Source organism: Pristiophorus japonicus, unplaced genomic scaffold (genome assembly GCF_044704955.1).
Source record: "Pristiophorus japonicus isolate sPriJap1 unplaced genomic scaffold, sPriJap1.hap1 HAP1_SCAFFOLD_47, whole genome shotgun sequence".
Taxonomy (NCBI): domain Eukaryota; kingdom Metazoa; phylum Chordata; class Chondrichthyes; family Pristiophoridae; genus Pristiophorus; species Pristiophorus japonicus.
The window spans coordinates 5,005,540-5,077,628 of record NW_027254374.1 but is presented as its reverse complement, the minus strand read 5'-3'; the positions used below and the strand labels follow the sequence as shown (position 1 = coordinate 5,077,628).

The window sequence follows — 72,089 nt, the reverse complement described above, 5'->3', positions numbered from 1 at the left end:
CCTGCTCCTATACTCAAATCACCAAGCTATGAAGGCCAACATACGATTTACCTTTTTCCTGCCTACTGTAACTGTATGCCAACTTTCCGTGACTGATGAACCATGACACCCAGGTCTCATTGCACCTCCCCTTTTCCGAATCTGCCACCATTCAGATAATATTCTGTCTTCACGTTTTTGCCCTCAAAGTGGATAACCTCACATTTATCCACATTTTACTGCATCTGCCATGAATTTGTCCACTCACCTAACCTGTCTAAGTCACCCTGCAGTCCCTTAGCGTCCCCCTCACAGCTCACACCGCCACCCAGTTTGGTGTCATCTGCAAACATCGAGATATTGCACTCAATTCCTTCATCCAAATCATTGATGTATATTGAAAAGAGCTGGGGTCCCAGCACTGAGCCCTGAGGCACTCCACTAGTCACTGCCTGCCATTCTGAAAAGTACCCTTTTATCCCAACTCTCTGCTTCCTGTCTGCCAACCAGTTCTCGATCCAGGTCAGTATATTACCCCCAATACCATGTGCTTTGATTTTGCACAGCAATCTCTTGTGTGGACCCTTGTCAACAACCTTTTGAAGGTCCAAATATACCACATCCACTGGTTCTCCCTTGTCCACTCTACTAGTTACATCCTCAAAAATTCCAGAAGAATTGTCAAGCATGATTTACCTTTCATAAATCCATGCTGACTTGGACCGATCCTGTCACTGCTTTCCAAATGCGCTGCTATTTCATCCTTAATAATTGATTCCAACATTTTCACCACTACTGATTCAGGCTAACCAGTGTATAATTACCCGCTTTCTCTCTCCCTCCCTTCTTAAAAAGTGGTTTTACATTAATTACCCTCTAGTCGATAGGAACTGATCGCGAGTCAATAGCCTGTTGGAAAATGATCACCAATGCATCCACTATTTCTAGGGCTACTTCCTTAAGTACTCTTAGATGCAGACTATCAATCCCCGGGGATTTATCATCATTCAATCCCATCAATGTCCCACCTCATAAGGATATCCTTCACTTCCTCCTTCTCACTCGACCCTCGGTCCCCTAGTACTTTTGGAACGTTATTCGTGCCTTCCTTCATGAAGACGGAACTGAAGTATTTGTTCAATTGGTCTGCCATTACTTTGTTCCCCATTATAAATTCACCTCAATCCGACTGCAAGGGACCGACAGTTGTCTTCACTAATCTTTTTCTCTTCACATATTTAAAGAAGCTTTTGCAGTCAGTTTTTATGTTCCAAGCAAGCTTCCTCTCATAATCCATTTTCCCCCTCCTAATGAAAACCTTAGTCCTCCTCTGTTGAATTCTAAATTTCTCCCAGTCCTCAGGTTTGTTCCTTTTTCAGGCCAATTTATCTGCCTCTTCCTTGGTTTTAGCACTATCGTTAATTTCACTTGTTAGCCACGATTGAGCAACGTTCTCCGTTCTATTTTTATCCAGACAGGGATGTGCAATTGCTGAAGTCACCCATGTGATGTTTAAATGTTTGCCATTGCCGATCCACCGTCAACCCTTTAAGTATCCTTGGCCAGTCTATTCTAGCTAATTCACACCTCATACCGTCAAAGTTACCTTTCCTTAATTTCAGGACCCAAGTTTCTGAATTAACTGTGACACTCTCCATCTAACTGAAGAATTCTACCATATTATGTTACTCGTCCCCAAGGGGCCTCGCACAACAAGATTGCTAATTTGTCCCTTCTCATTACACATCACCCAGTCAAGGATGGCCAGCGCTCTTCTGGGTTGAGAAAACCATCCAAAATTCACTCCATTAATTCCTCCTCCACCACATTACTACCATGTGGTTAGCCCAATCACGATGTCGATTAAAGTCACCCATGATAACTGCTGTCCCACCACTGCACACATCGCTTCTTTCTTGTTTGATGCTGTCCCCAACCTTACCACGACTAACCAGTGAGACAGACATTGCAGCAAGGGTCTGTTTTTGTGAAACAGCAATTGCTAAAAGAACAGTGAGCCTGACATGATTTGAATACACAACCCTTTGGTCTAGAGTCAGACGCACTACCGTTGCACCACAAGCTCTACACAGTAGTTAACGGATGTTCGTCTACATGAAGGTTCTGCAATACAAGGCGCTTTAAAATCCCCGCCCATTCCCACAAGTTTTCACAAGCAGCGCTCACGTGACAGTCACCGGATGGTTTGTTCGAAAACTTTTCTCTAGCTTTCACAGGAAAGCATCATTAATTAACCCCTCACCTTCTTTTGCACAATCAAACAAATGCTAACTCAGGGACACTCCATACTTCAATCACTTGGCCTGTGCTTTGGGGAGCGGGCAGGGAAGTGGACCTGAGTCCATGATCAGATCAGCAATGATCGTATTAAATGGAGGAGCAGGATCGAGAGGCCGTATGGCCCATTCCTGCTCCTATTTGTATGTTCTTATGTTCGTATGCATGTTAACCCATTTTACTCACTGTATTTTAGCTTTCTGATTGAAAGTGTTCATTGACGATGACACCAGGTATCTGGGGCAACTTTTATCAAATTTATCAGCACCGATTATTCCTACCGTGCACACAAAATACAATCAGTAGTGAGGATAAATTCCCACAGTATGTATTTTCAGATTCAACGCAGTAGCATTTCAAATAAAGTGAAATAATTTTACACTGAAATGATTTGCAAGTGTTACTTGTATTTGTGTCTTTACTTAAACCTTGTGGCGTCTGACTCCCGTTCATGCCACTGCTGAATAAGAAAGGATGGTTTGACATTGACCAGACTGCACTGCACGTGATATTTGTGAGCTCATCCTTTATATTCAGTGGTTTCTCGCCCTTTGATGGGCTGCAGTGTAGCGGATATCACGTTGGCCTCACACGTAAAAGGTCCCCGGTGGATCCGTTTTCTCTCACTCAAAGTTATCTATTTATTGATGAAATAAAGATCAATTAATGAATAAGGGAGCCCTTTTGCCAGGAAAATAAATAGCAACTAAAAACAGCAAATGCTGGAAATCTCAGCAGGTAAGGCAGCATTTGCAGGAAGACTGATCTCACCTCCGATTGTTCATTCACAGCAACTTTAAACATAATGTTTCTGCCTGCGATTGAATCAGGGATTTTACACGTGTAAAGCAAACGTGATAACCACTACACTACAGAAACCTCTTGTACAACAGCCCCCACAGCGAGGAGCTGACCAGTGAGCTCGCTCTGTGCTGATCGGGAATGTGTTGGCTCACCTCAAACAACTTCTGTCCCACACTGAAAGTTCTCAATCCTTCTCCTCCGCTGCCCTTTACAGAAATGTCACGGATCACCCAGCCACCGTGTTCACTTCCACATCCTCACAGTGGGGCCACAGAGGCTCCTACCGTCTCCCCGCGATCAGCGAACTCACCCAGTTTACAAAGTTAAACCCCAAACACGTGCCCGGCAATGTACAGGAGAAGCCAGATAGTCTGTAAGCTCGGTCTATCACAGAAAGTATTGGCATTCATGGTGATTACAGCAATTATTAATCGTCTCACAGACCTCAATTATTTTTATGCGATGAATTGATCGAGGATTGAAAGCAGGTTAGTGCGCCGGGTCTTAACCCCTCGACCAGCAGGGAACAGTTACGATGCATGTCGAACCAGGTTAGTGCACCGGGTCTTAACCCCTCGACCACCAGGGAACAGTCACGATACATCTCGATATATTTATATATATTTATATATGAACCTGAATGTCAATGGCTACCTATCGAGACCTCGTGGCGCCCACGGTAGTGCGTCTAACTTTCAGTGAGAGAAACGGTTCCACAGTGACACCTGTCATGTGTTCTGCATGGTGACTGCTTGCACGATTACAAGGTGTGCCACCAGAGGGCACTGCGGGGGGTTGAGACTTGTAGCTTACCTGCACAGGTGTGCCTGGCCTAGTATAAAAGTCAGGCCACCAATAAAGGTTATCAATAAAGGACTCAGGTCACGACAGTTAAAGAACGACACATTGTCTCGTGGAGTCATTATCAGAGCATTTCAAGGTCTAATAAGGGAGCCCAAAGCCTCAGAAACTGGAAATTCTACAAGAGCGTCGAAGTCATGCTGTAGGTGCCTGGGACAACACATTGCTCAAAGTTGTCCACATGTGAAGGCAGAGTGTTTCTTCGACAGAAAGACTGGGCATCTTGCGAAGGCATGCCGACTGAAGGGAAAAACCTATTGTTAAAGCTATGAGTCCAGCGTTCAAAGCTATGAGTAGAAATCCCAAGAGACTGCATAGTATGGAAGACCAACAACAGGACGATGAGATGTTAGAGTTACACATCATCAGGAGCACGATTTTAACGGACAGTGATTCGGAAAGAATCAAAATCCACATCGATGTTGCTGGATTCAAGATACCAATGGAAATTGACACGGGTGCATCCGTGAGTGTAATACCGGAGTCACTGTACCGCGACAAATTGCGTGATTTCTAACTGGAGAAACCCAAGATAGAGCTGCGAGGCTCTTCGGGAGAGTAAATTCCTGTCGTTGGTCATATCACTGTACCGATCGGTGAAATATAAAGATCAATTTCAGAACTTGCCTCTAATAGTAGTGAAAAGAGACACGTCTGCCTTACAAGGATAAAATTCATTAAGCTCACTGAAGCTGGATTGTACTCAGATTTTCTGTGTGGAAGCGAGATTTTCATCAACGGATGAGGTTATCAAGAAGTATCCAAAGTTGTTCTGCGAAACGGACAGTCCGATCCAAGGCTTCAAGGCGAGTGTCAGGGTCCAGAAGGACGCTAGATTGGTTTACTACAAGCACCGTTCCGTACCATATGCACTGAAGGAGAAAGTTCAGCATGAACTCAAAAAACTAGAAGGTGTGAACCGTTACACTGCGGAAACATCTCCACTTTCAGCACCAGATTAACAAAATTCAACCCAATGAGATCGGGAGAAAAATTCCTCACATGCTCAGGGCAAAATAAATAATTGTCGTTCTACAAAAGAATGAACAAATTTCAGCACCAGGTCAGACGGAAATGTTAAGCGAACAGGTAGACTGCTGAATCGCACTTTTAAGGTGTTGGTGGTGACAAAGCAAATGGGTTCTGCCTAATGATTCAATCTAAAACATGTCTGAAATAGGATTCGAACACTATCTATCGTGACCAGCGTACCTCATCTTAGACCACGTGGCCATCATTACTATTCAGTGTTGTGTGTGGCCACCTGCAGGTTGATTTTGAACTTTTGTGTCCTGTCACATGAAATAAATCAGGGCAGCAGGCAGATCTCTGCCTGACACCGGGGAAAGAGTGAGACAGACCTTGGAGCAAGGGGCTGGTTATTGTCAAACAGCAAATTAAATATTAATTCTGGAAGAATAACATTGAAACGAAATGTAATCCTGACACCCAGAAACAAGTGTTAAGGCAGAAGGTTAAATGCTGCATCCCATTCTGCAAAAAATTCCTTTCACAAACATTTCATTGAACAAAAAGTCACAAAACAAAAATGTTCCTTTCAAAGTCATTAAACTCCCGAATTTCCACGCCCCGCAACTCTCCTGAATCAGATGCCTCAAGTTTTGCCGACTCCATCCATATCCCTTTGCTCCAAGATCTGTCTCCCTGTTTCCCCGGTGTCAGGCAGAGATCTGCCTGCTGCCCTCATTTATTTCACTCTCTGTGAATCTCTCTAATATTCCAACAGCAGCCATGGTTGTGTGAAGGTTTGTATTCGGTTAATTGTTGCCAATTGCTAAGAAAAGCAGAACACCAGGAAGCTGAGTCCTGTGAGCTAAACTAAGTGTGATCTTAGTCTTCTTTATTCTTCTTTATTCCAACTCCAGAGTGCCTGAACAACATGGCAGCCAACCTTTTATACTGGCCCTGCACGTGTGGGCAGGTGACCATTAGGACTCCAACAGTCACGCCCTCTGATGGCAAGTATTACATAGTTACATACTTCACATAATTTTTATCGTTAAGAAGTTATAATTCCAATGAATGCCTGAATCATCCGAAAGGAGCCTGGTTTGTAGGACAAGGCTACATATCAGGAAGGAGCGTAGTTAGATGACAAGGGAAGTGATACTCTGATTATAAGTTTGGAGAATAAAAAGAGTAAATGCTGGAAATACTGAGCAGGCCAGGCAGCATCTGTGGAGAGAGAAACAGAGTTAACGTTTCAGGTTAATGACCTTCCATCAGAAGTTGGGCAGTTGTGTTAGGTAATACTATTAAAAGTTTCAATTGTCACGAAGCAGTTGTGAGGAAAAAATATAAAATGTGGCATTTGGCACTGATAGTTTTGAATCCAATTAATGTTTGAAAATTTGTACACCGAGCTGGGAACTGTAACGTGTTTGAGTTCTTCAGCTAACATTCGCAAGGTTTGGGTGTAAGTACTGTTAAGTGTATGTTTAATTATTGTCTGCTTAATAACTCTGAGATTTAATGTTGCGGACGCTATTCCTGCACTACGTGTGTTCCAGCTCTGTTTGGAGCACCGATCCCTTCACTCCGTCACTTAAAGGGACAGTTGGATTCACCGGATCTTTGTTTGGTGAAATTTCAAAGATTGAAAGCGGCGCACATCAACCTGGTCACCGACTCACTAACCGCTACACGCTGCTCCCGTGAGATGGAAGCCCAGTTACTGTTACAAGCTTGAACGCAGGTACAAGGAGAACTCATTCATAGAAAGTCCAAGTCCCTGAGGCACCTGATTTTTTGCACCAAAATCCTTCGCAAAGAGTTGCGTATCGTGTGGGGTGATTTGGGCACATCTTTCCCCATTCTACAACTCTTCAAACATAGAAACATAGAAACATAGAAAATAGGTGCAGGAGCAGGCCATTCAGCCCTTCTAGCCTGCACCGCCATTCAATGAGTTCATGGCTGAACATGAAACTTCAGTACCCCCTTCCTGCTTTCTCGCCATAACCCTTGATCCCCCGAGTAGTAAGGACTTCATCTAACTCCCTTTTGAATATATTTAGTGAATTGGCCTCAACTACATTCTGTGGTAGAGAATTCCACAGGTTCACCACTCTCTGGGTGAAGAAGTTTCTCCTCATCTCGGTCCTAAATGGCTTACCCCTTATCCTCAGACTGTGACCCCTGGTTCTGGACTTCCCCAACATTGGGAACATTCTTTCTGCATCTAACCTGTCTAAACCCGTCAGAATTTTAAACGTTTCTATGAGGTCCCCTCTCATTCTTCTGAACTCCAGTGAATACAAGCCCAATTGATCCAATCTTTCTTGATAGGTCAGTCCCGCCATCCCGGGAATCAGTCTGGTGAACCTTCGCTGCACTCCCTCAATAGCAAGAATGTCCTTCCTCAAGTTAGGAGACCAAAACTGTACACAATACTCCAGGTGTGGCCTCACCAAGGCCCTGTACAACTGTAGCAACACCTCCCTGCCCCTGTATTCAAATCCCCTCGCTATGAAGGCCAACATGCCATTTGCTTTCTTAACCGCCTGCTGTACCTGCATGCCAACCTTCAATGACTGATGTACCATGACACCCAGGTCTCGTTGCACCTTCCCTTTTCCTAATCTGTCACCATTCAGATAATAGTCTGTCTCTCTGTTTTTACCACCAAAGTGGATAACCTCACATTTATCCACATTATACTTCATCTGCCATGCATTTGCCCACTCACCTAACCTATCCAAGTCACTCTGCAGCCTAATAGCATCCTCCTCGCAGCTCACACTGCCACCCAACTTAGTATCATCCGCAAATTTGGAGATACTGCATTTAATCCCCTCGTCTAAATCATTAATGTACAATGTAAACAGCTGGGGCCCCAGCACAGAACCTTGCGGCACTCCACTAGTCACTGCCTGCCATTCTGAAAAGTACCCGTTTACTCCTACTCTTTGCTTCCTGTCTGACAACCAGTTCTCAATCCACGTCAGCACACTACCCCCAATCCCATGTGCTTTAACTTTGCACATTAATCTCTTGTGTGGGACCTTGTCGAAAGCCTTCTGAAAGTCCAAATATACCACATCAACTGGTTCTCCTTTGTCCACTTTACTGGAAACATCCTCAAAAAATTCCAGAAGATTTGTCAAGCATGATTTCCCTTTCACAAATCCATGCTGACTTGGACCTATCATGTCACCATTTTCCAGATGCACTGCTATGACATCCTTAATAATTGATTCCATCATTTTACCCACTACTGAGGTCAGGCTGACCGGTCTATAATTCCCTGTTTTCTCTCTCCCTCCTTTTTTAAAAAGTGGGGTTACATTGGCTACCCTCCACTCCATAGGAACTGATCCAGAGTCAATGGAATGTTGGAAAATGACTGTCAATGCATCCGCTATTTCCAAGGCCACCTCCTTAAGTACTCTAGGATGCAGGCCATCAGGCCCTGGGGATTTATCTGCCTTCAATCCCATCAATTTCCCCAACACAATTTCCCGACTAATAAAGATTTCCCTCAGTTCCTCTTCCTTACTAGACCCTCTGACCCCTTTTATATCCGGAAGGTTGTTTGTATCCTCCTTAGTGAATACCGAACCAAAGTACTTGTTCAATTGATCCGCCATTTCTTTGTTCCCCGTTATGACTTCCCCTGATTCTGACTGCAGGGGACCTACGTTTGTCTTCACCAACCTTTTTCTCTTTACATACCTATAGAAACTTTTGCAATCCGCCTTAATGTTCCCTGCAAGCTTCTTCTCGTACTCCATTTTCCCTGTCCTAATCAAACCCTTTGTCCTCCTCTGCTGAGTTCTAAATTTCTCCCAGTCCCCAGGTTCGCTGCTATTTCTGGCCAATTTGTATGCCACTTCCTTGGCTTTAATACTATCCCTGATTTCCCTAGATAGCCACGGTTGAGCCACCTTCCCCTTTTTATTTTTACGCCAGACAGGAATGTACAATTGTTGTACTTCATCCATGCGGTCTCTAAATGTCTGCCATTGCCCATCCACAGTCAACCCCCTAAGTATCATTCGCCAATCTATCGTAGCCAATTCTCGCCTCATACCTTCAAAGTTACCCTTCTTTAAGTTCTGGACCATGGTCTCTGAATTTACTGTTTCATTCTCCATCCTAATGCAGAATTCCACCATATTATGGTCACTCTTCCCCAAGGGGCCTCGCACAATGAGATTGCTAATTAATCCTCTCTCATTACACAACACCCAGTCCAAGATGGCCTCCCCCCTAGTTGGTTCCTCAACATATTGGTCTAGAAAACCATCCCTTATGCACTCCAGGAAATCCTCCTCCACCGTATTGCTTCCAGTTTGGCTAGCCCAATCTATGTGCATATTAAAGTCACCCATTATAACTGCTACACCTTTATTGCATGCACCCCTAATTTCCTGTTTGATGCCCTCCCCAACATCCCTATTACTGTTTGGAGGTCTGTACACAACTCCTACTAACGTTTTTTGCCCTTTGGTGTTCTGCAGCTCTACCCATATAGATTCCACATCATCCAAGCTAATGTCTTTCCTAACTATTGCATTAATCTCCTCTTTAACCAGCAATGCTACCCCACCTCCTTTTCCTTTTATTCTATCCTTCCTGAATGTTGAATACCCCTGAATGTTGAGTTCCCAGCCCTGATCATCCTGGAGCCACGTCTCCGTAACTGTTCCCTGGTGGTCGAGGGGTTAAGATCTGGTGCAATAACTCAACGGCTGTAAAGCGCTTTAGGGCGTCATGAGTTCTTGAAAGGTGTTGCAGAAATGCAAGTCATTCTTTGCAAAAGCATGATGCAATTTCAAAATTCTTGAGTAAACTCAGGGCTCGTCCAGAATTTGAACCCGGGACCTCTCGCAAATTTCAAGCAACAACCCCCCAGCATGAATCATACCCCTAGACTAACGAGCCAACTGCTTGATAAATGTGGAGATAAGGTGTAACCATTATTGAAACATTTTTAGTGTGTTGCAATTCTTGATCGGAGGAGCACATGAGATGGAATCAGTGACTTTGCTTTCTCGACCTGTCTTCTGAAGCACCGCACGGTCCCATTCCGACAGTCAATGAGCTTTTGGGACGTTAGTGTATGCAGGCTGTGGGTGGTCACCCCGAGCACAGCAGAGGGGTTTCTCCATTATTTCAGGGAGGGGACAGTATCTTTCCCCTTCTCTCTTCCTCTTGTCTATAACCCTGTGCTATGGTTTCTCTATTTATTCCCCTGAATCAGTTTCTAGTGTTTAAAAGGGAACAAAAGATGAAATGGGTGTCACTGTGGAACAATTTCCCTCACTCAAAGTTAAACGCACTACCGTGGGCAGCACGAGGTCTAGGTTGGTAGCTTTTGATATTCAGGTTCATATCTAAATATATATAAATATATCGACATGTATCGTAACTGTTCCCTGGTGGTCGAGGGGTTAAGATCTGGTGCAATAACCTGGTTTCAATCCTCGATCAATTCATCGCATAAAAATAATTGAGGTCTGTGAGACGATTAATAATTGCTGTAATCACCATGAATACCAATACTGTCATGTATCTCACACTACTGTACATAACTGTACCTTACCATGCAATACATGACTGTAACCAGAGAAGACTTGTAACCACAAACTTAGCTTACCACCAGGGGTGCATTTGCAGGAGACACTGGATACCTTTCCCAGATACGTATATAAGGACAGGTCTCAGGCAAGTGTGGCATTCGATAGCTGTGTAATAAAGGTGCAGCTCCAAAGTGACCTTGACTTCAGTATGTGCCTCGTGTGCGTCTGTACTACAGGGTCAGGACTTTACAGTGGCGACGAGTTACGGGATTACAGAATCCAAAGAATGGTGACCAACGGCTCAGACGAAAAATACAATGCTGGAGATAATTGGGAGGAATTTATAGAAAGGCTCCAGCAAAGCTTTGTAACCAAATACTGGTGAGGCGACAATAATGCAGACAAGAGAAAAGCCCATCTCTTGACCAGCTGTGGCTCGAAAACATACGCTTTAATGAAGGAGTTGCTGGCACACGAGAAACCAGCAAGCAAGTCGTTTGAAGAATTGATCACACTGGTAAGAGACCACCTGAAGCCAGCAAGCAGCCTACACATGTAAGCTACTTTGGACCCGTGTCAAAGCTCGTCGTACACCGAGCACAGGCTCAGGAAAACCCCGGGGTAGAGGATATCCCGGTCACTGGGCCTTCCAGCAACACTGAACAAGTGCCTGTTCTGAAACTTTCCAGTGTAATAACTTGCAACTGGAATACCCAACAGTCAGAATGGACGAGTGGTCGAAGGCGCTGCGTTCAGGTCACTGTCCCCTCTGGAGGCGTGTGTTCAAATCTCAATCCTGACATTCAGTGTTTTTAATTACAAACTCATTTGTTTGGACACCACTCTGAAGTGCTTTGGGACATCCATCGAACTGAATAAAATGACCCCAATTCAATTGCAAACAATGATATCAAAGTTACTTCTCAAACCGGGAATCGATCCTGGGTGGCTGTCGCGAATGGAATGGTTTTGTGAAGCATTGAAATGTGCCCTCTAAATATCTTGCACTGCTCATTTGAAAACACGGTTATAATTTGTTTCAGTGCAAAAGAAGGCAGGCTCTGAGGGCCAAATGGCCGACTCCTGCTCCTGGTTATTGTGTTCTTATACAGAGCACAGAATAAATGATTAAATGATCAACTCTCCCTCAGTTCGCATTTCTTTCATTGTGCAAAAGAAGATTATGGGTTCATTAATGACGTTTTCCTTTGAAAGCACCACAAAAGTTTAAGGAAAATAATTCATCCAACATGGGTGTCGAACCCACGACCCGGAGATTAAAAGTCTTATACTCTACCGACTGAGCTAGCCATGCACTCTTGAGTTGTAATAAAAAAGACTAAGGTCACACTAAGTTTAGCTCACAGTACTCAGCCTCAGGGAGTTCTTCTTTGCAGAACAATTGGCGACGAGTAACAGAATACGAACCTTCACACAACCATGGCTGCTGTTCGAATATTAGAGAGATCCGTAGAGGGTAATGATTGGGAAGCCTGAGTGCCGCAGCTCGATCAGTACTTTCTGGCCAAAGAGCTGGAAGGAGACACGAACGTGGCCAAGCACAGGGCGGTTCTCATCACCATCTGTGGGCCTAAAATGTACAGCCTCATCAAGTATGTGCTCACACCGACAAAACCAACGGAGAGGGAATATTTTCAGTTGTGCACACTGGTTTGGGACTAACTCAAGCCGAAGGAGAGTATCCTCATGGCCAGGTATCGTTTTTACACGCACCATCGCTCCGGGGACCAGGACCTGGCGCATTAGGTTACCGACCTGAGACACCTCGCGGGACCTTGCGATTTTGGAGCTGCGTTGGGGCAAATGCTGTGGGACTTTTACGTGCTGGGCATCAGCCACGAGGTCATTCTTCGAAAGCTGCTGGCTGTTGAAACGCTAGACCTGAGCAGAGCCATCGCGATCGCCCAGGCATGCATGGCCACGGACGAGAACACCAAACAGATACCTTCTCAACATCGAAGCTCACCGGCAAGTACTGTGCATAAAATTATGTCGCTAGCAGGCCGAACTGCTTATGGCAGGGCCTGTACGTCTGTGGCTGAAATACCTGTGATGACTCAGAGTGCGCCATCGGGGATGAATGTGAATCTATCAGCACCGTGTTAGTGCTGCGGGGGTGATCATCGTGCCCATCAATATCGATTCAACCACTACGTGTGCAAAGGCTGCACAACGATGAGGTACCTCCAATGAATGTGCAAACGTGCTGTGACATACCACGTGGCAGAGGATGATCGATCCGGCATGGATCATGCAGCACATGCAACTCAACCCGAGGAACAAGGACTCCCAGGTGCCGGTGGGGATGTTGCATTTTATCAGGGAGGCTTTGAGGGTGTGCCCGAAACGTTTCCTCTGCCTGTGAAATCCTGACCCTTGCAGTACAGACTTACACGAGTCACATGCTGAAGTCAAGGTCACTCTGGACCTGCACCTTTATTTCACAGCTCTCAAGTGCCACACTTGCCTGAGACCTGCCTTTATATACCTGTGTGGAACAGATATGCAGTGTCTCCTGCAAGTGCACCCCTGGTGGTAAAGTACGCTGTGGTTACAGGTCATATCTAGTTACAGTCATGTATAGCATGGTAATGTACAGTTATATACAGTAGTGTGAGATACATGACATAGCCCTCCCCCAAGGTCTTATTTTCTTTATAGGTTCAGTCTCTCAGGTGGTCTACGCTGTCGCGTGGAGCGTCTTAGTTGTGGTTCAGTTGTTTGCCTTGGTGCCTGTTTTTCTTTCGGTGTGATTGCTGGTATCTCGCCTGGGCTGTCTGTTGAGACTGCCCTTTTCTCAGGTTGTTCCCTCTGTCTGTCCACCAGGTGTGGTGTGAGTTCCACATTGTAGTCTGCCTCTGGTTCTGCAGTGTCATCAGTGAATCTACATTTTACTTGGTCTACATGCTTCCGGCACGCTTGGCCAATGTCCATTTGTACCACAGTGGCCTGTTCCTTCCTTATCTATTACTGTCCCTGCAAACCATTTGGGAACCCGGCCATTGTTTAGCACAAACACTTTGTCCCCTATCTCATTCCACCTCCCCCTCGAATTTCGATCATGGTACTCAGTTAGCTTCCGGCGCTTTGCCTCAATAATTTCATGCATGTCTGGGAGGATTAAAGGGAGTCTCGTCTTTAAGGTTCGTTTCATCAATAGTTGCGCGGGGGAACCCCAGTCAACGATTGCGGACGAGGTCTGTATGTCTCAGAAGTCGCGACAGGCGGCTCTGCAGCATGGGACCTTGGATTTTTAGCATCCCTTGTTTCACGATTTGCACTGCTCGCTCCGCCTGTCCATTGGAGGCCGGCTTGAACGGTAACGGACAAACGCCTCTCTACCTCGCAAGGGCATAACTACTCGGCTGCCCCACATCAGGCAGTCTGCCTGTAGTGATAGTTCATGCATGCGCCTATGGAAAGGTTTGATCTCCTCGGAGCAGGCATCACGAGCCTCTGCCCAGTCACCAGTTAAAACACATCTTTTGACTAAGGATACCGTGGGGTCGCTGCTCGTCCAAGCTCTGATTTGGTGAGCCGTCATCGGTGAACCTGTGGATTCAAAGGCATTCATTGCCATGACCATCTCACAGTCTTGTTCGTCGGACCCTTCCGTGGTCGCCAGGGCTAGCCTGCTAAGCGTGTTGGCACAGTTGTCTGTGCCTGGCCTGTGACTTGTTGTATAGTCGTAAGACGCTAGCATGAGTGCCCACCGCTGAATGCGTGCCGAGGCATTGGCGTTTATTGCCTTGCACTCGGATAGCAGGGATGTGAGGTGTTTGTGGTCAGTTTCTCACGCGAAACTGGCCCCGAAAAGGTCTTGGTGCATCTTTTTGACACCGTACACGCACACGAGCGCCTCCTTCTCAACCATACAGTACCCGCGCTCCGCCCGCGAAAGTGAACTGGAGGCATAAGCTATGGGTTGTAATTTACGCGCATCATTGACATGTTATAAAACGCACCCGACCCCATACACTGACGCATCACATGTGAGAACTAGCTTTTTACCTGGAACAAAGAAAACCAAAACACTGTTGGAACATAGAAGGTTGCATGCCTTATTGAAGGCGCGTTTCTGGGTGTCCCCCCAAAACCAATCGCACCCCTTCCTGAGTAGCATATGCTGAGGCGTGGATAAGTTCTGCATAAAGTTCCCAAAGTAATTGAGTAGCCCGAGAAAGGCGCACAGTTCTGAGAATTCCGGGGCCTGGGTGCCAGGCGAATTGCTTCTGTTTTCGATTCTGTTGGGCGGATTCCATCTGCGGCAATCCTTCTGGCCAAAATTTCAACCTCGGGCGCGAGAAACAGAAACTTGGATTTCTTAACTCTTCGGCCTATCCGTACCAATCGGCTTAGTACTTCCTCCAAATTGCAGAGATGGGAGTCGGTGTCCCTGCCCGTGATAAGTATGTCGTCTTGAAATAGAACCGTCCCCGGGATGGACTTGAGCAGACTCTCCATGTTGCGCTGGAATATAGCAGCTGCCGACCTGATGCCGAATGGGCATCGATTGTACGTGAAAAGGCTTCGATGTATGTTGATGGTGGTGAGCAGCTTAGTCTCTTTGGTCAGTTCTTGCGTCATATACGCAGATGTCAGATCTAGTTTCAAGAAAAGTTTTCCTCCAGCCAATGTGGCAAATAGATCCTCTGCTCTGGGCAGCGGGTACTGGTCCTGTCGGGAGACTCTGTTTATGGTAGACTTATAATCCCCACAGATTCGTACGGATCCATCAGGCTTCATGACGGGGACGATGGGACTTGCCCAGTCGCTAAATTCCACGGGTGAGATAATGCCTTCCCGAAGAAGCCGGTCCAGTTCGTGTTCAATCTTTTCCCTTATCACATTAGGCACAGCTCTAGCCTTGTGATGGACAGGTCTGGCATCCTGTGTGACGCAGATTTTAACTTTCGCCCCTTTGAAGGCTGAAAGAGATGTTCAAAACGATTTGGAACTGTTGAGCAGGAGGTCCGTTCCTCTGACGGCATGCTGTGCACATCATCTCATTTCCATTTTAGTTTTGCCAGACAGCTTCTTCCCAACAATGCTGGGAGATCTCCGGGGACATTCCACACGGAAATCGGTTCACTGTCTCTTTCTGTGTGGTAGAGAGCATGGCGCTGCCAAGGACTGGGACGATTTCTTTGGTGCAGGTCCTTAGGTTGGTGTCGACCCTTGTGAGTTTTGGTCTGTCGCTTTTGTGCGACCACAGCTGTTCAAATTGTTGGATGCTCATGAGGGATTGACTTGCTCCCTTGTCCAGTTCCATGTTGACGGGTATCCCGTTGACTAGGACCCTCATCATTATTGGAGGTGTCTTGTTGTAATATCAGTGGACATTGATCGTGTTGACCGCTGTACCTCGGTGTCCCGGGCACTGTCCCCACCTTCTTCTGGTCCGCTTTCCGACCCTTCTGATTCGTATACCAGCCGAGCTGCTGTTTTTTTGCACGTGAGCCAGATGTCCTGTATCGTTGCAGTTTCTGCAAACAGCATGCTGAAATCGACACCCCCTTGTTGAGTGCCTTCCCCCACATTTCTAACACAGACCGCTTCCATTGTTTACGAAGGATGAGCTGCGTCTGGCTGATCTCTCTTGAGCTTCTCTCAGTCTGTAGTTGATTGCTCGCATTGTGGGTTGATGAGGTGTGAAAGGACGTCCATGTGGCCCTTGATGGCTTCTGGCGCCACTGCCTGCTTTTGAAGGCCTGCTCTCCTGACTTTGTCTGTGTGTGGGGGTAGCGGCTTGTTTCACGCTGTGAACCCCTTGTTCCGATGTTTCGTTAGTTGTCGTATCCGCAGTGTAGATCAACCTTATTTCTTCTTCTCCTTCCAAGAATGTCTGTGCGATCAGTGCTGCTGCCTTTAGGTTCAAGTTCTTGGTGTCTATAAGCTTTCGGAATATGCCTGCGTGGCCTAATCCTTCAATAAAAAAGTCTCGCAGTACTTCTCTCCTTATTTCATTGGAGAACTCACGTAAACTCGCCAACGTCCGAAGTTCCGCCACGAAGTCGGGTATGCTCTGGCCCACACAGCGTCTGTAGTTGTAGAACCTGTGTCTGGCCATGTGTCGGCTGCTCGCTGGCTTCAGGTGGTCTCTCACCAGTGTGCTCAACTCCTCAAACGACTTGCTTGCTGGTTTCTCGGGTGCCAGCAGGTCATTCGTAAGGCGTATGTTTTCGAGACACAGCTGGTCAAGAGATTGGCTCTTCTCCTGTCTGCCTTATTGTCGCCCAACCAGTCTTTGGTTACAAAGCTTTGCTGGAGCCTTTCTATAAAGTCCTCCCAATTGTCTCCGGCATTATATTTCTCATCTGAGCCGTTGGTAGCTATTCTATGGATTCCGTGATCCCGTAACTCGTCGCCACTGTAAAGTCCTCACCCTGCAGTACAGACTTACACGAGGCACATGCTGAAGTCAAGGTCACTCTGGACCTGCACCTTTATTTCACAGCTCTTGAGTGCCACACTTGCCTGAGACATGCCTTTATATACCTGTGTGGAACAGGTATGCAGTGTCTCCTGGTGGTAAAGTATGCTTGTGGTTACAGGTCATATCTATTTACAGTCATGTATCGCATGGTAAGGTACAGTTATATACAGTAGTGTGAAATAAATGACACTGCTCACCTGGGGCTCGCTTACCGTGTCGGAGTTCTGTGTCGAGCGCTTGCTTAGTGAGTCTCGTGTCGGGCATGTGGACAATGTGGCCCGCCCAGCGGAGCTGGTCGAGTGTGGTCAGTGCTTCAATGCTGGGGATGTTGGCCTGAGCGAGAACACTGATGTTGGCGCGTCTGTCCACCCAGGGGATTTGCAGGATCTTGCGGAGACAGCCCTGGTGGTATTTCTCCAGTGATTTGAGATGTCTGCTGTATATAGTCCAGGTCTGGGAGCCATACTGCGGAGCAGGTATCACCACCGCCCTGCAGACCATAAGCCTGGTGCCAGATTTGAGGTCCTGGTCTTCAAACACTCTCCTCCTCAGGTGATCGAATGATGTGCTGGCACACTGGAGGCGGTGTTAGACCTCGTCAACGATGTCTGCCCTTGTTGATAGTATGTTCCCGAGCCGTGGAAAATGATCCACGCTGTCGAAGGCCACACTTACAGCCTTCATAAATGTAGCAAACTCATTCTATTCTCTGAAAACAAGTTCCTGAATTCTCGGCTATCTGTGTAGGTTTAGAGCTGTTGTTTTATCCTAAGATAGATTCTATCACAGTGTTTCCGTAGTGTAGTCGTTATCACATTCTCCTCACACACGAAAGGTCCCCGGTCTGAAACCAGGCGGAAAGATCTTGAAAACTTGAAAATGGGACGAATGGCTGACTCCTGTTCCTAACTCTTACGTTCTTCTGATCTCTTGACCTTTCACAGGAGAACAATCTCTCCTCTGAACATGCATGAGAAAGCTCCAGAAAATATTTCCCCCCGAGGTGCTTTCGCTTGTGAGGCGAACGTGTTAACCGCTACACTGCGGAAACATCTCCACTTTCAGCACCAGATTGCCAAAATTAAAACCAATGAGATCGGGATAAAAGTTCCTCACATGCTCAGGGCAAAATATCTGATTGCCGGTCCACAAAAGAATGAACAAACTTCATCACCATGTCAGACGGAAATGTTAAGCGAGCAGGTGGACTGCTGAATCATACTTTTAAGGAGTTGGTGGTGACAAAACAAATGGGTTCCGCTTAATGATTAAACATAAGAAATGTCAGAAGTGTGACCTAAACCGACATTTCCAGAGGAGACACTGACCTGAACACAGCAGCTGAGACCGCACGGCCATCCTGACTATTCAGTGCTGCATGTGACCATCTGCAGGTTGATTTTGAACTTTTGTGTCCTGTCACATGAAATAAATGAGGGGTGCATGCGGATGTCTGCCTGACACCGGGGAAACAGTGAGACAGAGCTTGGAGCAAGGGTCTGGTTATTGCCAAACAGCAAAGGAAATATTAATTTTGGAAGAAAAATATCCAAGCGAACAGTGACCCCGAAGTGATTTGAACACACAACCCTTTAAACTGGAGTCAGACACGCTACCGTTGCACCATGAGACATACACAGTGACTTGGAGATGTTCGTCTATATGAAGATTCTGCAATACAAGGGTCTTTAAAATCCCCGCCCATTCCCACCAGGTGTCACAAGCAGCGCTCACCTGACAGGCACCGTATGATTTCATCTTAAGCTTTTCTCTTGCTTTCACGGGAAACCATCATTAATTAACCCCTCACCTTCTGTTGCACAATCAAACAAATGCTAACTCAGGAACAGTCTATACTTCAATCATTTTTCCTGTGCTTTGCTTCTTACCTCGAAAACCATATCCCATTTTACACACTGTATTTTAGCTTTCTGGTTCAAAGTCTTCAGGGATCTGGGTCAACATTTATCAAATTTAACAGCACCGGTTCTTCCTATCGTGCACACAAAATGTAATCATTTGTGAAGATACAATCCCACTGTGCATATTTGCAGATTCAACCCAATAGGATTTCAAATAAAGTGAAAGAATTTTACACTGAAAAGGTTTGCAAGTGTTACTTGTATTTGTGTCTTCAATTAAAATTTGTGGCGTCTGGCCGCCGTTCATGCCACTGCTGAATAAGAAAGGAGGGTTTGACGTTGACCAGACTACACTGCCCCTGATATCTGTCAACTCATCCTTTGTTTTCAGTGGTTTCTCGTCCTTTGATGAGCTGCAGTATAACGGATATTACGTTGGCCTCACACGCAAAAGGTCCCCGGTGGATCCGTTTTCTCTCAGTCAAAGTTATCCATTTATTGAAGTGAAATAAAGAGCAATTAATAAATAAGGGAGCCCTTTTGCCAGGAGAATAAATAGCAAATAAAAACAGCAAATGCTGGAAATCTCAGCAGGTCAGGCAGCATTTGCCGGGAGACTAAACTCGCCTCCGACTGTTCATCCACAGAAAGGTTAAGCATAATGTTTCTGCCTGGGATTGAAACAGGCACATTTTGCGTGCAAAGCAAACGTGATAAACACAGCACAAGTTTCAACAGCAAGTTTCAACATCTGGGGCGGAGCCAACAGGCGCCTGGCTGCAATGAGCGATAAAATACTGCGTTGGGCAGAATCCCGTCGATCTCAGTCGGTAGAGTTTGAGACTTTTAATCTCAGGTTCGTGGGTCCGAGCCCCACTTTGGGTGATTCCATTTCTTTTAATTTAATGCAGCTTTCATGGAAACACATCATTAATTAACCCACAATCTTCTCTTGCACAATTAAAGAAATGCTAACTGAAGGAACTCCAAAATTCAAGTCTGTGAGATACTCAATCATGATTTCAATCATCACTATACCACCCACAACATTTGACATACGTCAAGGATTCCACATTTGCCAAACCCGGCTTGCTCAGTCAAAAGAGCATGAGACTCTTAATCTCAGAGTCGTGGGTTCCATCCCCACGTTGCGCGAATAAGTTTTGTTAAATTAAATTTTTATGTTGCTTTCACGGGAAAACATCATTAATTAACTGATCAATTGGAGAGGCTAGGTCCGTTTCCTTTGGAACAGAGTATTTGTCCTCCAGGATCGATAGTTTCCTTGCTGAATCACAATAACCAGACCCAATATCTCCCTCTGGATGTTCGGGGGTCTCTCGTACACTCCCAGTCGTGTGATCGCCCCTTTTCTGTTCTCCAATTGAATCCATATGGCCTCGTTCAAAAATCTGTCTATCTCCACCTTAAATATATTCAATGACCCAGCCTCCACAGCTCTCTAGGGCAGAGAGCTCCAAAGATTCACCACCCTCTGAGAGAAGAAATTCCACCTCATCTCCGTTTTAAATGGGCGACCCTTAAACGGTCAGGGAATAAGGGGTTATGGGGATCAGCCATGATCGTATTGAATGGTGGAGCAGGCTCGAGGGACCATGTGGCCTACTCCTGCTCCGACTTCTTATGTTCTGATGATCGCTTATTTGGAAACTGTGCACTCAAGTTCTAGATTCCCCCACAAGGGGAAACATAGAAACATAGAAAATAGGTGCAGTAGTAGGCCCTTCGGCCCTTCGAGTCTGCACTGCCATTCACTATTATCAGAGCTGATCATTCCCTCAGTACCCCTTTCCTGCTTTCTCTCCATACCCCTTGATCCTTTTAGCCATAAGGGACATATCTAACTCCTTTTTGAATGTGTGCGTTAATTCCCGTGAAAGTAACATAAAAGTTTAAGAAAATAATTCATGCAAGGTGGGGCTCGAACGCATGACCTTAAAATTAAAAATCTCATGCTCCATAGACTGAACTAGCCAGACTTGCCCACATCTACTTCATCAATGATAACCTCCAGGATGTTGATGTGTATTAGTCAAAGGAACATAAGAAATAGGAGCAGGAGTCGGCCACACAGCCCCTCGAGCCTGCTCCACAATTTAATAAGATCATGGCTGATCCGATCATGGACTCAGCTCCACTTCCCCGCCCGCTGCCCATAACCCCTTAACCCCTTATTGTTTAAGAAACTGTCTATTTCTGTCCTAAATATATTCAATTTCCCAGCTTCCACAGCTCTCTGGGACAGTGAATTCCACAGATTTACAACCCTCTGAGAGAAGAAATTCCTCCTCATCTCAGTTTTAAATGGGCGGCCCCTTATTCTAAGATCATGCCACAATTCTAGTCTCCCCCATCGGTGGAAACATCCTCTCTGCATCCACTGTTAGTGAAAATAAATTCACATAGACTCTGGTAAGGTAAGAGAGACAACTTTATTGCTAACAGAGCTCTGGGAGAAGAGTTGAGATCCAGCGATCTCCCCGAGTGCCTTGTGCCGCGGGGTTATAAGCAGTTTAGAAGGGGGCAGAATACAATCATTTAAATTCATTTACATACAATCGATCCATATGGCAACGCAATTCATTTACATTCAACTTTTTAGTGTTAGTGAAACCTGATAGCATGGTGCGAGTTTGGAACTCTTCCTCTTTATCTTATTTTGTGTTTCGTTATTCTGTTGCAAAGCTTTCGATGAAACAGTGGCCTGCACCTGGCCAGGAGTCACTTGTTGCTGCAGAGTTCATATCAGGGACAGCAGATAGGCTTCTTGGTACAAAGTTCATTTCGTGGTGGCTTACCCCATCATGCTTTGCTATGTCTGAAAATCCACTCCAACACCTTCGTTCTATTCTCGTAAAACCAGCTCCTTATGTATCGGCCAGCTGTGTAGGTTAAATCTCTAGATATATTACGAAGATTACTTTAACCACAACGTTTCTGTAGTGTAGCGGTTATCACATTCACCTCACATGCGAAAAGTTCCTGGTTCAAGCCCAGGAGGAAACATTATTTTGGAGGCTATTTTTGCTGCAAATATATTGAACAAAAGTCGCCCAAGGTTTCTTGTCGCATGAGCAGTGAATATTTTAAACCCGTCTCCGAAACACAGAGTGTATAAAGTCAGATAGGGAAGAAAACTTCATCAATGATTCAAGCTCCTTAAATGATTAACATAAGAACACACGAAATAGGGACAGTAGTCGGCCATTCGGCCTCTCGCTCTTGCTCTTCCATTCAATAAGATCATGGCTGATCTGACCATGGACTCTGAGTTAAGGGACTCGGGGGCTTGTTCTCTCTCCCCTGAGATGGTTCACGTTCTACAGTCCAGCCTGCAAAAGGCACCACTCTATGTACAGTACTTGCCGGGTTCGAGACCTGAGGAGGAGTCATCCGCCGAGAGCCACAGGTCGAGGTCATGAATGTTTGGCTCACGGAGATGGCCTTCTGCATTGTGTCTGTGGTATCCGCTGACAGTAGCTTAAGAAGGAGGCCCTCGTGCCGATTCCGATGACAAATATATCCCGCAGTGATTCGGTGAGGTGTTCACCAAAATCCCACGGTGCTTCCAGCCTCCTGAGGTCTGCAGCATATTTCGTGATCTTCTGGACTTCGTGCAGTCGGTGTGTATAAAACCGGTGTCTGACTGTGAGGATGATCTCTTTGGGCTTGAGTTGCTCTTGGATCAGTGTTACAAGCTCCTCGTACGTCTTGGTCATTATTTTCGCTGGTGCCAGCAAGTCCCTGACGATGCCATAGACGGTGGGCCCACAACTGGTTATCTGGATAGCTCTGCAATTATCAGCCAGTGTGGCCGGGTTGTCACCTGCCAGATCGTTTGCTGTGAATTAATGGTCGAGCCTCTCCACAAAGGCTTCCCAAGCATCACCATCGGCGAACTGCTGCAACGTACCAAGGTTAGCCATTTTCGTGTGAAGGTCCGTAATCTCATCGCCAATTTTTATACCTTCAGATGCTCTGATGATGACTCCACGAGACAATGTGTCATGCTTCAACTGTAGTGACCTTAGTCCTTTATTGATAACCATAGAGTGAGGGTCACACCTGGTGGTCTGCCTTTTGTACTAGGCCAGGCACACCTGGACAGGTAAGCTATAAGTCTCCCACTGAAGTGCCCTCTGGTGCACAACTTCTAATAGTACAAGCAATAACCATGTAGGACACATGACAGGTGTCACTGTGGAACCGTTTCTCTCACTCAAATTTAGACACACGACCGTGGGCACCACGAGGTCTAGGTAGGTAGCCATTGACATTCAGGTTCATATATAAATATATATAAATATGTCGCATGTATCGTAACTGTTCCCTGGTGGTCAAGGAGTTAAGATCCAGCGCACTAACCTGGTTTCAATCCTCGATTAGTTCATCGCATAAAAATAATTGAGGTCTGTGAGACGATTAATAATTGCTGTAATCACCATGATTACCAATACTTTCTATGATAGACCGAGCACAGACTATCTTGCTTTTCCTGCCCTTTGCCAGGCACGTGTTCGTGGTTTAATTTTGTAAACTGAGTGAGTTCGCTGATCGCAGGGAGATGGTCGGAGCCTCTGTGGCCCCACTGTGAGGAATTGAACACGGTGGCTGGGTTATTGGTGACATTTCTGTAAAGGGCAGCGGAGGAGAAGGATTGAGAACTTTCAGTGTGGGACAGAAGTTGTTTAAGGTGAGCCAACACATTCCCGATCAGCACAGAGGGAGCTCACTGGTCATTGTTCTTTTGGATATTGTTCTTCCAGAATTAATATTTCCTTTGCTGTGTCAAAATAACCAAACCCTTGCTCCAAGGCCTGTCTCACTGTTTCCCGGTGTCAGGCAGAGATACGCGTGCTGCCCTCATTTGTTTCATGTGACAGGACACAAAAGTTCAAAATCAACCTGCAGGTGGCCACACATAGCACTGAATAGTCAGGATGGCCGAGCGGTCTAAAGTGTTGTGTTCAAGTCACTGTCTTCTCTGGAGATGTGGGTTTATGTCCCATTTCTTACATTTCATCATGAAGCGAAACCCATTTGTTTTGTCACCACCAACTCCTGAAAAGTGCCATTCAGCAGTCCACCTGCTCGCTGAACATTTCCGTCTGACCTGGTGCTGAAGTTTGTTCATTCTTTTGTAGACCATCAATCATATATTTTGCTCTAAGCATGTGAGGAACATTTATCCCGATCTCATTGGGTTTAATTTTGGTAATCTGCTGCTGAAAGTGAAGATGTTTCCGCAGTGTAACGGTTAACACGTTCGCCTCACACGCGAATGCAGCTCGGGGGAAAATATTTTCTGGAGCTTTCTTATGCATGTTCAGAGGAGAGTTTGTTCTTCTGTGAAAGGACAAGAGATCATAAGAATGTAATAATTCGGAACAGGAGTCAGGTATTCGGACCATTTTCAAGTTTTCAAGATCTTTCCGCCCGGTTTCGGACCGGGGACCTTTCGTGTGTGAAGCGAATGTGATAACTACGACACTACGGAAACACTGTGTTCGAATCTATCTGAGGATAAAACCACAGTTCGAAAGTACACAGCTAGCCGAGAATTCAGAAACTTGTTTTAAGAGAATGGAATAAGGGTGCTATATTTAGGAAGGTTGTAAGTGCCTTTTCCACGCCTCGGGAACCTTTTCCACGCCTCGCGAACCTACTATCAGCAAGGGCAGACATCGATGACGAGGTCCAACACCGCCTCCAGTGTGCCAGCACAGCCTTCGATCCCGTGAGGAGGAGAGTGTTTGAAGACCAGGATCTCAAATCTGGCACCATGCTTATGGTCTGCAGGGCGGTGGTGATACCTGCCCCGCGGTATGGCTCCAGACATGGGCTACATGCAGCAGACATCTCAAATCACTGGAGAATTACCACCAGGGCTGTCACCGCAAGATCATGCAAATCCCCTGGGAGGACAGACGCACCAACATCAGTGTTCTCGCTCAGGCCAACATCCCCATCATTGAAGCACTGATCAAACTTGTCAAGCTCCGCTGGACGGGCCACATTGCCCACATGCGCAACATGAGACTCCCTGAGCAAGCGCTCTACTCAGAACTCCGACATGTAAGCGAGCCACAGGTGGGCAGAGGAAACGTTTCCCGCACACCCTCAAAGTCTCCCTGATAAAATGCAACAGCCCCACCTGCACCTGGGAGTCCTTGTTCCCTGGGTTGAGCTGCCTGTGCTGCATGATCCGTGCCGAATCGATCATCCTCAGCCACGTGGTATGTCACAGCACGTTTGCACATTCACTGGAGGTACCCAATCGTTGTGCAGCCTTTGCACACGTAGTGCTTGAAACGACATTGATGGGCCCGAGGATTACCCCCGCAGCACCAACACAGTGCTAATAGATTCACATTCACCCCCGATAGCGCACTCTGAGTCATCACAGGTCTTGCAGCTACAGACGTATAGACCCTGCCATATGAAGTTCGGCCTGCTAGCGACATCATTTTATGCACAGTACTTGCCGGTGTACTTTGATGTTGAGAAGATATCTGTTTGGTGTTATCGTCCGTGACCATGCATGCCTGGGCGATCGCGATGGCCCTGCTCAGGTCTAGGGTTTCAGCAGCCAGCAGCTTTCGAAGAATGATCTCGTGGCTGATGCCCAGCACGTAAAAGTCTCACAGCATTTGCCCCAACGCAGCTCCAAAATAGCAAGGTCCCGCGAGGTGTCTCAGGTCGGTGACATAATCCGCCAGGTCCTGGTCCCGGAGCGATGGTGCATGTAAAAACGATATCTGGCCATGAGGATACTCTCTTTCGGCTTGAGGTTGTCCCAAACCAGTGTGCACAACTCTGAATATTCCTTCTCCGTTGGTTTTGTCGGTGTGAGCAGATTCTTGATGAGGGTGTATATTTTACGCCCACAGACAGTGAGGGGAACCGCCCTGTGCTTGGCCACGTTAGTGTCTCCTTCCAGATCGTTGGCCACAAAGTACTGGTCGAGCTGCTCTACAAAGGCTTCACAATCATCACCCTCTATGGATCTCTCTAATATTCCAACAGCAGCCATGGTTGTGTGAAGGTTCGTATTCTGTTACTCGTCGCCAATTGTTGTGTATCGAAGAACTCCCCGAGGCTGAGTACTGTGAGCTAAACTTAGTGTGACCTTAGTCTTCTTTATTACAACTCCAGAGTGCCTGAACAACATGGTAGCCAACCTTTCATACTGGCCCTGCACGTGTGGGCAGGTGACCATTAGGACTCCAAAAGTCGCGCCCTCTGCTGGCAAGTATTACAGAGTTACATACTTCACATAATTGTTATCGTTAAGAAGTTATAATTCCAATGAATGCCTGAATTATCCGAAAGGATCCTGGTTTGTAGGACAAGGCTACATATCAGGAAGGAGTGTCGTTAGATGACAAGGTATGTCGTTTTCTGATTATAAGTTTGGAGAATAAAAAGATTAAAGCTGGAAACACTGAGCAGGTCAGGCAGCATCAGTGGAGAGAGAAACAGAGTTAACATTTCAGGTTAATGACCTTCCATCAGAAGTTGGGCACTTGTGTTAGGTCATACTATTAAAAGTTTCAATTCTCACGTAGCAGGGATAAGGAAAATATATAAAATGTGGCATTTGGAACAGATATTTTAGAATCCGATTAATGTTTGATCAATTTGTGCACTGAGCAGGGAACTGGAACGTGTTTGAGTTCTTCGGCGAACATTCGCAAGGTTTGGGTGTAAGTACTGTTGTTAAGTGTATGTTTAATTGTTGTCTGCTTAATAACTCTGACATTTAATGTTGCGGACCCTATTATTGTACTGCGCGTTTTCCTGCTCTGTTTGGAGCACCGATCCCTTCAATGTGTCGCTTACAGGGACAGTTGGATTCACCGTTTCTATGTTTAGTGAAATTTCAAAGATTGAAAGCGGCGCACATCAACCTGGTCACCTACTCACTAACTGCTAGACGCTACTCCCGTGAGATGGAAGCCCAGTTGCTGTTTCAAGTTTGATTTCAGGTACAAGCAGAACTCATTCATAGAAAGTCCAAGTCCCTGAGATATCTGATTCTTTGCACCGAACTCCTTCGCAAAGTGCTGCGGTTCGTGTGGGGTGATTTGTGCACATATTTCCCCACACGACAACACTTCAAACATAACTCAACGGCTGGAAAGCGCTTTGGGGCGTCATGAGTTCCTGAAAGATGATGAAGAAATGCAAGTCCTTGTTTGCAAAAGTTCGATGCAATTTCAAAATTCGTGGGTAAACTGAGGGCTTGTCCAGGATTTGAACCCGGGACCTCTCGCAAATTTCAAGTAACAACCCAAAAGCGAAAATCATACCCCTAGACCAACGAGCCAGCTACTTGACAATTGTAGAGCTCAGGTGTAAATATTATTGAAGCATTTTCCGTGTGTTGCTATTCTTGATCGGAGGAGCACATGGGACGGAATCAGTGAATTAGCTTTTTCGACCTGTCTTATGAAGCACCGCACGATCCCACACCGACAGTCAATGAGCTGTTGGGACGTTTGTGTATCCAGGCTGCGGGTGGCCAACAGGCGCCTGGCTGCAATGAGCGATAAAATCCAGCGTTATCCAGAAGCCTGGCGTGCTCAGTCGGTTGAACATGAGACTATTAATTACAGGTTCGTGGGACTAAGCCCCATGTTGGGCGATTGCATTTCTTTTAATTTAATTTTGCTTTCATGGAAAATCATCATTAATTAACCCGCAATCTTCTTTTCCACAATTAAAGAAATGCTAACTGAATGAACTCCATAATTGAATCATTTCTTCTGTGCTCTGCAATTGAACTCTGAAACCATAAACCATTTTACACACTGTGCTTTCGGGGTCTGGGTCAAAATGATCATTGCTGGTAACAACAATCGGAGACTGTGGAAACATTCAGACTGACTTTAGAGAAAGGGTCTGGTTATTGTGAAACACCAAAGAAAATAGCAATTCTGGAAGAATAACATCGAAACGAAATGTGAGCTGACACCCAGAAAGAAGTGTTAAGGCAGAAGGTTAAATGCTGCATCCCTTTCTGCAAAACATTACTTTCAGAAACATTTCAGTGACCGAAACGGCACAAAACAAAAATGTTCCTTTCAAAATCATTAAACTCCCGAATTTCCATGCCCCGCGAATCTCCTGAATCATATGCCTCTAGTTTTGCCGACTCAATCCATGTCCCTTTGCAATGTTGTGCTCCCACCCACACTATGAAATGTGCCACTAACTTATCGAATCATGGAATGGTTACTGCACAGAAGGCCATTCGGCCCATCGAGCCCGTGCCCACTCTCAGCGAGTCCCACAACCCCCGCCCTTCCCCCATAGCCCTGCAATTGTTTTTCCTTCAGACACTTATCCAACTCCCGTCTGAAACATAAGATTGAGTCTTCCTCCACCGCCCTTTCTAGCCGTGCATTCCAGATCCTAACCACTCGCTGCTAAATGGCCAGCTCCTGTTACTATGTGTAAAGTCTGGGAAACACTAGATCAATTCCTGCCACACTCACAGCCTTCCGAAATATAGCACCGTCATTCTATTCTCGTAAAACCAGCTCCTGAAGTATCGGCCAGCTGTGTAGGTTAAAGCTCTGGTTATATACCTAAGATTGCTTTAACCACACCGTTTGTGTAGTGCAGCGGTTATTCGGTTTGCCTCACACGCGAAAGGTCCCCAGTTCGAGCCCGTGCAGAAACATTATTTTGAAGACTGTTTTTGCTGTGAAATAAATTGAACAAAAGTCGCCCCAGGTTCCTTGTCGCATGAGAACTGAACATGTTATACCAGTCTCCTAAATGCAGAGTGTGTAAAGTCAGATAGGGGAGAAAACTTCATCAATGATTCAAAATCCTTGAATGATTATATTTCAGTTATTGAAGTTTCCACTGACCCTCAGTAACAATTCTACAAAACAACGCTGGCGAGTAATGAATGAGGAATAAAACAAATAATCTTCACCCATCCATGTCTCACAGCCCCTGCCTCGGTTAATACCAGCAGATCTAAGCCGCATTTCAAACCCACAAACAACTCATTAGTTATTCGCTCTTCCCAGTTCCAGAGCTCAGAGGGTTGTTGTCCATCCCAAGGATGCAAGCTACCTCGGACCCGGGCCAAAGCTCCCCGTACACCGAGCACAAGCAGAGGAAAACCACGGGGGAGAGTATATCCTGATGTGAGGGGCTACAGGACACTCGGACCCTTTAATAATCTCTCACAGCTCATCTGAAAGCATCCGGAATGTGCCTGCCTCAACCGGGTGGCTACATTTGTTTATTTATAAAAAGAGAAGCAACTATCCTCATTCAGCAGATATAAGGCAAGATATCATCAAAAGAGGTTTTTGGACATTTTAAGTGATGTGTTTAATGCTTCAGTCCTTTTTGTGTTTAATACACACCGCCTCTCTGGCTGTGCCTGCACTGAGCTTACCTCTTGGTAAGGTTGTTCTGAACTTACAAAAGAGGGCACTTACTCCAGCCTAAGTTAGATTGTAGTAAGTTTTCACTGCCGAAACTTGCAAAACAGGCTTGAGTGGCTGGACACACCCTCTTTTGAAAATAAATACCTTACCTGAAGCCAACCTCAACTAACTCAGTTGAACTGAAGCAAACTAATATCCGAGAATTGCAATTTCTAACATTCTCCAAACTAAACTACTTGCTTCAAAAAACTAGGAGCAACTCCACCCGAAACTTTGGCCCTCAGTTTGGGACAGAAGTTGTTTAAGGTGAGCCAACACATTCCCGATCAGCACAGAGGGAGCTCAGTGGTCAGCTCCCCTCTGTTGGTGCTGTTGTACCAGATGTTTCTGGAAGGCAATAAACGGCAACGCCTCAGCGCGAATTCAACGGTGGGCACGAATGCTGGCATCCTACGACTATACCATAAGGCACAGACCAGGCACAGACAACTTTGCCGACGCGATCAGCAGGCTACCCCTGGCGACCACGGAAGGCTCTGACGAACCGGACTGTGAGATAGTCATGGCAATCAAAGCCTTTGAGTCCACAGGTTCGCCCATAACAGCTCACCAAATTAGAGCCTGGACGGCCAGCGACCCCACGTTATCCTTAGTAAAAAGATGTGTCCTAACCGGTGACTGGGCAGAGGCTCATGATGCCTACCCCGAGGAATTAAAACCCTTTCACAGGAGCATGCTTGAACTATCACTACAAGCAGACTGCCTGATGTGGCGCAGCTGAGTAGTCATGCCTCTGGGAGGCAGAGAGGCATTTGTCCGGGAGCTGCACCGCGAGCACTCGGGGATTGTTCTCATGAAGGCCATAGCCAGATCCCACGTCTGGTGGCCTGGTATCGACGCGGACTTGGAGCTCTACGTCCGAAGGTGCACTATTTGTGCCCAACTCAGCAATGCCCCCAGGGAGGCTCCACTGAGCACCTGGCCCTGGCCTACCAAACCGTGGCCGCGGGTGCACGTAGATTATGCGGGCCCATTCATGGGCAAAATATTCCTTGTAGTTGTAGATGCATTTTCAAAGTGGAAACAATGCACCATTTTAAACTCGAGCACAACATCCACCACTGTGGAGAACCACAGGTGAAAGGTCTCCGGTTTGCACGTGTAGAAACATTATTTTGGAGACTACTTTTGCTGTGAAATAAATTGAACAAAATTCTCCCCAGGTTCCTTGTCGCATGAGCAGTGAACATTTTAAACCAGTCTCCGAAATACAGACTGTGTAAAGTCAGATAGGGGAGAAAACTTAATCAATGATTCAAGCTCCTTAAATGATTAACATAAGAATATAAGAAATAGGAACAGGAGTCGGCCATTCGGCCCCTCGATCCTGCTCTGCCATTCAATAAGATCATGGCTGATCTGACCATGGACTTTGAGTTAAGGGACTCGGGGGCCTGTTCTCTCTCCTCTGAGAAGGTTCACGTTCTACAGTCCAGCCTCTAAAAGGCGCCACTCTATGCATAATACTTGCCGCGTTTGAGTCCTGAGGATGAGTCATCTGCCTGGAGCCACAGGTCGAATGCTTGGCTCACGGAGATGGCCGTCTGCAGTATGACTGTTGTATCCGCTGACAGTAGCTTATGAAGAAGGCCCTCTTGGCCGATTCCGATGACAAAGATATCCCGCAGTGCTTCGGTGAGGTGGTCACCAAAATCCCACGGTGCCGCCAGCCTCCTGAGGGCTGCAGCATATTTCGTGATCTCCTGGCCTTCGGGCCGTCGGTGTGAATAAAACCGCTGTCTGGCTTTGAGGATGCTCTCTTTGGGATTGAGTTGTTCTTGGATCAGTGTTACAAGCTCCTCGTATGTCTTGGTCGTTGTCTTCGCTGGTGCCAGCAAGTCCCTGACGAGTCCATAGACGGTGGGCCCACAACTGGTTAGCAAGATAGCTCTGCACGTATCAGCCAGTGTGGCCGGGTTGTCACCTGCCAGGTCGTTTGCTGTGAAGAAATGGTCGAGCCTCTCCACAAAGGCTTCACAATCATCACCATCAGCGAACTGCTGCAACGTACCAAGGTCAGCCATTTTCGTGTGAAGGTCCGTAATCTCGTCGCCAATTGTTATACCTTCAGATGCTCTGATGATGACTCCACGAGACAATGTGTCATGCTTGAACTGTAGTGACCTAATTCCTTTATTGATAACCACAGAGTGAGGATCACACCTGGTGGACTGCCTTTTGCACTCGGCCAGGCACACCTGTGCAGGTAAGCTGCAAGTCTCCCACTGCAGTGCCCTCTGGTGCACACCTTGAAACCATGTAGAACACATGAAAGGTGTCATTGTGGAACAATTTCTCTCACTCAATGTTAGACACACGACCGTGGGCACCACGAGCTCTAGTTAGCTAGCCATTGACATTCATATATAAATATATATAAATATATCGACATGTATCATAACTGTTCCCTGCTGGTCAAGGGGTTAAGATCTGGCGCACTAACCTGGTTTCAATCCTCGATCAATGCATCGCATAAAAATAATTGAGGTCTGTGAGACGATTAATAATTGCTTTAATCACCATGAATACCAATACTTTCTGTGATAGACCGAGCTTACAGACTATCTGGCTTCTCCTGCCCTTTGCCAGGCACGTGTTCGGGGTTTAATTTTGTAAAGTGGGTGAGTTCGCTAATCGCGGGGAGACGGTAGGAGCCTCTGTGGCCCCACTGTGAGGATGTGGAAGTGAACACGGTGGCTGGGTGATTGGTGACATTTCTGTAAAGGGCAGCGGAGGAGAAGGATTGAGAACTTTCAGTGTGGGCCAGGAGTTGTTTGAGGTGAGACAACACATTCCCGATCAGCACAGAGGGAGCTCACTGGTCAGCTCCCCTCTGTTGGAGGCGTTGTACCAGAGGTTTATGTAGTGTAGTGGTTATCACGTTTGCTTTATATGTAAAAGGGCCATGGTTCGATCCTGGGCAGAAACATTATGTTTGAACTTTCTGTGGATGAACAATCGGATGCGAGTTTCGTCTCGCTGCAAATGCTGCCTGACCTGCTGAGATTTCCAGCGTTTGCTGTTTTTATTTGTTATTTATTCTTCTGGCACAAGGGCTCCCTTATTCCTTAATTGCTTTTTATTTCACTTCAATAAATAGAAAACTTTGAGTGAGAGAAAACGGATCCACCGAGGACCTTTCGCGTGTGAGACCAACGTGATATCCGCTACACTGCAGCCAATCAAAGGGCGAGAAACCACTGAATTTCAAGGATGAGCTGACAAATATCAGGGGCAGTGCAGTCTGGTCAATGTCAAAACCTCCTTTCTTATTCAGCAGTGGCATGAATGGGAGTCAGACGTCACAAAGTTTAATTAAAGACACAAATACAAGTAACACTTGCAAATCTTATCAGTGTAAAATTATTTCACTTTATTTGAAATCCTACTGCGTTGAATCTGAAAATACGCACAGTGGGATTTTATCTTCAGTACTGATTGTATTTTGTGTGCACGGTAGGAATAACCGGTGCTGTTAAATTTGATAAAAGTTGCCCCTGATTCGTGGTGTCATCGGCAATGAAGACTTTGAACCAGAAAGCTAATATACAGTTAGTAAAATGGGGTATGGTTTAACAGTTAACATGCAAAGCACAGGACAAATGATTGAAGTATGGAGTGTCCCTGAGTTAGCATTTGTTTGATTGTGCAAAAGAAGGTGAGGGGTTAATTAATGATGCTTTCCTGTGAAAGCAAGAGAAAAGTTTTCGAACAAACCATCCGGTGACTGTCAGGTGACCGCTGCTTGTGATACCTGGTGGGAATGGGCGGGATTTTAAAGCCCCTTGTATTGCAGAACCTTCATATAGCCGAACATCTCTTAACTATTGTGGTGCAATGGCAGTGCGTCTGACTCTAGATCAAAGGGTTGCTTGTTCAAATCATGTCGGGATCACTGTTCTTTTAGCAAATGCTGTTTCACAATAACCAGACTCTTGCTGCAATGTCTGTCTCACTGGTTGGCAGTGGTCGGGTTGGGGACAGCATCAAACAAGAAAGAAGGGATGTGTGCAGTGGTGGGACAGCAGTTATCATGGGTGACTTTAATCGACATAGTGATTGGGCTAACCACATGGTAGCAATTTGGTGGAGGAGGATTTCATGGAGTGTATTATGGATGGTTTTCACAACCAAGAAGAGAGCTGGCCATCCTTGACTGGGTGATGTGTAATGAGAAGGGACTAATTAGCAATCGATTTGTGCGAGGCCCCTTGGGCAAGAGCAACATAATATGGTAGAATTCTTCATTAAGATGGAGAGTGTCACAGTTAATTCAGAAACTTGGGTCCTGAACTTAAGGAAAGGTAACTTTGACGGTATGATGTGTGAATTGGCTAGAATAGACTGGCCAAGGATACTTAAAGGGTTGACGGTGGATAGGAAATTGCAAACATTTAAAGATCACACGGGTGAATTCAGCAATTGCACATCCCTGTCTGGAGTAAAAATAGAACGGAGAACGTTGCTCAACCGTGGCTAACAAGGGGAATTAAGAATAGTGTTAAAACCAAGGAAGAGGCTGATAAATTGCCCAGAAAAAGGAATAAACCTGAGGACTGGACAAATTTAGAATTCAACAGAGGAGGACTAAGGGTTTCTTTAGGAGGGTGAAAATGTATTGTGAGAGGAAGCTTGCTTGGAACATAAAAACTGACTGCAAAAGCTTCTGTAGATATGTGAAGAGAAAAAGATTAGTGAAGACAACTGTAGGTCCCTTGCAGTCGGATTCAGGTGAATTTATAATGGGTAACAAAGAGATGGCAGACCAATTGAACAAATACTTCAGTTTTGTCTTCACGAAGGAAGACGCGAATAGCCTTCCAAAAGTTCTGGGGGACCGAGGGTCTAGTGAGAATGAGAAACTGAAGGATATCCTTATGAGGTGGGAAATTGATGGGATTGAAGGATGATAAATCCCTGGGGCCTGATAGACTACATCCAAGAGTACTTAAGGAAGTCGCACTAGAAATGGTGAATGCATTGGTGCTCATTTTCCAACAGTCTATTGACTCGGGATCAGTTCCTATGGACTGGAGGTTAGCTAATGTAAAACCACTTTTAGAGAAGGGAGGAGAGAGAAAGCGAGTAATTATAGACCGGTTAGCCTGACATCAGTCATGGGGAGAAAGTTGGAATCAATTATTAAGGATGAAACAGGAGCGCATTTGGAAAGCAGTGACAGGATCGGTCCAAGTCAGCATGGATTTGTGAAAGGGATGGATTTATGCTTGACAAATATTCTGGAATTTTTGAGGATATAACTAGGAGGGTGGACAAGGGAGAACCAGTGGATGTGGTGTATTTGGACTTTTAAAAGGCTTTTGACAAGGGTCCACACAAGAGATTGGTGTGCAAAATCAAAGCACATGGTATTGGTGGTAATATACTGACGTGGATAGAGAACTGGTTGGCAGACAGGAAGCAGAGAGTCGGGATAAAAGGGTCCTTTTCAAAATGGCAGGCAGTGACTAGTGGAGTGCCGCAGGGATCAGTGCTGGGACCCCAGCTCTTTACAATGTACATCAATGATTTGGATGAACGAATTGAGTGTAATATCTCCATGTTTGCAGATGAAACTAAACTGGGTGGCGGTGTGAGCTGTGAGGGGGACGCTAAGAGACTGCAGGGTGACTTGAACAGGTTAGCTGAGTGGGAAAATTCACGGCAGATGCAGTATAATGTGGATAAATGTGAGGTTATCCACTTTGGGGGCAAAAACGTGAAGACAGAATATTATCTGAATGGTGGCAGATTAGGAAAAGGGGAGGTGCAATGAGACCTGGGTGTCATGGTTCATCAGTCACTGAAAGTTGGCATACAGGTACAGCAGGCAGGAAAAAGGTAAATGGTGTGGTGGCCTTCATAGCTAGGTGATTTTAGTATAGGAGCAGGGAAGTCTTACTGCAGTTGTGCAGGGCCTTGGTGAGGCCTCACCTGGAATATTGTTTTCAATTTTGGTCTCCTAATCTGAGGAAGGACGTTCTTGCTATTGAGGGAGTTCAGCGAAGGTTCAGCAGACTGATTCCCGGGATGGCTGGACTGACATCTGAGAAGAGATTGGATCAACTGGGCCTTTAGACATTGGAGTTTAGAAGGATGAGAGGGGATCTCATCGAAACATACAAGATTCTGATGGGACAGGACTGGGTAGATGTGGGTAGATTGTACCCGATGTTGGAGAAGTTGGAGCAGGCTCAAGGTAAAGATGACCCACTCCTGTTCCTAATTCTTATATTCTTATGTTCTTATAGCAATTCTGGAAGAATAACATTGAATCCAAATGTGACTTGACACCCAGAAAGAAGTGTTAAGGCAGAAGGTTAAATGCTGGATCCCTTTCTGGGAAAAAAATCCTTTCACAAACATTTCTCTGACCGAAAAGGCACAAAACAAAAATTTCCTTTCAAAGTCATTAAACTCCCGAATTTCCGTGCCCTGCGAATCTCCTGAATCAGATGCCTCCAGTTTTGCCGACTCAATCGATGTCCATTTGCAATGTTCTGCTTCCACCCACACGAGGAAATATGCCACTAACTTATCGAATCATGGAATTATTACAGCACGGAAGGCCATTCGGCCCGTCGAGACCGTACCGACTCTCAGCGAGTCCCACTCCCCCGCCCTTTGCCCATAGCCTTGCAATTGTTTTTCCTTCAGACACTTATCCAACTCCCATCTGAAAGATAAGATTGAGTCTGTCTCCACCGCCCTTGCAAGCCGTGCATTCCAGATCCTAACCACACGCTGCTAAATGGCCAGCTCCTGTTCCTATGTGTAAAACCTGGGAAACACGAGATCAATTCCTGCCACACTCACAGCCTTCCGAAATATAGCACCTTAATTTTTTCTCTTAAAACCAGCTCCTGAAGTATCGGCCAGCTGTGTAGGATAAAGCTCTGGTTATGTTCCTAGCATTGCGTCAATCGCAGTGTTTTTGTAGTGTAGTGGTTATCACGTTCGCCTAACACGCGAAAGGTCCCCCGTTCGAAACCGGGTGGGAACATTTTGAACATTGTTCAATTAAATATTAGAAAAAATGGAATAATTGACATTAATGGTTCAATATTAACAAAGTTGTTTCTGCTGATGTTAATAACACTTCAACTAGGCTGGAGTTTAATATTTTGATATTTCAAATAACAGTGTTGATATTTAATGTCTCCATGATTAGAGAGACTGTTTGATTTTCTGTTTCTGACTGCTCCATTTTTGATCGGGGCGGAGGAGCGGTGAGAGATCGGGGCCCAGGAGCGTCGTGATCGGGGCTCAGGAGAGGCGAGGGCCCAGGAACAGCACGGGCCAGCCCACACTGCGATCGATGGATAGTCGGCGCATGTGTACACACTACGTCCATGTAGCAGAGCTTGGTGTAATCCTTGCCACTGGATCAAGACCTAGCTCTGTCAAGCTCGTGTGGTGGTTGGTGTGCAACGGTCACCCCACGTTAAAACATTCCACCCACAGGCATCTTCCACCCTTCAGCATGTAGTTCTCGACCTAGATTGTCAGGTCTCTCATCGAAACACCTGTAAACTTATCCCTTTTTAGTCTGGAAACAAGTCATCCTCGATACGAGGGACTGCCTAATACTATACTATTAACAAAATGCAGTGTCTCACAGCCCTGTTAAATTGGCTGGTTTCTCTGTACAGTTCTGTACAGACTCAAACTCTACACAGTGTCTCTCACTCCCTCCCGTTTACAGCCCTGACGGTGTCGAAAGGCCCTCTCAAAGCTGCACGTTCCGGCTGCATTCAGTTGAGTTGGGAGAGATTATTAAAGAATCCTGCATCTCCGCCTCGCTTCACAACAGCAGATCGAAGCCGCAAACAACCCATCGACTAATCGCTCGTCCCCAGCTCCAGAGTGAGTGAGGCCGGGACTGTCATGTATTCAACCAGCATTGTAACCCATGTACAATCTGACCGATGTTGGACACTGTGAGAACAATGACCACTAGGTGGTGAACTTGTGGAAGAAACTCCTAACCTGGACCTTCAGGTATAAAAGGGGAAGCTCCACCCACTTCCATCACTTGAGTGCTAAGGAATAAAGGACAGGTCATAGACTGACCTTCTCTGAAGCATGGTCCTCGTGTGCATTTACACTCTATAGTAAGGACGTGTTAATGGCGACGTGAAACTGGGATTTAAACCACGCGAGCATGATCACTAGCAGAACAGGCGAGAGGTACTGTGTTAAGCAATGGTTGGGACAGAGATTCAACATTGTTAAAGCATCACACAGTTCTCCAGGCAGCCAAGGGCAGTCAGGCATGCCCCAATATGTAGCCGAACCCAGAGGGGGAGTTCGACAGTGACAATGGCAAACTGAACGGCAATTCACGTCATTGCAAGGGACAATGCGGCCTCTAATGGGGCCATCAACACCTGTTAATGGTGCACTGAAGGACAATCCCGGGGCAGTCAGTGACGATCGACTGGCAAGAGACCTTTTGTTTCCAACAGCAGCTCATGTTGGAGGCGTGGAGGCACACACTCAGCCGGAGTTTGCAGAGATGAGCAAAATACCTACAGAAATTGCAGAAATGGACACTGGGGGAAATCGCTGGAAGGTGAAGTTCAGTTCGTTCATGTGGAGCACGTATACAGTTCATGCACCAGGACGCCACCGATAATGATAAAATTCTCCTCAATGGCATCCCAGTATCAGTGGAGCTAGACACGTGGGCCAGCCAGTCCCTGATGGTTATCAAATAGTTCGAAAAGTTGTGGGCGTCGAAGGCCTGGAGGCCAAAATTATTGCCGATTGACGCACAGCTACGAACGTACACAAAGGAGATCATTCAGGTGCTAGGCAGCGCCACGGTAGTCGTGACCCACAAAGTTGGCTTGCTGTCATGAACTGGAAATGGGGCGATCTCAATGCAATTTCCTCTGTGGAGCAAGTATCATGCTCACAGATCCTCGACAAATTTGACTCATTATTTCAACCCGGCATTGGCACTTTCATGGGGGTCAAGGTAGTGATTCACATAAATCCGGACGCCAGGCCAGTACACCACAAGGCCAGGGCGGAGCCGTATGTGATGCGGGAAAAGATAGAAGGCGAATTGGACCGCCTGCTAAGGGAAGGCATCACCTTGCCAGTTGAATTCAGTGACTGAGCGAGCCCGATTGTGCCGCTGCTCAAGGCGGATGGGTCGGTCAGGATATGTGGTGATTACAAGGCAACCATCAATCGGGTGTCACTCCAAGACCAGTACCCGCTACTGAGAGCGGAGGATCTCTTTGCGACGCTATCCGGTGGCAAACTCTTTTCAAAATTAGACCTGACCTCAGCTTACATGACCCAGGAGCTGGCGAGTGAGTCGAAGAAGCTGACCACCATCACGACACACAAGGGGTTGTTTGAGTACAACAGATGTCCGTTCGGGATTCGCTCGGTTGCCGCCATCTTCCAATGAAATATGAAAAGTCTCCTCAAGTCGATTCCAGGGACGGTGGTTTTTCAGGACGAAGTCTTCATTACGGTTTACGATACTGAAGAACACCTCCACAACCTAGAGGAGGTGCTACGCAGACTGGACCGGATCGGGCTGCGACTGAAAAAAGCAAAGTGAGTCTTCATAGCTCCAGAGGTAGAATTCCTGGGAAGGAGGGTAGCAGCAGACGGGATCAGCCCTACTGCCTCCAAAACGGAAGCGATCCGGAGAGCACCCAGACCCCGTAACACGACGGAGCTGCATTCGTTCCTGTGGCTCCTGAACTATTTTGGTAACTTTCTTCCCAAATTGAGCAAGCTGCTAGAGCCGCTACACGTGCTCCTACGCAAAGGTCGCGAAAGTGTCTGGGGGGACAGCCAGGAAAGGACTTTTAATAGAGCTCGCAATTTGTTATGTTCCAACACTCTGTTAACGCTATATGACCTATGTAAGAAACTTGTATAACGATGCGTCGTTCTATGGAGTCGGGTGTGTGTTGCAGCATGTCAATGCCAAATGTCATTTACAGCCGCTAGCTTAGGCCTCCAGATGTCTGTCCCAGGCAGAAAGGGGTTATGGGATGGTAGAACAGGAGGCGCTCGCATGTGTATATGCAGTAAAGGAAATGCACCAATACCTGTTTGGCAGGAAATTTGAGCTGGAGCCAGATCACAAACCCCTAACGTCCCTTTTGGCCGACAACAAGGCCATAAATGCAAATGCATCGGCCCGCATACAGAGGTGGGCACTCACGTTAGCCGCCTATGACTACACAATTCGGACAGACCGGGCACCGAAAACTGCGCCGATGCACTTAGCAGGCTCCCACTAGCCACCACTGAGGGGGCTACGGAGCATGGTGCTGAGATGGTCATGGCTGTTGAAGCTTTCGGAAGTGAAGGCTCACCCTTGACAGCCCGTCAGATTAATGCCTGGAGAAATAGAGACCCGCTATTGTCTCAAGTCAAGAAATGCGTCCTGAATGGGGACTGGGCAGCCACGTACAGGGCATGTCGTGAGGAAGTTAAACTATTTCACAGGCGCAGGGATGAACTCTCGATTCAGGCCGATTGCCGACTGTGGGGAAACCGCGCAGAAACCAGATGGGCAGAGAGGTGTTCATCAGAGAACTCCACAATGAACACCCGGGCATTGTCATGAGGAAGGCAATTGCCAAGTCACACATTTGGTGTCCAGGGAAAGACGCAGATCTGGAACTTTGTGTTCGCAGGTGCAACACGTTTGCCCAGCTGGGTAATGCGCCCAGGGAAGCCCCCCTTAGCCCCTAGTCCTGGCCCACCAAGCATTGGGCACGCATCCATGAGGACTACGCAGGTCCTTTCAAAAATGTTTTTGGTTGTAGTAGACGCCTACTCCATAAGAAACATAAGAAACTTATGAATTAGGAACAGTAGTCGACCATCTACCCCCTCGAGCCTGCTCCGCCATTCAACAAGATTATGGCTGATCTGGCCGTGGACTCAGCTCCACTTACCCACCCGCTCCCCGTAACCCTTAATTCCCTTAGTTGTTTAACATCTATCTATCTGTGACTTGAATACATTCAATGATCTCGCCTCAACTGCTTCCTTGGGCAGATAATTCCACAGATTCACAAATCTCTGGGAGAAGAAATTGCTTCTCAACTCGGTTCTAAATTGGCTCCCCCGTATTTTGAGGCTGTGCCCCCTAGTTCAAGTCTCCCCTACCAGTGGAAACAACATATCTGTCTCTATCTTGTCTATGCCTTTCATTATTTTAAATGTTTCTATGAGATCACCCCTCATCCTTCTGAACTCCACCGAGGAAAGACCCAGTCTCCTCAATCTATCATCATAAGATAACCCCCTCATCTGCGGAATCAGCCAAGTGAATCGTCTCTGTATCCCCTCCAAAGCCAGTATATCCTTCCTTAAGTAGGGTGACCAAAACTGCACGCAGTACTCCAGGTGCGGCCTCACCAATACCCTATACAGTTGCAGCAGGACATCCCTGCTTTTGTACTCCATCCCTCTCGCAATGAAGGCGAACATTCCATTCACCTTCCTGATTACCTGCTGCACCTGCAAACTAACTTTTGGAGAGTTTCATGCACAAGGACCCCCAGGTCCCTCTGCACTGCAGCATGTTGTAATTTCTCCCTATTCAAATAATATTGTCTTTTACAGTTTTTTTTTCCCAAGGTGGATGACCTCACACTTTCCGGCATTGTATTTCATCTGCCAAACCTTAGCCCATTCGCTTAACCTATCCAAATCTCTTTGCAGCCTCTCTGTGTCCTCTACACAACCCGCTTTCCCACTAATCTTTGTGTCATCTGCAAATTCTTTTACACTACACTCTATGTATATTGCAAACAATTGTGGTCCCAGCACCAATCCCTGTGGCACACCATTAACCACCGATTTCTAACCTGAAAAGCACCCATTTTTCCCGACTCTCTGCTTTCTGTTCGCCAGCCAAATCTCGATTCATGCTAATACATATCCTCTGACTCCGCGTACCTCTATCTTCGGAAGTAACCTTTTGTGTGGTACCTTATCGAATGCCTTTTGGAATCTAAATACACCACATCCATCGGTACACCTCTATCCACCATGCTCGTTATATCCTCAAAGAATTCCAGTAAATTAGTTAAACATGATTTCCCCTTCATGAATCCATGCTGTGTCTGCTTGATTGCACTAAGCCTATCTAGATGTCCCGCTATTTCTTCCTCAATGATAGTTTCAAACATTTTCCCCACTACAGATGTTAAACTAACCGGCCTATTGTTACCTGCCTTTTGTCTGCCCCCTTTTTTAAACAGAGGCGTTACATTAGCTGCTTTCCAAGCCGCTGGTACCTCCCCAGAATCCAGAGAAGTTTGGAAGATTATAACGAATGCATCTGCAAAAACTTCCGCCATCTCTTTTAATACCCTGGGATGCATTTCATCAGGACCAGGGAACTTGTCTACCTTGAGTCCCATTAGCCTGTCCAGCACGACCCACCTAGTGATAGCGATTGTCTCAAGGTCCTCCCTTCCCACATTCCTGTGACCAGCAATTTCTGGCATGGTTTTTGTGTCTCCCACTGTGAAGACCGAAGCAAAATAATTGTTTAAGATCTCAGACATTTCCACATTTCCCATTATTAAATCCCCCTTCTCATCTTCTGAGGGACCAACATTTACTTTAGTCACTCTTTGCCGTTTTATATATCGGTAAAAACTTTTACTATCTGTTTTTATGTTTTGCACAATTTTAATTTCGTAATCTATCTTTCCTTTCTTTATTGCTTTCAAGTCATTGTTTGCTGTCGTTTATAATTTTCCCAATCTTCTAGTTTCCCACTAACCTTGGCCACTTTATACGCATTGGTTTTTAATTTGATACTCTCCTTTATTTCCTTCGTTATCCACGGCAAGTTATCCCTTCTCTTACTGCCCTTCTTTTTCACTGGAATATATTTTTGTTGTGCTCTATGAAAGAGCTCATTAAAAGTCCTCTGCTGTACCTCAATTGTGCCACCGTTTAGTCTGTGTTCCCAGTCTACTTTAGCCAACTCTGCCCTCATCCCACTATAGTCCCCTTTGTTGCAGCATTGTATGCTCGTTTGCGACACTACTTCCTCACTCTCAATCTATATTACAAATTCAACCATACTGTGATCACTCATTCCGAGAGATATTTTACGAGGAGATCGTTTATTATTCCTGTCTCATTGCACAGGACCAGATCTAAGATAGCTTGCTCCCTTGTAGGTTCTGTAACATATTGTTCTCAGAAACAATCCTGTATGCATTCTATGAATTCCTCCTCCAGGCTACCCCGTGCGATTTGATTTGACCAATGTAGGTTAAAATCCCCCATGATTACAGCCGTTCCTTTTTCACATGCCTCCATTATTCCCTTGATTATTGCCCACCCCACCGTCAAGTTATTATTTGGGCGCCTATAAACTACACGCACCAGTGACTTTTTCCCCTTACGATCTCTCATCTCCACCCACAATGATTCAACATTTTGTTCATTACAGCCAATATCATTTCTCACAACTGCCCTGATATCATCCTTTATTAACAGAGCTACGCCACCTCCTTTCCCTTCTTGTCTATCTTTCCGAATTGTCAGCTACCCCTGTATGTTTAATTCCCAGTCTTCGCCACCCTGCAACCAAGTTTCTGTAATGGCCACCAAATCATACCCATTTGTCATGATTTGTGCCGTCAACTCATGTACTTTATTTTGAATGCTGTGTGCGTTTAGGTAAAGTATTTAATACTAGTTTTAATCCATGATTTTTAGTTTTGACCCCTCCTGCAGCCCCTTTATATTCAGACATATTGTCCCTTCCAATTACCTTGTGGTTTACACTTACCCCAGTGCTACTCTGCTCTGTTGCCTCCTGCCTTTTGCATTCTTTCTTGGGATCCTGTTTATCTGCGCTCTCACCCACTCTAACTAGCTCAGAGCCCTCTCCTGCGTTCTGAGTACTCCTCGCATTGAGGCACCGAGCTTTCAGTCTTGCCTTTTTATTACACTTTGAGCCTTTAGAATTTTGATGTACAGTGGCTATTTTTGGTTTTTGCCTTGGGTTTCTCTGCCCTCCACATTTACTCATCTCCTTTCTTTCTTTTGTATCTGTCTCCATTTTGTTTCCCTCTTTCTCCCTGCATTGGTTCCCATCCCCCTGCCATATTAGTTTAACTCCTTCCCAACAGCACTAGCAAACACTCCCCCCGAAGGACTTTGGTTCCGGACCTGCACAGGTACAGACCGTCTGGTTTGTACTGGTCCCACCTCCCTCAGAACCGGTTCCAATGCCCCAGGAACTTGAATCCCTCCCTGCTGCACCACTGCTCCAGCGACGTATTCATCTGAGCTATCCTGCGATTCCGACTCTGACTAGCACGTGGCATTGGTAGCAATCCCGATATTACTATTTTTGTGGTCCTACTTTTTAATTCAGCATCGAGCTCCTTAAATTCATCTCGTAGGACCTCATCCCTTTTTTTACCTAAATCTTTGGTAACAATGTGCACCACGACAACTGGCTGTTCTCCCTCCCTTTTCAGAATGTCCTGCACCCGCTCCGAGACATCCTTGACCCTTGCACCAGGGAGGCAACATACCATCCTGGAGTCTCGGTTGAGGCCGCAGAAACGCCTATCTATTCCCCTTACAATCGAATTCCCTCTCACTATCGCTGTCCCATTCTTTTTCCTGCCCTTCTGTGCAGCAGAGCCAGCCACGGTGCTATGAACTTGGCTGCTGCTGCACTCCCCTGATGAGTCATCCCCCTCAACAGTGCTCAATGTGAGGACAACGTGATATCCGCTAGACTGCAGCCCATCAAAGGGCGAGAAACCACTGAATATAAAGGATGAGCTCACAAATATCAGGGGCAGTGCAGTCTGGTCAATGTCAAACCCTCCTTTCTTATTCAGCAGTGGCATGAAAGGGAGTCAGACGCCACAAAGATTAATTAAAGACACAAATACAAGCAACACTTGCAATACTTTTCAGTGTAAAATTCTTTCACTTTATTTGAAATGCTACTGCGTTGAATCTGAAAATACGCACGATGGGATTTTATCTTCACGACTGATTGTATTTTGTGTGCACGGTACGAATAACCGGTGCTGTTAAATTTGATAAAAGTTGCCCCAGATTCGTGGTGTCATCGGCAATGCAGATTTTGAACCAGAAAGCTAAAACACAGTGAGTAAAATGGGATGTGGTTTTCGAGTTATGATGCAAAGCACAGGACAAATGATTGAAGTATGAACTGTTCCTGAGTTAGCATTTGTTTGATTGTGCAAAAGAAGGTGAGCGGTTAATTAATGATGGTTTCCCGTGAAAGCAAAAGAAAAGTTTAAGAAGAAACCATACGGTGCCTGTCAGGTGAGCGCTGCTTGTGATACCTGGTGGGAATGGGCGGAGATTTTACAGCCCATTGTATTACAGAACCTTCATATAGACGAACATCTCCTGCTCACTGTGTAGGTCTCATAGTGCAACGGTAGTGTGTCTGACTACAGCTCCTAAATTGCGTGTTCAAATCACGTCGTGGTCATTGTTCTTCCATAAATTAATATTTCCTTTGATGTTTGGCAACAACCAGACCCTTGCTCCAAGGTCTGACTCACTGTTTCCAAGGTGTCAGGCAGAGATTTTTTTTTTATTTAAAAAAATACTTTATTCTGATAAAAATTTGTACAGTACATTCAAAAGCAGTTCAGTACATTTAGCTGCGGTCATTAATCCCATGCACTACATTTGGGTGCTGACGGCAGTTCTGGTCGATGTATTCCCTTGCTTTTCAGTTCCAGTACAATTCGGTACAATACGGGATACCTTGTAGTACATTCAACAAATTGCATCACTCGTGTCACTATACAGTACATGGAATGGGTGACGGAACATTAAACATTTTTTCAACGTGCATCACGAAACAGACCTTACATTGTACATGGCACTACATAGGTGTTTACAGATCATGGTGCTCCATGTACACAATAGAGAAGTTACAAGTACGGCCCGAGCGGAGTTTTATTCTGATTCCTGCCCCGGGGTTTACCGTGTCAGAAGGGCTTTACACTGTGGCCCTTCCCCACCCTGCCTTTGCGGCAACTACACCAATTTTAAGTGTGTCCCTCAGCACGTAATCCTGGATCTTGGATTGCGCCAGTCTGCAACACGCAGAAGTGGACATCTCCTTGCTCTGGAAGACCAGCAAGTTTCGGCAAGACCAAAGAGCATCTTTGACTGAGTTGATGGCACTCCAGCAGCAGGTGATGTCTGTTTCAGTGTGTGTCGCTGGGAACAGCCCGGAGAGCACAGAGTCCTGTGTTACGGATCTGCTCGATGTGAACCTCGACACAACCACTGCATGTCTATCCAAACCAGGTTCCCTGATGGTCTAGTGGTTAGGATTTAGTGCTTTCAACGCCACGGCACGGGTTCGATTCCCGGTCAGGGCAATTGTACTTTTAATTCAAAACCGAATAAAAAAATAGTTCATATATTTTACACATCTATATGCATCTCCTGTGTAAAAAAAAAAGAAGCATTGATTTAAAAATCATTAATTAATACATAAAATTCTATTGTCATATGATATATTTTGCTCTGAGCATATGAGGAACTTTTCTCCCGATCCCATTATGTTTAATTCTGGTAATCTGGTGCTGAAAGTGGAGATGTTTCCGCAGTGTACCGCAAATCATAGACACCATCAGAGGCAGCCTCTCGGGATCGAGGAGGACTTGCTTCCATCCCAAAGTGAGTCCTTTGATGGCTGAACATTCCGATACGAGAGCCACAGACCCTGTTACAGGTGGGACAGACAAACGTCGAGGGAAGGGGTCGGTGGAACTGGTTTGCCGCGTGCTCCTTCCGCTGCCTGTGCTTGGTCTCTTCATGCTCCTTGCGTCGAGAGTCAAAGAGCTCAACGCTCTCTCAGAAGATCTTTCTCCACATCGGGCGGTCTGCGGCCAGGGTCTCCCAGGTGTCAGTGGTGATGTCGCACTTTACCAGGGAGGCTTTGATGGTGTTCTTATAACGTTTCCGCTGTCCTCCTTTGGCTCGTTTAACCTAAACGAGCTCCGCATAAAGACGTAAACATAAACACGTGAGGATTAGGGGCCGGAGTTGGCCATTCGGCCCCTCGAGCCTGGTCCACCATTCAAGAAGATCCTGGCAGTTCTTCAACAGCAAGTTTGAACATCTGGGGCGGATCCAACAGGCGCCTGGCTGCAATGAGTGATAAAAACCTGCTTTGAATGAAAGCCTGGCTAGCTCAGTCGGTAGAGCATGAGACTCTTTATCTCAAGGTCGTGGGTTCGAGACCCACGTTGGGCGATTTCTTTTCATTTAATGTTGCTTTAATGGAAAACCTCTGACCGAAACGGCACAAAACAAAAATGTTGCTTTCAAAGTCATTAAACTCCGAAATTTTCATGCCCCGCGAATCTCCTGAATCAGATGCCTCTAGTTTTGGCGACTCAATCCATGTCCCTTTGCAATGTTGTGCTCCCAGCCACACTATGAAATGTGCCACTAACTTATCGAATCATGGAATGGTTACAGCACGGAAAACCATTCGGCCCATCGAGCCCGTGCCGACCCTCAGCGAGTCCCACTCCCCGCCCTTTCGCCGTAGCCCTCCAATTGTTTTTCCTTCAGACACTTATCCAACTCCCGTCTGAAAGATAAGATTGAGTCTGCCTCCACCGCCCTTTCAAGCCGTGCATTCCAGATCCTAACCACTCGCTGCTAAATGGCCATCTCCTGTTCCGATGTATGAAGTCTGGGAAACACGAGATCAATTCCTGGCACACTCACAGCCTTCCGAAATATCGCACCGTCATTGTCTTCTCGTAAAACCAGCTCCTGAAGTATCGGCCAGCTGTGTATGTTAAAGCTCTGATTTTTTTCCTAAGATTGCTTTCGACACAGTGTTTCTGTCGTGTTCTTGTTATCATATTCACCTCACACGTGAAAAGTCCCCGGTTCGAGCCCGGGTGGAAATTGTATTTTGGAGAATACTTTTGCTGTGTAATAAATTGAACAAAAGTCGCCCCAGGTTCCTTGTCGCATGAGCACTGAACATTTTAAACCAGTCTCCAACATACAGAGTGAGTAAAGTCAGATAGGGGAGAAAACTTCATCAATGATTCAAAATCCTGAAATAATTAAAGTTCAGTTATTGAAGTTTCCACTGTCCCTCAGTAACAATTCTACAAAACAACGCTGTCGGTTAATGAATGGGGAATAAAACAAATAATCTTCACCCATCCCCATCCCCCGGCACACAGTTTAATTAGTTGCATGTCATTATTTTAAAGATTTTGAATGGAAGAATTATTTTCTGAATCCGTGCTCCCTCTGTGAGCGCCGCATCACGAAACGAGCAGGAAACACATTAAAGAGTTTACCACAATTGCTGACATTTCTTTGTTTTTTTCTTGTGTTTTTTCAGCTCTTCGTCCTTTTCAGCTCCTGACTGCGGATATTGCTGTGATTAAACCTGAACACAATGCAATGTCTGTCTCACTGTTTCCCCGGTGTCAGGCAGAGATACGCCTGCTGCCGTCATTTGTTGCATGTGACAGGACACAAAAGTTCAAAATCAACCTGCAGGTGGCCACACACAGCAATGAATAGTCAGGATGGCCGAGCGGTATGCGGTGCTGTGTTTAGATCACTGTCTCCTCTCGAGATATTATTTTTGCACCAAAAACGAACGTGCGATAAAATGGAAAAAGAGCAGTCCGGGGTGCATTGTCACATGATGCAAGCTACCTCGGACCCGGACCAAAGTTCCCCGGACACCGTGCACAGGCTCAGGAAAACAACGGGGGAGAGGATATCCCGGCCACTGGGCCTTCCAGAAACACTGAACAAGTGACCAGTCTGAAACTTTCCAGAGTAATAACTTGTAACGGGAACTTCTGACAGTCCGGATGGCCAAACGGTCTAAGGTGCTGTGTTCAGGTCACAGTCTCCTCTGGAGGTATGGGTTCAAATCACACTCCTGACATTCAGTGTTTTTAATTACAAACTCATTTGTTTGGACACCACACTCAAGTGCTTTGGGACATCCATCGAACTTCATAAAATGACCCCACTTCAATTGCAAACAATGATATCAAAGTTACTTCTCAAACCGGGAATCGATCCTGGTTGGCTGTAACGAAAGGAATGGTTTTGTGAAACATTGAAATGTGCCCTATAAATATCTCGCACTGCTCATTTAAATACACGGTTATAATTTGTTTCAGTGCAAAAGAAGGCAGGCACGAAGGGCCAAATGGCCGACTCCTGCTCCTGGTACTTGTGTTCTTATACAGAGCAGAGAACATATGATCAAATGATCAACTCTCCCTCAGTTCGCATTTCGTTCATTGTGCAAAAGAAGATTATGGGTTCATTAATGATGTTTTCCTGTGAAAGCACCATGAAAGTTTAAGGACAATAATTCACCCAACATGATGTTCAAACCCACGACCTGGAGATTAAAAGTCTAATACTCTACCGACTGAACTAGCCGGGCCTGCTTAAGGTGCATCGTGCTGTCGCTGATTGCTGCCAGGCGCCTGTTGGTATCGCCCCGTGGCTTTATATCGAGCTTTATCTCGAGCTTCAAACCACGAAACCGGTTCTCCTGAATTTCAAGGCTTGTACGGAGATCAATCATCAAAAGCCGTGTCATTAACCACAGCTGTGCCGTCAATTTTCTGATCGCAAAGTGCTTTCAGTCCTTGTCAATATCTCTTGTCTCTGTGCCGGTGTTTCCCGATTCTGTCGGTCTCTCTGGCTCTTTAATCTGTGTGTGGTCACCTGCAGGTTGATTCTCGATGAATGCCTGTGTTTGTGTCTTCTACAACAATAGAAAATGTTTCTTATATATTTCTTACGTTCTATCCAATGCCTTGATATCCTTCCTAAATTGTGGTGCTCAGAACTGTAAACAGTTCTCCAACTGACGCCTAAACCGGGTTTGAAAAGTTGTGGTACAACTTCCTCGCTGGTGTCCTCTATTTCACTTCATATAAAGCCAAGGGCCCTGTATTCATTTTAAACAACTGAGTAAGTTATCTACCCAGCTTCAAAGATTTCTGTGTGTAAATCACTCAATCCTTCTGCGTCTCTTTTAACACAATACCATTTAGTTTATGTTTTCTCATATCACCTCCCTTTGTTTCCCAGACCTTACACACAGGTACAGGAGGAGGCCCATTCAGCCCCTCGAGCCTGTTGCACAGGAACAGGAGGAGGCCCATTCAGCCCCTCGAGCCTGATACACAGGAACAGGAGGAGGCCCATTTAGCCCCTCGAGCCTGTTACACAGGAACAGGAGGAGGCTATTCAGCCGCTCGTGCCTGTTACACAGGAACAGGTGGAGGCCCATACAGCCTCTCGAGCCTGTTACACAGGAACAGGAGGAGGTCCATTCAGGTCCTCGAGCCTGTTACACAGGAACAGGAGGACGCCATTCAGCCGCTCAAGCCTGTTACACAGGAACAGGAGGAGGCCATTCAGCCCCTCGAGCCGGTTCCGCCATTCAATGAGATCATGGCTGATCTGTGAGCAAACTCCATATACCCGCCTTTGGACAATCTTCATTAATACCTTTGATCAAAATGCGATGTAAAATGAACAACTGACCCAGCACGAACTGCCCTTTGCAGAAGGGAGTTCCAAACCTCTCCCACCATGTGTGTGTTGGAATGTTTCCGAATTTCACTCCTGAAACGTCTGTCTCTAATGTTTAGACTATGGCCCCTAGCCTGGGACTCCCCAACCAGCGGGAATCATTTCTCTCTATCTACTCTATCTCTTCCCTTATTATCTTTGAAAATTTTGATCAAATCAATGCTCGACCCTCTAATTTCCAGTGGGTGTAATCTCATATTTAATTTAAACCTTGCAATCCAGGTATCATTCTGGGAAACCGACACAGTGCTCCCTCCAACGCCAATATAGCCTTCCTAAGGCAAGGTCAGTGAAAACTGAATAAAGGACGGGTCTTACTAGATTTAATCTGATGGTTTCCAGCAGGCATTTGGTAAGGTCCCACACATCATCATCATCATCATCAGTGGCGGGTCCTCGAACGAGGAAGGCTTTCTTCCACATGTGAAGGACCCGATGTTCCAGTTCTGAACTCCAATCAAAGGGTGGAAGATGCCTGTGGGTGGATTCTTTTAACGTGGTGTGACCGTTGGACACCAGCCGCCACCGCACGGGCTTGACAGAGCGAGGTCTTGGTCCAGTGGCAAGGGTTAACCAGGAGAGCTGGAGTCCTGCTGTGCTGCACGTCATCAAAACACAGGTCGCTGTTTTGTGCGTGGGCAGGCAGGAACATCGGCGGGACACAGGTACAGCGGAGGAGCGGGAAGATCAGTGTGGAGGAACGGTGAGAGGTCGTGGTGGAGGAGCGGTGAGAGATCGTGGTGGAGGAACGGTGAGAGGTCGTGGTGGAGGAACGGCGAGAGATCGTGGTGGTGGAACGGTGAGAGATCGTGGCGGAGGAGTGACGAGAGATCGTGGTGGACGAACTGTGAGAGATCGTGGTGGAGGAGCGGTGAGAGATTGTGGCGGAGTTGCGGCGAAGGTTAAACACAAGCGATGTTGGCAGAAATCAAAGTTGAGGCAACGAATGTGTTGTGTAACTGCAAAGCATGCACTCCCATGTTCCACCATCAGGGAGCTCATCCCCTGAAGTCCCAAGGGATCCCAACACCCCTTGGGGCACGGTGCACGAACTGCCACTCTGGATTGTCCCGGGCGATGGCCCCACACTGCTTGGAAGGAGCTGGCTGGGCAAAATCCGCTGGAACTGGGATACCATCCGAACGCTATCACATGTCGATGAGGCATTATGTACCCAGGTTCTGAACAAATTTCCTTCCCTTTCTGAGCCAGGCATTGGAAACATTTCCGGTGCGAATGTGCGGATCCACTTGGTCCCAGAGGCACGACCCATTCACCACAAGGCGCGAGCGGTACCTCATATGATGAGGAGAGAGTGGAAATCGAGCTGGACAGGCGGAAACGCGAGGACATCATCTCCCCAGTGGAATTCAGTGAATGGGCCAGCCCGATTGTTCCAGTACTCAAAAGTGAAGGCACGGTCAGGGTTTGCGGCGATTATAAAGTAACTATTAATCGTTTCTCGCTGCAGGACCAATACCCGCTACCTAAGACAGACGACCAATTTCGCGCGCTGGCAGGAGGCAAGGCGTTCATCAAGCTTGAGCTGACTTCGGCCTACATGATGCAGGAGCTGGAGGAGTCTTTGAAGGGCCTCACCTCCATCAACATGCAAAAGGGACTGTTCAGCGACAACAGATGCCCGTTTGGAATTCGGTCGTCTGCAGCGATCTTCCAGAGAAACATGGAGAACCTACTCAAGTCGGTACCACACACGGTGGTCTTTCAGGAGGACATATTGGTTATGGGTCTGGACACCGTCGAACACATACAAAACCTGGAGGAGATCCTCCAGCGACTAGATCGCGTAGGGCTGCGGCTGAACAGGTCGAAATGCGTCTTCATGGCAACAGAAGTGGAGATTTTCGGGAGAAAGATCACGGCGGTGGCATTCGGCCCACAGACGCCAAGACAGAGGCTATCATGAACGCGCCCAGGCCACAGAACGTCACGGAGCTGCGGTCATTCCTGGGACTCCCCAACTATTTTGGTAACTTCCTACAGGAGTTAAGCACCTTTTAGAGCCCCTACATGTGTTATTGCACAAAGGTGAGAACTGGATATGGGGAAAAAAAAACAAGTAATTGCTTTTGACAAAGCCAGCAACCTTTTATGCTCCAACAAGCTGCTTGTATTGTATAACCCGTGTAAAAGACTTGTGCTAGCATGTGACGCGTCGTCGTACGGAGTCGGGTGTGTATTACAACAAGCTAACATTGTAGGGAAGTTGCAACCTGTAGCCTTTGCTTCCAGGAGCTTGTCTAAGGCCGAGAGGGCCTAGAGCATGATTGAGAAAGAGGCATTAGCGTGTGTGTTCGGGGTAAAGAAACTGCATCAGTTCCTGTTTGGCCTCAAATTTGAGCTGGAAACCGATCACATGCCCCTCACATGCCTGTTCACTGAAAACAAGGGGATAAATACGAATGCCTCAGCCCGCATACAAATGTGGGCACTCACGTTCTCAGCGTATAACTAGACCATCCGCCACTGGACAAGCACTGAGAACTGTGCGGATGCTCTGTCGGCTACCATTGCCCACAACGGTGGTGGAAATGGCGCAACCTGCAAACTTGTTGATGGTGGCGCAGCCCGCTGACTTGTTGATGGTCATGGAAGCATTTGAAAATGATAAATCACCTGTCACGGCCCGCCAGATTAGGACTTGGACCAGCCAAGTTCCTCTGCTGTACCTAATAACAAATTGTGTATTGCATGGGAGCTGGGCCAGCATTCCCGTTGAAATACAAGAGCCAATCAAGCCGTTCCAGCGGCGAAAGGACGAGCTGTCCAGTCAGGCAGACTGCCTGTTGTGGGGTAACCGCGTCGTGCTACGAAAAAAGGGCAGGGAGACGTTAATCTCGGATCTCCACAGCACACACCCGGGTATAGTAATGATGAAAGCGATAGCGAGATAGCACATGTGCTAGCCCAGTATCGACTCTGACTTAGAGTCCTGTGTAAGGCAATGCAGTGTATGTGCTCAGTTGAGCAACGCGTCCAGAGAGGCACCACTAAGTTTGTGGTCCTGGCCCTCCAGACCAGGGTCGAGGATCCATGTCAACTATGCAGGCCCATTTCTTGGTAAAATGTTCCTGGTGGTGGTGGATGCTTTTTCAAAATTGATTGAATGAGAAATAATGTCGGGAAGCACCGCCACCGCCACCATTGAAAGCCTGAGGGCCATGTTTGCCACCCACGGCCTGCCTGAAATACTGGTCAGTGACAACGGGCCTTGTTTCACCATTGCCAAATTTAAAGAATTCATGACCCGCAATGGGATCAAACATCTCACCTCGACCCCGTTTAAACCAGCCTCCAATGGGCAGGCAGAGCGGGCAGTACAAACAATCAAACAGAGCCTCAAACGAGTCACAGAAGGCTCACTCCGAACCCGCCTGTCCCGAGTACTGCTCAGCTATAGCACGATACCCCACTCGCTCACAGGGGTTCCCCCGGCTGAGCTACTCATGAAAAGGACACTTAAAAGTAGACTCTCGCTGGTCCACCACAAACTGCATGATCAGGTTGAGAGCAGGCGTCAGCAACAAAATGTAAATGATGGTCGCGCCACTGTGTCAAGGGAAATTGATCTGAATAACCCTGTATATGTGCTAAACTATGTACATGGTCCCAAGTGGATCGCGGGCACGGTGATCGCGAAAGAAGGGAGTCGGGTGTTTGTCTTCAAACTAGACAATGGACAAATTTGCAGAAAGCACCAGGACCAAACGAGGCTGCAGTTCAAAGACTGCCCTGAACAACCCACAGCAGACACCACCTTTTTCGAATCCGCAACACACACCCAAAGGATCAACGACACCACCACAGATCGGAAATCGAACACATCACACCCAAGAGACCAGCAAGGCCAGACTCACCCAGCAGCCCTGCAGGGCCAACAACACGCCTGCTCAGCGAGGGCACAGCCAAAACACCAGAACAGACATTTGTACCGAGGCGGTCCACCAGGGAAAGAAATGCTCCCGACCGCCTCACCTTGTAAATAGTTTTCACTTTGACTTTAGCGGGGGAGTGATGTTGTGTCTCTGTAAAGCATGTACTCCCATGTTCCACCACCAGGGAGCGCATCCCCTGAAGTTCCAAGGGATCCCAAGAGACTGTTGGATGCTCTCGTTCCAAGTTATTACTCTGGAAAGTTTCAGACCGGGCACTTGTTCAATGTTGCTGGAAGGCCCAGTGACCGGGATATCCTTACCCGGGTTTTTCCTGAGCATCTGCTCGGTGTACGGGGAGCTTTGGTCCGGGTAAGAGATAGCTTGCATCATGTGACAATGTACCACGGACTGATCTTGTTCCATTTTATCGTCCACAAGATTTCATTTCAAAAATGTTTCCGCCAACAGGCGCTCAATCCCTCTCTCTGCAAAACGATCCTTTCACAAACATTTCTCTGATTGGAACTGCACCAAACAACAATGTTCCTTTCAAAGTCATTAAACTCCCCAATTTACACATCCACAATTTTAAGGACAAGGACTGAAAGCGCATTGCGATCAGAAAATTGCCGGACCCCCTGTGGTTCATGACAGAGCTTTTGATGGTTGATCTCCGTACACACCTTGGAATTCAGGAGAAACTGTTTCGTGGTTTGAAGTTCGAGATTAACCCACGGGGCGGAGCCAACAGGCGCCTGGCAGCAATCAGCGACAGGAAGATGCAACTGAAGCAGGCCCGGCTATCACCGGCATTACCATCGCCGAATCCCCCGCCATCAACAGCCTGGGATCACCATTGACCAGTAACTGAAGGGGATTGACAGGAGCGATGTTGAGAAGCCCGGCTAACTCAGTCGGTAGGACAGGAGGTTCTTAATCTCAGGCTCCTGGGTTCGAGCCTCACGTCGGGTGAATTATTTTCCTTGAACTTTTATGTTGCTTTCACGGGATTTAATCTTCTTTTGCACAATGAAAGAAATGCTAACTGTTTTGGTCTCCTTATTTAAGGAGCGATATACTTACATTGTAGGCAGTTCAGACAAGGTTCACGAGGATGCATGAAGAATGTTCCCGATGACAAGTTGGCAAAAATAATTAAAGTCTGTGAGATACTCAACCATTATTTCAATAATTAATCCACCCACAACATTTGAGATACAACAAGGATCCATAGCTTTGCCAAGACCAGCCAGCTCACTTGGTCAAATATAAAACTCTTAATCTCAGGGTTGGGGGTTTGAGCCCCACGTTGGGTAAATAGCTTCTGTTGCAAGCCAGTAATGACATGGACTCTCTTACTAATCCACCCCAACTTACAGTAACACAGTCCCGCCTAAAGAATGAGGAATTGTGGGTGACTGCATGTTGATCAGCAGAAAACTTCCTCCTCTCCGATTCCACTAAGGCTCAGCCTCCCACGATCACCTCTCGACAGGACAGGCTGCTGTCCAGATCGATTATACAGAGGCTTGGAATACAAGAGCAGGGAGGTTATTCTTGAACTGTTAGGCCACAGCTAGAGTACTGCATGCAGTTCTGGTCACCACATTGCAGCAAGGACGTGATTGCACTGGAGAGTGTACAGAGTAGGTTTATGAGGATGTAGCCGGGACTGGAGAATTTTAGCTCTGAGCAGAGATTGGATAGGCTGCGTTTGTTTTTCTTGGAACAGAAGATGCTGAGGGGAGAGGATTGAGGTGTATAAAATTATGAAGGGCCTGGATAGAGTGTACAGGAAGGATCTGTTTCCCTTAGAAGAGGGGTCAACAACCAGGGGGCACAGATTTAAAGTAATTGGTCGAAGGTTTAGAGGGGATTTGAGGGGAAATCACTGGAACTCACTGCCTGAAAGGGTGATCGATTCAGAAACACTCTGCACATTTAAAAAAGTACTTTGATGTGCACCTGAAGTGCCGTAACCTACAGGGCTACGGACCAAGAGCTGGAAAGTGTGACTGGGCTGGGGAGCTGTTTGTCGGCTGGCACGGACACGATAGGCCGAATGGTCTCCTTCCGTGCTGTAAATTTCTCTGATTCCATGATGAGCAATTTACATTTTAAACCAGTCTCCTAAAACACAGAGTGAGTAAAGTCAGATAGGGGATAAAAATTCCTCAAGGGACACACAGGGTAAGATAAAGGAAAAAGGGAAGCTTAGGACAGATAGCGAGAAATCGACACTGCAGATACTCGAGAGGAGTATAAAAAGAGCAGGGGTGCAGGATCAGAACAGCCACGATATTATTGGATGGTGGAGCAGGCTCGAGGGGCCGAATGGCCGACTCCTGCTCCTTACGTACTTATGTTAATTGTTGAATCATTGCCCATTGCACGCACTTTACTTGAGGTGTCTGATTCAGAATGTTCATTGTAACATGTCATGAACATGTAACAGTGTAATATCTCCAAGTTGGCAGATGACACTAAACTGGGTGGCGGTGTGAGCTGTGAGGGGGACGCTAAGAGGCTGCAGGGTGACTTGGACAGGTTAGGCGAGTGGGCAAATGAATGGCAGATGCAGTATAATGTAGATAAATGTGAGGTTATCCACTTTGGGGTCAAAAACACTGGGGCAGAATATTATCTGAATGGCGGCAGATTAGGAAAAGGGGCGGTGCAACGAGACCTGGTTGTCATGGTTCATCAGTCATTGAAAGTTGGCATGCAGGTACAGCAGGCGATGAAGAAGGCAAATGGTAAGTTGGCATTCATAGCGAGCGGATTTGAGTATAGGAGCAGGGAGGTCTGACTGCAGTTGTGCAGGGCCTTGGTGAGGCCCCACCTGGAATATTGTGTTCAGTTTTGGTCTCCTAATCTGAGGAAGGACGTTCTTGCTATTGAGGGAGTGCAACGAAGGTTCTCCAGACTGATTCCCGGGACGGCAGGACTGACATATGAGGAGAGACTGGATCAACTAGACCTGTATTCACTGGAGTTTAGAAGGATGAAAGGGGATCTCATAGAAACATTTAAAATTTGGATGGGACGGGACAGGTTCGATGCAGGAAGAATGTTCCCGAAGTTGTGGAAGTCCAGAACCAGGGAACACAGTCTAAGGATAAGGGGCAAGCCGGACTGACATATGAGTAGAGACTGGATCAACTGGGTCTTTATACATTGAAATTTAGAAGGATGAGCGGCGATCTCATAAAACATTTAAAATTCTGATGGGACTGGTGAGTGCCAACTTTAGCTCAGCCGTTACTTCGTAAACCAACTTTGTGAAAAGTTTGAATTTGTCTTAATGTAGTCGCTGCCTGGTGTTTTTGTTGTCATTTTCAATCTCCTTCTTTCAAACTGAAACAAATGGTAACCCTATTTGTAAATTAGGAATGCGAGATTTTTAGAGAGCATATTTAAATGCTTCACAAAAACATTCTGATCACGACAGCTACAGGGTTCGATTCCCAGTTAGAGAAGTAACTTTGCGACCACCGTTTTTAATTAAAGTTAAGTAATTTAATTAAATTACACAGATGACCCAAAGCACTTCAGAGTGGTGTCAAAACAAATGAGTTGGTAATTAGAAAAATAGGAATGTCAGAAGTTGGATTTGAGTTTCTGGGATTGAGGATGAATAACCCTCTGTGCACTGGAACTGGGAAGGGTGAATAATGAATGATTTGTTTCCGGGTTTGAAATGCGGCTTGTATTTGCTGGTATTAACCGATAGCATTATTTAGCAGAATGAAATAAATGCTAACATGATCACTGAGGGACAGTCGAAACTTGAACAACTTAATTTTAATAATTTGTGAAACTTGAATCATTGAGGAAGTTTTATTCCTTTTCTGATTTTACACACTCTGTATTTTAGGAGACTGGTTTTAAATGTTCATTGCTCACCATGGAATCAGAGAAGTTAACAGCACGGAAGGAGGCCATTGTCACATGAACAATGAACATTTAAAACCAATTTTTGTTTCAGAAATAATGTTTCCACCCGGGCTTGAACCGGGAACCTTTCGCGTGTGAGGCGAATGTGATGACCGCTACACTACAGAAACTAGCGCCTAATGCTATGCCCAGAGAGAAATGTTCAGCAACAAGCTGCAATACTCAATCCCTCTCTCTGCAAAAAGTTCCTTTCACAACATCTCTCTGACCGGAACTGCACCAAAATAAAATATTCCTTTCAAGTGTGCAAATTATTTTCGTTTAACTTTTATTTTGCTTTCATGGTATAACATCGTTAAGGAATCGATAATCTGCTTTTGCACAATGAAAGAAATGCTAACTGAGGGAAAGTCAGTCGGTCAATAATTGGTTCTGTGCTCTGCATGTTGGTAATGCAGCCATGGTGATCCAAAGATCGGTGGGAAAGCAAGTTGTGAGGAGGACACAAACAATCTGCAAAGCGATATCGATCGGCTCAGTGGCTGGGCAGTAATTTGTCAGGTGGAGTATAATGTGGGAAATATGAGGTTATCCACTGTGGTAGGGATAATAGTCAGGTCATCCTGACTATTCAGTGCTGTGTGTGGTCACCTGCAGGTTGATGTTGAACTTTTGTGTCCTTTTATGTGAAATAAATGAGGGCAGCAGGCGTATCTCTGCCTGACACCGGGAAAATAGTGAGAGAGCCCTTGGAGCAAGGGTCTGGTTATTGCCAAACAGCAAAGGAACGATTAATTCTGGAAAACAAATGTCTGAAAGAACAGTGACCCCGACCTGATTGGAACACAAAATCTTCGGATTTACCGTCAGACACACTACCGTTGCGCCACGAGGCCTACACAGTGCGGTGGAGATGTTCGTCGAAATGAAGGTTCTGCAATACAAGGGGCTTGGAAATCAGGAGAACCAGTTTCGAGGTTTGAATTTCGAGATACATCCATGGTGCGGAGCCAACAGATCCCTGGCAGCGATCAGTGACAGGACGATGCAACTTATGCAGTCCTGACTAGCTCAGTCGGTAGAGTATGAGACTGTTAATCTCAGGGTTGTGAGTTCAAACCCTACGTTGGATGAATTATTTTCCTTAAACTTTTTTGGTGCTTTCACAGGAAAACATCATTAATAAACCCATAATCTTCTTTTGCACAATGAAAGAAATGCGAACTGAGGGAGAGTTGATCATTTAATCATTTATTCTGTGTTCTGTATAAGAACACAAAAAGCAGGAGCAGGAGTCGGCCATTTGGCCCTTCGAGCCTGCCTTCTCATGCACTGAAACAAATTTTAACCGTGTTTTTAAATGAGCAGTGCGAGATATTTGGAGGGCACATTGCAATGCTTCGCAAAACCATTCCATTCGCTACAGCCACCCAGGATCGATTCCCGGTGTGAGAAGTAAGTTTGATATCACTGTTTGTAATTGAAATGCGTCATTTTATTCAATTCGATGGATGTCCCAAAGCACTTCAGAGTGGTGTACAAACAAATGAGTTTGTCATTAAAAACACTGAATGTCATGATTGGGATTTGAACCCACGCCTCCAGAGGAGACAGTGACCTGAACCAACGCCTTAGACCGCTCGGCCATCCTGACTGTTGGATGTTCAAGTTGCAAGTTATTACACTGGAAAGTTTCAGAACGGGCACTTGTTCAGTGTTGCTGGAAGGCCCAGTTACCGGAATATCCACTCCCCCAGGGTTTTCCTGAGCCTGTGCTCGATGTACGGGGAGCTTTGGCACGGGTCCGAGGTAGCTTGCATGTGTAGGCTGCTTGCTGGCTTCAGGTGGTCTCTTACCAGTGTGATCAATTCTTCAAACGGCTTGCTTGCTGGTTTCTCGTGTGCCAGCAGGTCCTTCATTAAAGCGTATGTTTTCGAGCCGCAGCTGGTCAAGAGATGGGCTCTTCTCTTGTCTGCCTTATTGACGCCGAACCAGTCTTTGGTTACAAAGCTTTGCTGGAGCCTTTCTATAAAGTCCTCCCAATTATCTCCAGCATTGTATTTTTCATCTGAGCCGTTGGTCGCCATTCTGTGGATTCTGTAATCCCGTAACTCGTCGCCACTGAAAAGTCCTGACCCTGTAATACAGACTCACACGAGGCACATACTGAAGTCAAGTTCACTCTGGACCTGCACCTTTATTACACAGCTCTCGAATGCCACACTTGCCTGAGACCTATCCTTATATACCTGTCTGGGAAAGGTATCCAGTGTCTCCTGCAAATGCACCCCTGGTGGTAAGGTAAGTTTGTGGTTACAGGTCATCTCTGGTTACAGTCATGTATGGCATGGTAAGGTACAGTTATGTACAGTAGTGTGAGATACATGACAGTATTGGTATTTATGGTGATTACAGGAATTATTAATCGTCTCACAGACCTCAATTATTTTTATGCGATGAATTGATCGAGGATTGAAAGCAGGTTAGTCCGGCGGGTCTTAACCGCTCGACCACCAGGGAACAGTTCCGATACATATATATATTTATATATGACCCTGAATATCAACGGCTACCTACCTAGACCTCGTTGTGCAACGGTAGTGTGTCTAACTTTGAGTGAGAGAAATTGTTCCACAGTGACACTCATCTCATCTTTTGTTCACTTTTAAACACGAGAAACTGAGACAGGGGAATAAATAGAGAAACCAAAGCACATGGTTATAGACAAGAGGAAGAGAGAAGGGGAAAAATACTGTCCCCACCCAGAACAAATGCAGAAACCCCTCTGCTGCGATCGGGGGGACCACCCACAGCCTGGATACACTAACGTCCCAACAGCTCATTGACTGTCGGAGTGGGACTGTGCGGTGCTTCAGAGGACAGCTCGAAAAAGCAAAGTCACTGATTCCGTCTCATGTGCTCCTCCAATCAAGAAGAGCAACACACTAAAAATGCTCCAATAATGGTTAGACCTTATCTTCACATTTGCTGCACAGTTGGCTCGTTGGTCTAGGGTTATGATAATTTTTTCGGGCTTGATACTTGAAATTTGCGAGAGGTCCCGGATTCAAATCCTGGACGATTTCCTGAATTCTCGGCTAGCTGTGTAGGTTTTATCCTCAGATAGATTCGATCTCAGTGTTTCCGTAGTGTAGTAGTTATCACATTCGCCTCACACACGAAAGGTCCCCGGTCCGAAACCGGGTGGAAAGATCTTGAAAACTTGAAAATGGGCCGAATAGCTGACTCCTGTTCCTAACTCTTACGTTCTTTTGATCTCTTGACCTTTCACAGGAGAACAAACTCTTCTCTGAACATGCATGATAAAGCTCCAGAAAATATTTCCGTCCGAGGTGCTTTCGCGTGTGAGGCGAACGTGTTAACCGTTACACTGCGGAAACATCTCCACTTTCAGCACCAGATTACCAAAATTAAATCCAATGAGATCGGGATAAAAGTTCCTCACATGCTCAGGGCAAAATATCTGATTGATGGTCCACAAAAGAATGAACAAACTTCAGCACGAGGTCAGAGGGAAATGTTAAGCGAGCACGTGGACTGCTGAATTGCACTTTTGAGGAGTTGGTGATGACAAAACAAATGGGTTCCGCTTAAAGATCAGAAAAGTCACAAGTGGGATTCGAACCCTCACCTTCAGAGAAAACTGCAACTTGAACACAGCACCTTAGACCGCTCGGCCATCCAGACTATGCAGTGCTTTGTGTGGCCACCTGCAGGTTGATTTTGAACTTTTGTGTCATGTCACATGAAATAAATAAGGGCAGCAGGCGTATCTCTGACTGACACCGGGGAAACAGTGAGACAGACATCACAGCAAGGTTCTGGTTATTGTCAAACAGCAAATGAAATATTAATTCTGGAAGAAAAATATCCAAAAAAAACACTGACCCTAACGTGATTTGAAAACGCAACCTTCTAATTTGGAATCAGACACACTACCGTTGCACCATGAGACCGACACAGTAAGCTGGAGATGTTCGTCTGTATGAAGGTTCTGCAATACAAGGGGCTTTAACATCCCCGCCCATTCCCACCAGGTATCACAAACAGCGCTCACCGGACATTCACCGAATGGTTTGCTCGAAAACCTTTCTCTTGCTTTCACGGGAAACCATCATTAATTAACCCCTCACCTTCTTTTGCACAATCAAACAAATGCTAACTCAGGGACATTCCATACTTCAATCATTTGGCCTGTGCTTTACATCTTAACTCGAAAGCCATATCCCATTTTACTCTTCAGGGATCTGGGGCAACTTTTATCAAATTTAGCAGCACCGGTTTTTCCTATCATGCACACAAAATAAAATCAGTCGTGAAGATAAAATCCCACCGTGCGTATTTTCAGATTCAATGCTGTCGGATTTCAAATAAAGTGAGAGAATTTTACACTGAAAAGATTTGCAAGTGTTACTTGTATTTGTGTCTTTAATTAAACTTTGTGGCGTCTGACTCCCGTTCATGCCACTGTTGAATAAGAAAGGAGGGTTTGACGATGACCAGCTCATCCTTTTTGTTCAGTGGTTTCTCACCCTTTGATGGGCTGCAGTACAGCGGATATCACGTTGGCCTCACACGCAAAAGGTCCCCGGTGGATCCGTTTTCTCTCAGTCAAAGTTATCTATTTATTGAAGTGAAATAAAGTGCAATTAAGGAATAAGGGAGCCCTTTTACCATGAGAATAAATAGCAAATGCTGGAAATCTCAGCAGGTCAGGCAGCATTTGCCAGGAGACGAAACACGTGATTAAACCAGGGACTTTTCCCGTGTAAAGCAAAAGATCTTAACCCCTCGACCACCAGGGAACAGATACGATACATTTCGATATACTTATATATATTTAGATATGAACCTGAATATCAACGGCTACCGACTTAGATCTCGTGGTTCAACGGTAGTGTTTCTAACTTTGAGTGAGAGAAATTGTTCCACAGTGACACCCATCTCATCTTTTGTTCACTTTTAAACACTAGAAACTGAGACAGGGGAATAAATAGAGAAACCAAAGCACAGGGTTCTCGGCAAGAGGAAGAGAGAATGGGAAAAATACTGTCCCCACCCAGAACGAATGCAGAAACCCTTCTGCTGCGCTCGGGGTGACCACCCACAACCTGGATACACTAACGTCCCAACAGCTCATTGACTGTCGGAGTGGGACTGTGCGGTGCTTCAGAGGACAGCTCGAAAAAGCTAAGTCACTGATTCCGTCTCATGTGCTCCTCCAATCAAGAAGAGCAAAACACTAAAAATGCTCGAATAATGGTTACACCTTATCTTCAGATTTGTTAAACAGTTGGCTCGTTGGTCTAGGGGTATGATTCATACTTCGGGGTTGCTACTTGAAACTTGCGAGAGGTCCTGCGTTCAAATCCTGGACGAGCCCTCAATTTATCCAAAAATTTTGAAATTGCATCGAAATTTTGCAAAGAAGGTCTTGCATTTCTTCAACACTTTTCAGGAACTCATGACGCCCCAAAGCGCTTCATAGCCGTTGAGTTTTGTTTGAAGTGTTGAAGTGTTGTATTGTGGGGAAAGATGTGCCCGAATCACCCCACACGAACCGCAACTCTTTGCGAAGGAGTTCGGTGCAAATAATCAGGTGCCTCAGGGACTTGGACTTTCTGTGAATGAGTTTTGCTTGTACCTGCGTTCAAGCTTGAAACAGTAATTGGGCTTCCATCTCACGGGAGCAGTGTGTAGCGGTTAGTGAGTAGGTGACCAGGTTGATGTGCACCGCTTTCAATCTTTGAAATTTCACCAAACAAAGAAACGGTGAATTAAACTGTCCCTGTAAGCGACGGATTGAAGGGATCGCTGCTCCAAACAGAGCTGGAACACGCACAGTGCAGGAATGGGGTCCGCAACATTAAATGCCAAAGTTATTAAGCAGACAATAATTAAACATACACTTAACAGTACTTACAGCCAAACCATGCGAATGTTAGCCGAAGAACTCAAACACGTTACAGTTCCCAGCTCGGTGTACAAATTGATCAAACATTAATCGGATTCTAAACTATCTGTTCCAAATGGCACATTTTATATCTTTTCCTTACCCCTGCTACGTGACAATTTAAACTTTTAACAGTATTACCGAACACAAGTGCCCAAGTTCTGATGGAACGTCATTAACCTGAAACGTTAACTCTGTTTCTCTCTCCACAGATGCTGCCTGACCTGCTCAGTGTTTCCAGCATTTAACTTTTTATTCTCCAAACTTATAATCAGAATATCACTTCCCATGTCATCTAACTACACTCCTTCCTGATATGTAGCCTTGTCCCACAAACCAGGCTCCTTTCGGATGATTCAGGCATTCATTGGAATTATAACTTCTTAATGATAACATTAATGTGAAGGATGTAACGATGCAATACTTGCCATCAGAGCGCCCGACTGTTGGAGTCCTAATGGTCACCTGCCCACACGAACAGGGCCAGTATAAAAGGTTGGCTGCCATGTAGTTCAGGCACACTGCAGTTGTAATAAAGAAGACTAAGGTCACACTAAGTTTAGCTCACAGTACTCAGCCTCGGGGAGTTCTTCTATGCACAGCAATTGGCGACGAGTAACATAATTCGAATTTTCACGCAACCATGGCTGCTGTTGGAATATTAGAGAGATCCAAAGAGGATGATGATTGGGAAGCCTTCGTCGAGCAGCTCGACCTGTACTTTGTGGCCAACGAGCTGGAAGGAGACACTAACGTGGCTGAGCACAGGGCGGTTCTCCTCACCATCTGTGGGCCTAAAATATACAGCCTCATCAAGAATCTGCTCACACCGACAAAACCAAAGGAGAAGGAATATTCAGCGTTGTGCACACTGGTTTGGGACTACCTAAAGCCGAAGGAGAGTATCCTCATGGCCAGATATCGTTTTTACACGCACCATCGCTCCGGGGACCAGGATCTGGCGGATTATGTCACCGACCTGAGACACCTCGCGGGACATTGCTATTTTGGAGCTGCGTTGGGGCAAATTCTGTGGGACTTTTACGTGCTGGGCAGCAGCCACGAGGTCATTCTTCGAAAGCTGCTGGCTGCTGAAACCCGAGACCAGAGCAGGGCCATCGCGATCGCCCAGGCATGCATGGCCACGGACGATAACAGCAAACAGATATCTTCTCAACATCGAAGCTCATCGGTAAGTACTGTGCATAAAATGATGTCGCTAGCAGGCCGAACTGCATATGGCAGGGTCTATACGTCTGTGGCTGCAAGACCTGTGATGACTCAGAGTCCGCCATCGGAGATCGATGTGAATCTATTAGCACCGTGTTGGTGCTGCGGGAATAATCCTCGGGCCCATCAATATCGATTCAAGCACTGCGTGTGCAAAGACGGCACAACGATGGGGTACCTCCAGTGAATGTGCAAACGTGCTGTGACATACCACGTGGCAGAGGATGATCGATCCGGCACGGATCATGCAGCACAGGCAACTCAACCCGAGGAACAAGGACTCCCAGGTGCCGGTGGGGATGTTGCATTTTATCAGGGAGGCTTTGAGGGTGTGCCCGAAACGTTTCCTCTGCCCACCTTGGGCTCGCTTACCGGTCGGAGTTCTGTGTAGAGCGTTGGCTTAGAGAGTCTCGTGTTGGGCATGTGGACAATGTGGCCCGCCCAACGGAGCTGGTCGAGTGTGGTCAGTGCTTCAATGCTGGGGATGTTGGCCTGATCGAGAACACTGATGTTGGTGCGTCTGTCCTCCCAGGAGATTTGCAGGATCTTGCGGAGACAGCCCTGGTGGTATTTCTCCAGTGATTTGAGATGTCTGCTGTATATAGTCCATGCCTCGGATCTATACCGCGGGGCACTTATCACCACCGCCCTGAACACCATAAGCTTGGTGCCAGATTTGAGGTCCTGGTCTTCAAACACTCTCCTCCTCAGGTGATCGAAGGCTGTGCTGCCACACTGGAGGCGGTGTTGGACCTCGTCTTCGATATCTGCCCTTGCTGATAGTAGGTTCCCCAGGCGTGGAAAATGGTCCACGCTGTCGAAGGCCACACTTATAGCCTTCTTAAATATAGCACCCTCATTCTATTCTCTTGAAACAAGTTCCTGAATTCTCGGCTAGCTGTGTAGGTTAGAGCTGTGGTTTTATCCTGAGATAGATTCTATCATAGTGTTTCCGAAGTGTAGTAGTTATCACATTCGCCTCACACACGTAAGGTCCCCGGTCCGAAACCGGGCGGAAAGATCTTGAAAACTTGAAAATGGGCCGAATGACTGACTCCTGTTCCAAACTCTTAAGTTCTTATGATCTCTTGACCTTTCACAGGAGAACAAACTCTCCTCTGAACATGCATGAGAAAGCTCCAGAAAATATTTCCGTCCGAGGTACTTTCGCGTGTGAGGCGAACGTGTTAACCGTTACACTGCGGAAACATCTCCACTTTCAGCACCAGATTACCAAAATTAAACCCAATGAGATCGGGATAAAAGTTCCGCAGATGCTCAGGGCAAAATATCCGATTGACAGTCCACACAAGAATGAACAAACTTCAGCACGAGGTCAGACGGAAATGTTGAGCGAGCAGGTGGACTGCTGAATTGCACTTTTAAGGAGTTGGTGATGACAAAACAAATGGGTTCCGCTTGAAGATCAGAAAAGTCACAAGTGGATTCGAACCCTCAGCTTCAGAGAAAACTGCAATTTGAACACAGCACCTTAGACCGCTCGGCCATCCTGACTATACAGTGCTTTGTGTGGCCACCTGCAGGTTGATTTTGAACATTTGTGTCCTGTCACATGATATAAATAAGGGCAGCAGGCGTATCTCTGCCTGACACCGGGGAAACTGTGAGATAGACATTGCAGCAACGGTCTGGTTATTGTCAAACAGCAAATGAAATAGTAATTCTGGAAGAAAAATATCAAAAAAACAATGACCCTTACGTGATTTGAACACGCAACCTTCTAATTTGGAATCAGACACACTACCGTTGCAACATGAGACCTACGCAGTGAACTGGAGATGTTCGTCTATATGATGATTCTGCAATACAAGGGGCTTTAAAATCCCCGCCCATTCCCACCAGGTATCACAAACAGCGGTCACCGGACAGTCACCGAATGGTTTGCTCGAAAACTTTTCTCTTGCTTTCACGAGAAACCATCATTAATTAACCCCTCACCTTCTTTTGCACAATCAAACAAATGCTAACTCAGGGACATTCCATACTTCAATCATTTGGCCTGTGCTTTACATCTTAACTCGAAAACCATATCCCATTTTACTCACTGTATTTTAGCTTTCTGGTTCAAAGTCTTCAGAGATCTGGGGCAACTTTTATCAAATTTAGCAGCACCGGTTTTTCCTATCGTGCACACAAAATAAAATCATTCGTGAAGATAAAATCCCACCGTGCGTATTTTCAGATTCAATGCTTTCGGATTTCAAGTAAAGTGAAAGAATTTTACAGTGAAAAGATTTGCAAGTGTTACTTGTATTTGTGTCTTTAATTCAACTTTGTGGCGTCTGACTCCCGTTCATGCCACTGCTGAATAAGAAAGGAGGGTTTGACGTTGACCAGCTCATCCTTTATATTCAGTGGTTTCTCACCCTTTGATGGGCTGCAGTACAGCGGATATCACGTTGGCCTCACACGCAAAAGGTCCCCGGTGGATCCGTTTTCTCTCAGTCAAAGTTATCTATTTATTGAAGTGAAATAAAGAGCAATTGAGGAATAAGGGAGCCCTTTTACCAGGAGAATAAATAGCAAATTCTGGAAATCTCAGCAGGTCAGGCAGCATTTGCCAGGAGACTAAACACGGGATTAAACCAGGGACTTTTCCCGTGTAAAGCAAACGTGATAACCACTACACGACAGAAACCTCTGGTACAATAACCCCAACAGAGGGGAGGTGACCAGTGAGCTTCCTCTGTGCTGATCGGCATTCTGTGTCGGCTCACCTTGAACAACTTCTGTCCCACGATGAAAGTTCTCAATCCTTCTCCTCCGCTGCCCTTTACAGAAATGTCAGGGATCACCCAGCCACCGTGTTCACTTCCACATCCTCACAGTGGGGCCACAGACGCTCCTACCTTTCTATCCGCGATCAGCGAACTCACCCAGTTTACAAAATTAAACCCGGAATACGTGCCCGGCAAAGGGCAGGAGAAGCCAGATAGTCTGTAAGCTCGGTCTATCACAGAAAGTATTGGTATTCATGGTGGTTACAGCAATTATTAATCGTCTCACAGACCTCAATTATTTTTATGCGATGAATTGATTGAGGATTGAAACCAGGTTAGTCCGCCGAATCTTAACCGCTCGACCACCAGGGAACAGTTACGATACATGTCGATATATTTATACATATTTATATGTGAACCTGAATTTCAACGGCTACCTACCTAGACCTCGTGCTGCCCACGGTAGTGTTTCTAACTTTGAGTGAGATAAATTGTTCCACAGTGACACCCATTTCATCTTTTGTTCCCTTTTAAACACTAGAAACTGAGACAGGGGAGTAAATAGAGAAACCAAAGCACAGGGTGAAAGACAAGAGGAAGAGAGAAGGGGAAAGATACTGTCCCCAACCAGAACTAATGCAGAAACCCCTCTGCTGTGCTCGGGGTGACCGCCCACAGCCTGGATACACTAACGTCCCAACAGCTCATTGACTGTCGGAGTTGGACCGTGCGGTGCTTCAGAAGACAGGTCGAAAAATCAAAGTCACTGATTCCATCTCATGTGCTCCTCCGATCAAGAATAGCAACACACTAAAAATGTTACAATAATGATTACACCTTATCTCCACGTTTATCGAGCAGTTGGCTCGTTGGTCTAGGGGTATGATTCTCGCTGCGGGGTTATTGTTTGAAATTTGCGCGAGGTGTCGGGTTCAAATCCCGGACGAGCTTCAGTTTACCCAAGAATTTTAAAATTGCATCAAACTTTTGCATAGAAGGACTTGCATTTCTGCAACACCTTTCAGGAACTCATGACGCCCCAACGCGCTTTGCATCCGTTGAGATATGTTTGAAGTGTTGTTGTGTGGGGAAAGATGTGCCCAAATCATCCCACATGAACCGCAACTCTTTGCGAAGGAGTTTGGTGCAAAAAAATCAGGTGCCTCAGGGACTTGGACTTTCTATGAATGAGTTTTGCTTGTATCTGCATTCAAGCTTGTAACAGTAACTGTGCTTCCATCTCACGGGAGCAGCGTGTAGCGGTTAGTGAGTAGGTGACCAGGTTGATGTTCGCCGCTTTCAATCTTTTAAATTTCACCAAACAAAGAAACAGAGAATCCAACTGTCCCTGTAAGCGACGGATTGAAGGGATCGGTGCTCCAAACAGAGCTGGAACACGCACAGTGCAGGAATAGGGTCCGCAACATTAAATGTCAGAGTAATTAAGCAGACAATAATTAAACATACACTTAATAGTACTTACACCCAAACCTTGCGAATGTTAGCCGAAGAACTCAAACACGTTACAGTTCCCAGCTCGGTGTAGAAATTGATCAAACATTAATCGGATTCTAAACTATCTGTTCCAAATGCCACATTTTATATCTTTTCCTTACCCCTGCTTCGTGACAATTGAAACTTTTAATAGTATGTCCTAACACAACTGCCCAACTTCTGATGGAAGGTTATTAACCTGAAACGTTAACTCTGTTTCTCTCTCCACAGATGCTGCCTAGCCTGCTCAGTGTTTCCAGTATTTACTCTTTTTATTCTCCAAACTTATCATCAGAGTATCACTTCCCTTGTCATCTAATTACGCTCCTTCCTGATATGTAGCCTTGTCCTACAAACCAGGCACCTTTCGGATGATTCAGGCATTCATTGGAATTATAACTTCTAAACGATAACAATTATGTGAAGTATGTAACTATGTCATACTTGCCACCAGAGGGCGTGACTGTTGGAGTCCTAATGGTCACCTGCCCACACGTGCAGGGCCAGTATAAAAGGTTGGCTGCCATGTTGTTCAGGCACTCTGGAGTTGGAATAAAGAAGACGAAGATCACACTAAGTTTAGCTCACAGTACTCAGCCTCCTGGTGTTTTACTTTTCACAACAATTGGCGACGATTAACAGAAGACAAACCTTCACACAACCATTGCTGCTGTTGGAATATTAGAGAGATTCACAGAGAGTGAAATAAATGAGGGCAGCAGGCGGATCTCTGCCTGACACCGGGGAAACAGGGAGACAGACCTTGGAGCAAAGGGATATGGATGGAGTCGACAAAACTTGAGGCATCTGATTCAGGAGAGTCGCGGGGCGTGGGAATTTGGGAGTTTAATGACTTTGAAAGGAACATTTTTGTTTTGTGCCGTTTTGTTCAGAGAAATGTTTGTGAAAGGAATTTTTTGCAGGAAGGGATGCAGCATTTAATCTTCTGCCTTAACACTTCTTTCTGTGTGTCAGGATCACATTTCGTTTCAATGTTATTCTTCCAGAATTAATATTTCATTTGCTGTTTGACAATAACCAGACCCTTGCTCCAAAGTCTGTCTCACTCTTTCCCCGGTGTCAGGCAGAGATCCGCCTGCTGCCCTGATTTATATCATGTGACAGGACACAAAAGTTCAAAATCAACCTGCAGGTGGCTACATTTAACACTGAATAGTAATGATGGCCGAGTGGTCTAAGGTGATGTGCTCAGGTCACTATCGATAGTGTTCGAATCCTATTGCAGACATTTCTTATGTTGAATCATTCGGCAGAACCCATTTGCTTTGTCACCACCAACTCCTTAAAAGTGCGATTCAGCAGTCCACCTGCTCGCTTCACATTCCCGTCTGACCTGGTGCTGAAATTTGTTCATTCTTTTGTAGAACGACAATTATTTATTTTGCCCTGAGCATGTGAGGAACTTTTCTCCCGATCTCATTGGGTTTAATATTGTGAATCTGGAGCTGAAAGTGGAGATGTTTCCGCAGTGTAATGGTTAACACCTTCTAGTTTTTTGAGTTCATGCTCAACTTTCTCCTTGAGTGCATATGGTACGGAACGGGGCTTGTCGTAAACTAATCTAGCGTCCTTCTGTACCCTGACACTCGCCTTGAAGCCTTGGATCGGACTGTCCGTTTCGCAGAACACCTTTGGATACTTCTTGACAACCTCATCCGTTGATGAAAATCTCGCTTCCACACAGACAATCTGACTACAATCCAGCTTCATTGAGCTTAATCAATTTCTTCCTTGTAAGGCAGACTTGTCTGTTTTCACTACTATTCGAGGCAAGTTCTGAAATTAATCTTTATATTTCACCGATTGGTACAGTGATATGACCAACCACAGGAATTTACTCTCCCGAGTTGCCTGGCAGCTCTATCTTGGGTTTCTCCAGTTGGAAATCACGCAATTTGTCGCGGTACAGTGAATCCGGTATTACACTCACGGATGCACCCGTGTCAATTTCCATTGGTATCTTGAATCCAGCAACATCTATGTGGATTTAAATGCTTTACGAATCACTGTCCGTTAAACTCGTGCTCCTGATGATGTGTAACTCTAACATCTCCTCGTCCTGATGTTGGTCTTCCATACTATGAAGTCTCTTGGGATTTCGACTCAGAGCCTTGAACGCTGGACTCATAGCTTTAACAACAGGTTTACCCTTCAGGCGGCATGCCTTCGTAAGATGCCCAGTCTTTCTGTCGAAGAAACACTCTGTCTTCACGTGTGGACAACTTTGAGCAATGTGTTGTCCCAGGCACCTACAGCATGACTTCGACGCTCTGGTAGAATTTCCAGTTTCTGAGGCTTTGGGCTCCCTTGTAATACCTTCAAATGCTCTGATAATGAATCCACGAGACAATGTGTCGTTCTTTAACTGCAGTGACCTGAGTCCTTTATTGATATCCTTTATTGGTGGCCTGCCTTTTATACTAGGCCAGGCACACCTGTGCAGGTAAGCTACAAATCTCCCACTGCAGTGCCCTCTGGTGGCACACCTTGTAATAGTACAAGCTGTAACCATGCAGAACACATGACAAGTGTCAGTGTGGAACAGTTTCTCTCACTCAAAGTTAGACGCACGACCGTGGGCGCCACGAGGTCTAGGTAGGTAGCCATTGATCTTCAGGTTCATATATAAATATATATAAATATATCGACATGCATCGTAACTATTCCCTGGTGGCCGAGGGGTTAAGACCCGGTGCACTAACCTGGTTTGACATGTATCGTAGCTGTTCCCTGGTGGTCGAGGGGTTAAGACCTGGCGCACGAACCTGGTTTCAATCCTCGATCAATTCATCGCATAAAAATAATTGAGGTCTGTGAGACGATTAATAATTGCTGTAATCACCATGAATACCAATACTTTCTGTGATAGACCGAGCTTGCAGACT

At 46.1% G+C, this 72,089-nt stretch overlaps 4 non-coding genes across 4 annotated transcripts; 3 read left to right on the top strand and 1 right to left on the bottom strand.

The window, feature by feature from the left end:
- The first annotated feature begins 36,232 nt into the window (after positions 1–36,232).
- Positions 36,233–36,305, top strand: trnav-aac (transfer RNA valine (anticodon AAC)). The gene has a single exon. It is a non-coding gene; the product is annotated as a tRNA-Val (tRNA).
- Positions 36,306–46,521: 10,216 nt separating this feature from the next.
- On the top strand, positions 46,522–46,594 carry trnak-cuu (transfer RNA lysine (anticodon CUU)). Its single transcript has one exon. It is a non-coding gene; the product is annotated as a tRNA-Lys (tRNA).
- Positions 46,595–57,841: 11,247 nt separating this feature from the next.
- trnav-cac (transfer RNA valine (anticodon CAC)) lies at positions 57,842–57,914 on the bottom strand. The gene has a single exon. It is a non-coding gene; the product is annotated as a tRNA-Val (tRNA).
- Positions 57,915–58,804: 890 nt separating this feature from the next.
- On the top strand, positions 58,805–58,879 carry trnan-guu (transfer RNA asparagine (anticodon GUU)). Its single transcript has one exon. It is a non-coding gene; the product is annotated as a tRNA-Asn (tRNA).
- The last annotated feature ends 13,210 nt before the right edge of the window (positions 58,880–72,089 follow it).